Genomic DNA, 72,089 nt, shown 5'->3' on the forward strand with positions numbered 1-72,089 from the left:
CTGTCTCTGTCATATGAAGATATACTCCTTCTGAGTTTCTTTGCTGATAGGAATTAAAAAGAAAACATTTGCTAAATGAACAATTTCATTTGAGGTCCCACGGGTTGTGTTGACTTGTTCCGGCAACAACACCCAAAACTGACATCCCTATCTGATTAAATTTCAATAATCTACAGTCATTTTCCAAGACTAATATTTTGCCTAAGCCAAACAGGTAAGCTCGATGGGGATGTGGGCAAATACCACTGGATGAAGAGGTGACTGCATTAAGAGATGGTGGGTGGCATAGACTGATGATGTGAGGAAGGAAGGAGAATTGTCTGACGGTGTACCTAAAGAACAAGAACAGCACCCATACCAACCCCAGGCCAGGGAAAATTAGGAAGGTGGGAGTGAAAACAGTCACATCACCCCTCTACGTCTTTCAAGTCTCCGATTATGGCACTGATCTCTGCAGTTCCTTTAGGGATGCAGTGTTACTTGGTTTACTGCCTTAGCCGGAGGCAGGGATGAGCGGTTCTAGGGGCTTCCACTTGGTCCTTGGCACCACAACTTTCACCTCACAGGGAAAGGAACCAATGTGTGACACCTGCAAATTAGTAAGTACAGTTGGCCGTCTGTATCTGTAGGAGTCGCAACTGTGGATTCAGCCAACAACTGTTCACATGTACCCTAGAACTTAAAGTAAAAAAAAAAAAAAAAAAAAAAAACACACACACACACAATACAAGAATAAAAATAATATAAATTAGGAAAACAATAGAGTACAACAATAATTATGTATTATAAGTGATCTAGAGAGGATTTCAAGTAGGTGAGAGGATCTGCTTAGGATGTGCAAATACTATGCCTTTTTTTTTTTTTTTTTTTTTTTTGAGATGGAGTCTTGCTCTGCCGCCCAGGCTGGAGTGCAGTGGCCGGCTCTCAGCTCACTGCAAGCTCTGCCTCCTGGGTTCACGCCATTCTCCTGTCTCAGCCTCCCGAGTAGCTGGGACTACAGGCCCGCCTCGTCGCCCGGCTAGTTTTTTGTATTTTTTAGTAGAGACGGGGTTTCACCGTATTAGCCAGGATGGTCTCGATCTCCTGACCTCATGATCCGCCCGTCTCGGCCTCCCAAAGTGCTGGGATTACAGGCTTGAGCCACCGCGCTCGGCCACTATGCCATTTTATATAAGGGTCTTAAGCATTCATGGATTTTGGTATCTGAGGGGGGTCCTGGAACCAACCCCCACAGATACTGAGAGACAACTGTGTATTTATTCCACTATTCAACTGGAACTGGGGAAATAACCACATTATGAGATGGACTCAGGCCAAGACTGCATTTTCCCAAATGTCCATAGCTTCCACTTTGACAAGGCAACAAAGACTCAGTTTGTGCTCACTATTATCAATTCAGAACCAGTATCTAACAGGCCCCAGAAGTTCTTAGTATTTCTGTTTCCCCAGTGAAAAATTACCATGGTAAATGGACACAGGTGTGCCTAGAAAGGTCTGGGAAAGCATTTCTCTTGCATACTTGTGACTGCATTGCAGGATTCTTTGTCAAAGGGCTCTAGCTATCCCCTTGATTAAGAGATCCTAAGTCTATAAAATGGTTAAGTTCTTTAAAAAAAAACTAATAAAGCGTAGATCATCACCACAGTGATTTCAGTCAAGTATCTGTTCATCAGACCTAGAAATTTTCTGTTAATGTGTCAAACAGATCCTTGCAGGCTGCCCATTTAATCTACTCCTAGAGATCCTGTGATCAATGAACCATCACCAGAAACCCCTGTGGCACAAGACTCTTTTGATTACTACTCTGAAATACCATCTCATGATTTCAACCGTTCTGGAATCATATTATTCCCATTGAAAATAAGTAACCTAAATTCACTGCAGCATCTTTGATCTACAGAGATGAAACCATAAGGCTTTTCAAGGTACTCATTTACTAATGGATTTAAAAAAACATCCTTGGCAAAGTGACTGTCTTCTAAGCCCAGTCCCTCAGAGGATGAATGTGCAGATTAGCAAAGAACAGATCCCCATTCCTATCTTCCTGAGGCTCTGGACTCTTTCTGTCAGGAAAGTTCTAACATTTCAACATAGTTGACTGCAGGTTACCACTGAGTTTAGGTTTCAGTGAAACAATGTGACAGACTTATCACCATTCCCAGATTCTCAGGCCAACACATCAACTCACATTTTCTGTGTGAGTGTATCCCCATCAGTATGCCTGCCTTATCTGATGTAACCCTTTTTGGTCAAATGCCCTTAGAATCTATTCCCATTCTGTCCTCCAAACCCCTACAATGCAAAGTGGCAATATTCTGCAACTCTTCTGAATAGGCCCTTCCTCCTGGACCTGATCTTATACTTCTCTGTTTAAGGTATTTGTTATTTTCCAAAAAGTAAAGATGGATAGTGGATGTAAATCCTGAGGATAACTGACACCTGCTTATGAGAGAACCATCTCAGGTGAATTCATTGATACACTGTCTTTCCTTTGCAGGGCAAGTGGAGATGCATACTGGGCTATTCTTGTGTTGCCACAAAGAAACACTTGAGCCTGAGTAATTTATAAAGAAAAAAGTTTAATTGGCTCATGGTTCTGCAGGCTTCACAGGGAGCATGATGCTGGCATCTGCTCAGCTTCTAGGGAGGCCTCAGGAAGCTTACACAGGGAGTAGGCAGAAAGCAGAAGCAAGTGAGAGACTGAGGGGGAGGTGCCACCTGCTTTACAACAACCAGGTTTCACGAGAACTCACTATCACAAGGACAGCACCAAGACGATGGTGATAAACCATTCATTAGAAACCTGTCCCCATGATCCAATCACCTCCCACCAGGCCCCACTTCCAACACAGGGGGTTAGAATTCAACCCGACATCTCAAACTATATCAGGAGGTAAGACTTTCCCTTCAGACAAATGGGGCTGCCTCTGCCAGTAGGGAAGGTTCAGGGAAATGTAACATGTTCAAGGTTCTCAGCCTTGTCTGTGGCAACGCAAATGTCCCCATCTCATTTCTGAAGGTCCCACTTCTTCCATACCAATGCCCTTAGCATGAGAGACTCAGTATTGGCCAGTAATTGGTATTACAACTCAGCAGCCCTTACAATAGAGCTTGATTCTTAGCTATATCTACAAAATACAAGATATTCCCCTAGAGTTGCCATAGATTTTGTGATACTTTTGTGTTTTTTTCCCCAATTTTTCCCTTTGCTTTCAATTTATCCTTTTCCCTGTGTATATGCTCTAGACATTCAAAAGAGCCAGCCCTCCTAACAATCTCTGTAATCCCTACTATGACCATAGTGACTATGTGCCACAGCCACTTGATCTTCCAACACTACTCCACTTGTATTCCCTGACTCCATGCCACTACTAGTGACGATGTGAGCAACTGTGACATCACCACTTGCCACCAATGATAAGCATCCATTTCCCCTGACAAGGAAGTTATTTGTATATAAATCAAGTATGTGAGCAATCCAATTCCAGAATTCCACTTTCCCTGGACTACTCATGGTACAAATTACTGTATTATTCAGGGTTGTAGCAGGAAACAGATGGCACAACCACAAGTAATCATCAAAGAGGGTGTAGGCAAGAATAATACAAATCGGCGAGAGATGGTGCAGCAGCTTAGGCTAAGTAAGAGCAAGATCTTTCTACTCCTAAAATGAAAAGGCAGGGAAAAGTGGTTCCTGAACCCGTGAGATCTATATATGGAGAAGGCTATGTCAGAAGCTGTGATGCTGAGGAACACAGCTATATCCAAGCCACTGCAGGGCAGGAAGGCAAGTGGATAATCATCCTATTTCCCTTTCTACCTAGTCTTCTGCTAATACCCTCTCCCACCTCTATTTGTAAAACCCGATCAAGGAAAAGACAGCCTGGCCAATAAGGTACATAGAAGTCAGCTACCTGGGGTACTGAAGGGTGAAAGTGGATTTAGAGGGGAAAAGAACAACTAGTTTAGCAGGTTTCTTGCTCACACAACACTGGAAAAAGTATAAAAAGAGTTTTCAAGGATGCTAAGTAACAACAGAAAACACTCATGGAACTATCAGGACCACCAAATTTATGGGATTTCACTTGCCTATTGCTGAAGGCTTCTAGGATAGTAAAAAAGTGGTCTTACACCTGCAACATGGTCAGTCCCCTAAAGGTGACCTGCAAAGGTGTATACCACACCAAGATTTCGGCTCTACTGCTTAAGTACTCAACAAACGTTACTTTTTTCCCCTCTCTAATGTTGGCTCCTTTCCAATTTTCTTTCATTCAAAAATGACCCTAAAAGTAAAGAACAGCGACTATGTACTCATGGGCAGGAAAATTCCTCTGAAGCCCCACACCTTTTTACTTAAAATACGGGCAAATTTGCATGCTACTTACAATTTCTGTAACATTTTTATTATGAAAAGATTCTTTCCAAAACTTCAGGTAAAATGAATGCCTCTAAATGACCAACTGCTATCTTTTGATGAGTTACTACCAACGCACCAGTGCCTACTCCTAAGTATACATAATCCTTGAGAAGTGTGGCTTAAGTGAGCTCAATTATTCTGACACTGTTGTTACTTCTAAGTAGCACACGAAGAGATTCCATCCTAATGTTTCAATCCTAATAGGGAAATGTAAGATTTAATCACAAAACACTATACATACACAAATAGTAAACGCGTAAGAGCATAAAATCACAAATATTGGAGATTATCCCTGGAAAGGGAAAGATGAAGGGGTGGTAACTGGGAGGTAGGAAGTCTTCAGCTGCATGTTTTATTCCTGAAATGAGAGGAGAAAAGATCTGAAGCAAATATGGCAAAATGCCAACAGGTGTTAAACCTAGGTGTTGGTTACACGTCATATTTCATGGAATAAGCAAAAGTTACATATAAAGGCTTCTCCTTCCCTGCCCCAGGATTGCTGGTTGTTAAATATTTACCAGCAGCACACCACTAAGTATAGGGGTTGACTTAGGTTCTGGATCTAAAGATCTGAACCTAACTCTGATCAAATAACAAGCTTCACTATTCAATGAATATATACCCTTTAGTAAGTTGTTCAAGAACTTAGTAACTTACTTTCCCCATCAATAAAACTCCAAAGAGTTATGAGAATTAAATAGCCTGATACATGAGTGCTTAAGATGCAAAATAGCTTCTAATATAAATACCGTAAGACATATGCAGCAGTTACCTGACATTAACTGATAAACTGGAAATACATCCAAAGACCTTTGCCAATCCCAAATTCACACTATGAAGGTGTATTTATTTACCCCATAAAAATAAAATCCATCATCATGAGCTCTCTTCACATCCTCTTTAAAAGTATTGATACTTGGAGTTTTCAGGAATATTTTTGACCAAAGATATTGCATATGTGTATTTGTAAATCTATTTGGTCCTCAAGTTCAGATGGTAATAGTTCCACTAGTGAGGAGCTGTTGAGTTACTCAAACCTAACTGGATTTTGAGTTTCAGATACTGAATAGGTAACAATTCTAATTCTGATAGTGAAAAATTTAATTGAAAATTTATCCAAGTCTTTTCAATTTCTGAGTCTGAAATGGAAGAGACACAAATATACAGATTCATTTTAAGAATCAATTTATGAGAGTTCCTGTGCAGGAAATATATTAACAGAGACCAATAAAGTCATACATTGGTCAGTATGTTATAATCGGACTCAGCAGACATGAATATGAAGCAGCATGTGCCAGCCCAGCACAAAACTCAGCAAAATGCAGCATCAAATACTTGGAAAAAGTGGGTATGAATACAGAGCTAACAAATGGCTTCATGTGGAGGGGGACAGGATAATGGGTTTAAGAAACTAGATCCCCATACCACTCTGCATAGGAGGATTGTCCCTTCCTTTTATAAGTCTCAAAAAATGTAACTCCTATGCCCACTTTGTTCTCAAAAAGCTATTCCACATGAATGGAGTAAATCTAAGAAGTGAGAGATAGCAAATGGGAAACAGGGAATCCAACACAGGGGAGACAAACAATCCCCAGGATCATAGCAAAGGCGATCTCAGGATTACAGCTGTACACCAGCCATAGAAGGCGGAAAGTCCAACTGGACAAAGCAGATTGCTCTGGGAGTGATTTTTTAAAAGATGAATGAAACTGATGGAATAATCATTATGTCTGAACATTAGAGAAGATATTCAAACATATGGTAGAAATCTATGCAAAGTCAATTAACTAAAGGAAATGAAAATTAGTATATGGTAAGGATAATACATCAATCAGCTGTACAAAGCAGTTACATAATCTCAATAATGTACACATATTCTTAGTGTAATCACAGTCAACAATGTAAACACTGAATTATGATATAATTATATTGGGAGGAGAAAAGGGGATAAAAAGGGAATATGCAATGCTGGGAAGCAGAAGAGGGACGCTTTATTTTGAGAATCAAAGAAACAATGCCTAAAATTTAAAATTCAAGTAAAAGCAATATAAGCCTGTCATTTGGAGATATGGTAATAAATAACAACAACAAAAAATAAATAGCTAAAAGAGTTGAAAGGGCTTGCCCTGGAGACAGAAAATGGAAGAAGTCAAAGTAGTGGCCTTTTTCCTTAGGAAAAAAAAATCTTACAGATCTATTTGGTTTTTTAAAGCTGTGTACACATGAAACTTTGATTAAAAGTAACAGAAAAACTAAAATTAAAAAATACAAATCCAACACAGTGTCAGGCTCATAGAAATTCCATAATAAATGTTCATTTTTTTTATTATTTTAATGACAAGACAAAGTTTTTCGTATCACCATTACACTCATGCTAGGGGTAACAGTACTTCTATTATAAATGCTACTTGACCTTTATTTTTACTATGCTTGGCATAACTGGGCATGCTTAATAAAATAAAAAAAATATATAAAACATTCAATTTCTTTTTTTTTTTTTTACTAATCAAAGTACCTAATTTTATACAATTTGCACACTTTTAATGTTAGTAACAGAAACAATGAAATTATTTTACTTCTTGATACTTAAGAGTTTAACTCCAAGACATGCACTACAACCACATAATATATTTTTGTCATCAATATGATGGTCTTGGCATCTTATATATTATGTTCACACTTTAAATTAAGTACTACTTGCTAAAAACAAAAACAGGTAAAGACAACGAACAGACGGTTCACGTCAAGAGGAATATGAAAAGCCAATAACAACACTGACATACCAACCTTATTTGTAATGAAAGAAATACAAATTTTAAAAGTGACATACCACTTTTTATATTGGCAAAAATTAAATAAAAAAGAATACCTACAATTGACCAAGGAGTATTCTGGCGGGGGAGGGAGGTCACACACATATAGTACTAATCAGAGGGATAAATCATACAATTAAAGCCCTGTGAACCAGTCAAATCAATCATTCCACTTTTAGAAACTTTCTCAAGGACATAATTAAGCATGTATCTCAAAATGTACAAGGACATTCACTCTGCCACTGCTTGTAGTAATAAACTGCAGATAATCAAAATGTCTAACAGAAAAAAATGAGTAAATTATGGCAAACTTTTCTTATGGGAAGGCAGTGGGCTTCCAATTCCATTCTCCACACCTGGCTTAGCTTCTTTCTTTTCAACACAGTCCACTTCTAACAGACTAAAAATGTCAGACATTGCCTTTCTCTGTAATTGGATCTAAGTCAATGGAAACTGAGGGGAAATCTTCTGGAGGCTTTTGTTAAAAGTCTTCTTCATGGATAAAACAAATGAGAAGAAATGGCCTTTTCTGTCTTTGAGATACAATTTTACAAAGATGTAAAACTGAAGTAATAGCAGCAGCTCTTGTGATTGAGAGATGGATTAGCCCAAGGCAAAACAAACCAACTGAGGTCAAGGCAAAAAAAAGCATGTCTTTAATGACACCCCTGAACCCTGTGTTATGTTAAACAGTGTCCTAGGTTACTTAGGCCAATTACATTTGGACACTGTTACCTCTGGCCAAAAGCATCCTAACTTGTATTAGCTATACAACAAAGTATGTTAGAACCACAAAAAGTTATGTTAGATGTATATTTATGAACAGTAGATGCGCAGTTAAAAAAAAATTTACAAAACAGTATGTTCCCATGTTTTTAAAAATCAAATATGTTAGTATGGATTCATTTGCCAAGAAAAGGTCGAAAAGATACTCAAGGTTTTAAGAGTAGTTATCTTTGAATGATAGCATTTAAATGTTTCCTTTTGCTTATGTGCATTTTCTATCTTTTTCTACAGTTAGCATGTATCACTTTAAGATTCCACCATCCTTCCTATCAATTCAATGCAATTTAGGAGAGAAAGAGGTAAACATGTATTCCAGTGAGCTATCTTGAACTGGAAGTCTGCTTTTTTTCTTTTTAATTGGAAAAGTTTCTGTTCTTTAAAAAAAACTTTTGTGAAATAAAATTTGATACTAAACAAGCATTCATTTTCCAGCGAATACGGAAGATTACAGTTTTCATTTCCCTTTGTTACTCAGGGAATCATCATGACTTTGTACCATTTCGTATTGGAATTTCTTCTGTGAAGCAAAAACAGTCCCAAAATGAAGGATCTTCAGGTGTCATGGGAACAGCAGATGATATTAAATCATTAAAGTTGAGAATAGTAAATTGCCTCTGGGTTGGTTTGGAATCATCCTGAGATGGAACCTAAAAGGGAAAAGCAGATTACCTTATTGTTATATTGCATGTTAATCTTATGATGAATTTCATAATAATGAAAATAAGTAAGACAAACTTACATTTTAGTAGTATTAAATGACAACATAGTAGGATTCCTAGAACACTGTTTTTATTCCTTATATTAGTGTTGCCAATACAACAAATCAAAAAAATATGAAATAGAAAACCTGATTCTTGAACTTTTTTATATAACAAAAACCTGTGGCATTTAACATGTAGATTTACTGGGCCCTACATTCAAAAGTGTGATTCAGTACATATAAGTTAGAAGGGATCCCAAAATCTGTAATTTTAACAAGCAGTCAGGTTGTTTTCATAGAGGTGAGTGAGAAAGTGAACTTTCGTGAAATACTACTCTAAAAGGTGGGTTGGACAAAACTGCCATAACTATACAGAGATGTATATTTCTTTAGGAAATTATTTATTCAATACTAAACTTAAACTGTATCTTACTCTCTGAGATAGAGTCCTTGTTCACATTTGAACCCAGTGTAGACCCTCTTTAATATTCCACACATTCCAGTATAAATAGTACTTGGGTTTTGTACAGCGCTTTTAACAAGGTCCAGTACTCATTTTATATGACTGGTCTCCTAGCTATGTTGTGATATGGATATCTCAATTTTATGGATGGGGAATCTGAGGTTCAGGAAGAGCAAACAATTCAAACAATTTGTCCAAGCTCAAAACACAGGTTAAATGGTAGATGTGGGCCTGGAACCCAAGTTTGTGAACTGTACTCTAGTCTTCCCAATATGCCACTGTTGCCTAAATAGGCTCTATCCAGGGAAATAAAAAGTAAGTACTGAATGTGCACGTTTCAACAATTATAAAGCTCTATGAAAACAAAAGGTATTTTTGCAGGGAGTGTGAAGCTGAGATTTAAAAACAGAAGGACCAGTAACCTGGGTCAGAACATCTTCTGATAACAGGTGTCAATTTTAACATGCCATCCCTTTATAAGGAAGATAATCTATGGAGAATTCTTAATCCTTTGATTAATCTATCAAAGGTATGGTGTGTTGCCTGAGTTACTTTTGTGGAAGTAACGATGCATATATATTGATCATGCTACGTTCTTTCATGTTGATTTACTAAAAACAATGGCATGCATGTAGTTTTCATTAAAACATATCTGTTTTCCTTAAATAAATACTTCTGCAGAATCACAATTATATGCAAACTAAGAGTCTTTGACCCTAAGGTTTTCCCCTGCTTGCTTACCAGATAATCGGATAAGAAAGTATAAAAACATTGTGGCTGAAGAATTGAAACTGATTATTATGCCACAATACGCCACAAGGTCTCTTACATGTTTGACACTGTAACTTTGGGAGTAAGTTAGGATATTACTTTAAAAGGAGGAGTGGATTCAATTCCCAAGGTAATTCCATTATGCATCAACCTTCAACGTGGTACTCTCACATTCAACACAACCCCAATTCACCAAGAAATAAACTACCATTAAGATGACTAAGAGAATCTTGAATGTCTATTGGAAATATGAGTAGTATGACAGTATTGCCGCATTTTTTATTATTTTTGTTGTTGTAATACTTCAGCATATATGAATGTGAAGAAGTGGGTAACTTTTTTTTTTTTTTGGAGACAGAGTTTCGCTTGTTTCCCAGGCTGGAGTGCAATGGAGCAATCTCAGTGCACCGCAACCTCTGCCTCCCAGGTTCAAGCGATTCTCCTGCCTCAGCCTCCTGAGTAGCTGGGATTACAGGTACCTGCCACCATGCCTGGGTAATTTTGTATTTTTAGTAGAGATGGGGTTTCTCCATGTTGGTCAGGCTGGTCTGGAACTCCTGACCTCAGGTGATCCACCTGCCTCAGCCTCTCAAGGTGCTGGGATTACAGGTGTGAGCCACTGCACCCGACAGCTTTTTAAAAATGTTTCTACAAAATCCCTGGTGATCTTAATATTTGCTAATAAAAAGTATTACTATATCTATAATCTCAAAACTCTCTAAACTGATAAAGGCAAATGACTATTTCCATCAATAAAGAGAAAATTTAACATTGATTCATGCTATTTAGGAAAAAGAGAAATCCGAAAATCTTACATCCTGATGTCTAGATCCATCGGGTTTCCTAAGAGCTACTGCAACAAAATGGTGCTCATCTATTTTGCTTTCCTGAAAGATAAAAGGTAAATAAATATAGATTATAAAATATGCAAACCTAGATGTAGTTTTATTTACATTTTCTAAATCTCATTCTCTCTCTCTCTCTCTATATATGTACACTCTCACACACGCATATATATTTTTCCCCATCACTGCTAAACCACTTTAGAAGTTACATACATGCAGGCCCTTTACTCTTAAATACTTCAACATGTATTTCCTAGTAGGCACATTCTCTTACATAACCACATCAGTTAATAACTTCAGTAAGTTTAACACTGAAACTATACTTTCTTAGCTGTATTCCAAATTCTGTGAATTAATCCAAAAATGTCCTTTGTGGCATATCCCTCCTTCAGAACAGGAGCCCAGTAATGGGCAAGTAGGGACAAGTATCGCATTCAGTTGCCACGTCTTGTCAGCCTTTCTTTTGTTTTTTATGACATTAACGTTTTAAAGTACAAATTCCCCAATCTGCTTTTATTAATAACATTTTGCTCATTTGGGGCTTGTTTGATGTTTCTTAATGAGTGGATTTAGGTTATGCATTCTCAACCAGAATACTACATAGGTGATGTGCCCTATCTAGAGGTACTTGATAGCTATCTGTCCTTCCCTGGTGATGTTCCTATGTATAATAAAGTACAAGGTTAAAAAAAAAAAAAAATCAGGTTGCAACATTGGTATGTAAGCATTTAGTTAACTACATACTATCACGTATGAAAAATCATGGTGGAAATTTATAGATAAAACATAACCAATATGCAATTTTCTATTTTCCCCTACATATGAGACAAAGGGGAAGGAGGCTTTAAAATGTAATATATATTGAGACAGTTACCAGAAAAAATTATGAACACTTAAAAGCTGAACAAACTTTTCACTGAAAAACCACTTTACTAAAGCATTCTTCCATAAAATGTCAAATTTAAGATATGTTTAAAGAGGAAAAATATAAGACTAAGTGTCAGAAGATTTACTATGTCAAAATTATCACAAAGAAAGTCTGCTATGTAGCCCTTTTCTGTTTTCTCTTTAAACAAACAAGAAAAAAGTAACCGGAATGTACAAATTTAAAATATCCAAAATAATTTTCAGAAATCTAGCATGTAAGATATAGTTCTTATATGTATAGAATATTTCAGTAAATAAGAAGCATGCTTAATGTATAATTAGAGGTGTATGTACACTAACAATTGATAGTTGGACACTAAAGAATGTTAACTAATGGATGTACTGTTTTGAACATTTCATTTTTTAAATTTTTTGTAGAGACAGTGTCTCAGCCTCCCAAAGTGTTGGGATGACAAGCATGAGCCACCACATCTAGTCCCTAGCAGTTTTTGACCCAGCTCTCCTTTTCAAAATGCTTTCTGTCCTTGGATACCAACACTACTCTCTTATACCATTTTGGTCATTCTTTATCAGTCTCCTCCACAAATCTGCCTTTGAATATTAGTATAGATGCTCCTCGACTCACAATGATGTTATATCCCATTAAACCCACTGTAAGAAAATATGGTTACATGGAAAATGCATTTAATACACCTAGCCTACCAAACATCATAGCATAGCATAGGCTACCTTAAATGTGCTCAGAATACTTACATCAGCCTACAGTGGGCGAAATCATCTAACACAAAGCCTCATTTATAATAAAATGTTGAATATCTCATGTAATTTATTGAATACTGTACTGAAAATGAGAAAAGGAACGGTTGTGTGGGTTCTGCAATATGAATTCTACTGAATGCATTATCACTTTCATACTGTCATAAAGTCAAAAAAAGTTGAACCATCATAAATTGGGGACCATCTATATTCTCAGGGCTCTATTCTTGGCCTTACTTCTAACTTCTTGTGGCTTCAATTTGCACTTCTCTCTTCACAGATTCAATATATAGCTGCACCTTAGGTAATCTCATAGTTCCAACTTCAAATCCATGGTTTCAACTACCACTGACATAATGGTTATACTTATAACCATTATTAATTTTTTTTTCTCTAGTCCAGCCCTCCATTCCATTCACCTATTTGACATCTTCACTTAGATGTTTGGTATCTCAAACTTAACATCTCATTTATTTTCTAGTATTCTGTATCACAATAGATTATCTTCTAAGTCAGAGAACTGCTCTACAGCCCATTTGCTGGACACAAGCAGGACCAATCACAGTATAATGACCGGTCTGGAAATAAACAACTAGCCCAAGCTAGGTCAGGGAGTCCCTTCTCTAGGATTTTTGGACTTGGAACAGAAAGTGAGTTTACCAGTTTGTTTGGGGCTTTAAACTGTAAATTGTTGTAAACCATAAATTGTTACATGCAACAACAGTATGTTACATGCAAGAGCCATGTTTTCTGTCATGTAGACCAGAGAGGCTGAGAAAGCTGGTGTATAGAATGAAAAACATAGGTAGGAGAAAACCAAAGCCAAAATGTAGAGAAAGGCAAACGTAGGAGACAAAAAGAGCTCTGAATATTTCATCCCCTAATTCTAGTTAATACTGGGGACAGTTGCCGAATAATTCTAGTAACCTATAATACTGTTTTGGGGGTTTTTTTGCCTTGAATTAGTGTGTGTTGGCTTCTCTCACTAGCAACCAGGAACTGCTAGTGACAGAAACAAAATACAGTAAGAGACCAAAATACTTAACTTGATCAATACCTTGCAGGATCTACCAGCCTGATCTGGAATCTCTCTTAAATACCCTCATTACGGCCCAGCTAAAGTGGCTGCTTTTGGCTGTTCATACATGCAAAGCTCCTTTTCAGAGCCTCTTTTCTTTTTCCATTCTGAACTCACAATGACATCTTTCAACAACATCTTTCAAGTATTAGCATAAATGTTACATGCTCTCATGGTAGCCCTGATTTCACTTTCAGAGCAGCAGGACTGGATTCAGTTGCGTCCAAATTCAGTGACTAGCCTACCCAAATCAATCATACATACACGCATAAAAAATAGAAATTCTTAGTTATAACAATTCTAATAAATTTCTTACCTCAAATGCCCATTCTTTTTCTTCCTCTCCATCCAGGAACAAACGTGTTTCTTTATAAACTTGGCCTATATCCAAGTTTAATGGAGATAGATCAAATTCAAGCCGCTGCAATTCAAATCCTAGTCCAACACCAATGGCTTTTATGAAGCTTTCTTTAAGTGCCTAAGATACAGAAAGACATTTTCTCTTAGAATTCAGTCGACAAAAATTTTTCATAGAATCTACAGGCCCAACAGATAGGGAGTTTCAATGCTATGCTACATTACAGCTATATGGCTATAAGCTTTTTTTAAAAAACCCTTACAGCATGAAAACAAACCATCCACATGATCTTAGGGCAAATCATTTAAGCTCTCTGTGCCTGTATCCCCTTGTATGCAACCTGCAATCATGATAACAATACCTTCCTCATAGGGATGTCATGTATATTAAACAAACTTATAAAGAGCTTGAAGTAATGTCTTCTGGCATGTAGTAATATATATATATCAGTGTTTGTTACATAAGACCTCAGGTGTATTAGTTCCTTTATGACAGAAAACATTATTTACAAATCGTAATGCTTTGTTTCAGCTTTAAGTAAGTACTTTCTAACTGAGCATTATATATAGGTTAAATTTTCTTAAAATGAAATGTCATTATAATGTAATATATGCATAAAAACCATAACATTCTCAAGCAATCACCCATTTCCTTCAAGCACTGTTTGGACACTACTGGGTAACCAAGGACTCTGACTTTAAATGAAGATAATGGAATCATTATAGACTTTTGCTTTCAAAATTAGAAAGAATTATACCCAATTCCTATAAAACATATCCAGCTGAGTCCATTCATCCTTAAAGCTTCTGATTGTTTCCCATTCTTTGTTGGTAAACTTTCGTTTCATAATATGAAAGAATTCTGGAATTGAACCACGACCTGTCAGTTAAGGAAATAAAAATTAAATAGCAGTTCTATTAAAAAATAAAAAGTTGCTCTATTACTAAAACTGTTCAAGACAGCACCCCCCAAAGATCTAAAGGGCAACCATTCTTTTGAATACATTTAAAATAATCCTAAACCAAATCTCAGCAAGTCAAAACAACTTGAAAATTGAAACAGTAAACACACTATGACAAGCAGTGGTTAGCCCAGAAATATAAGAGTAGTTTAACAAGAATTGGTGATATTCTATAAATTATTACTTAAGCAGGAAAACCATATGGTTGCATCAATATATGCCCCAAAAAGTTTTGATACAATTTAGCAGCCAAAGCTGTTACAAATTTTAATTAACAGGAAATTTCTTATATAAAAGGGTATTTATCAGAAGCCCAATTAAAATACTCCTAAAGTAGAACCATATTATTCTAAAGTCTTATTTTGTTATGTAACAGAGAAAAAAAGGGAATAATTCTTTTACTATAATTTTTGGAAAATTAGCAGAAAGCTGAAAAGTGTTCTTTTATTCTACATTATTGCCATGGCTAAAAAATTAATACTTACCTTCTTTAAAATGTTTTCCAACTTGTTTTCTAATATGACTTCTTCAAATAAAAACATTTTCATTATTCTTTCATGGTTACAGTTGCAAAATAAGTTCATTTAAAAAAACTTGAAACATATCTTTAGTGCCACTATTTCATAGATAACAAAACATTACATAGCATTCGAAAAATAAATGACAAAAGATACAACCCAAAGGATCTCATTCCCAGAACTAAGGGGTAAAATACATGTTAAAATTCATGGTAGGCCTCTGGTATTGAATTTTCCCAAACATTAAAATTATGTGTTTGTGTGTCCTTACCACCAAGCACGAACTTTCTACCAGCATTCATTTTATATAAATATGCATAATATGTATAAATATTTACACAAATATGTATTCAACTAATATTAAAAACAAATTGATCACTGTTCTTGCCTTTTATACTTACAGCCTAATGGGCCTATCAGAGGTAGGTGAACCACAAACATTTACTGAGTGTATACATGAATGTTAACTATTATATGGTAAATTACTTCCTAAATATTCAACTGCCCTGTATCCTTAGTTCCTTATTACATTATTTTCCAGAAAACCTTTTGAAGGTAATCCCTTTGAGGATTCTGTTAATATGGGCTTACTCAAATTCTCACTTCTAAAATAACCAACTCCAAAATTTGACATTCTCAAATGATTAACACAATTCTTAAAGAGATAGCTGATACAACACTCTCTATGGGCATTTCTTATGTAAATAAATATGTGGAGAAAAAAAGATGTTGAAGATGTTGAACGTCCCCTTCTTAATACTTCACTGGCCTTTAATCACTAATTCTCTCTATGATAATTCAACAGTTAGAATTCCACTAAAAGCATACAAGTGCTAGGTACCACAAACCACATGATGAGCAAAACAGACATGGTCCTTATCTTCATAGAGAGTTTACAGTTTCTCCTGCAGTAAACAAATACCTTTCCCACATTCATCTCAAGGGCAGAATATATTAAAAATTGGTTCTCTCACGAAATATTTATGACTTTCCCAGTACCCCCGCTTCAAGAGTCAAAATAGTCTCCTCTTAGTTCATCAGGAAGTATTTCTGCTCATCTTGTTGCTGATATGTGGTACTATGGATCAAAATAAAGATCCTCATTCATTTTCAGGCACTGAGATATTAAATTGTGATCTTAAGAGTTCAATGGCAAGAAATTCTTACCCCTTTTGGGGCCACGGATCCCTTTGATTGTTTGGTGTTTACTCCTCAACACCTTCCTGAGACTAACATTAATAGAAGCCCCTCAATAAAAACTGTTTTGTTCAATGCATCAATAGTACATACTGGCTTGATAAATAACACCTTAAAGAACACCTTAAAGAAAGTAAAGACAGAAAGCTTCTGAAGTAACTAAAGTAAATCTGGAAATTTTAAACATTGGGGACACTATATCTCCAAAAATCATAAACTGTTTCCTGTTGAATGGATTTTGGCACAAACAGCATATGTAACAATAATGGGAGGAACAAACTATCTTTGGTTTGGAAGACTGCATTATATATTTTGAGTGAAACTGTAGTTCTAACAGATTAATGTCCAAAAAATCTGCATTTAAAAAGATACGCATTTTGTCATCTATAGTGTTCATTTTGCTTGCTGCTTTCTTCAAATTTTATTTTTATAACCTCCAAGAAGCCTTCTGATTTTTAACTAAATAAGATGGGGCAATCAAGCAAAAAAATTTAAATAAGTATGCTATTAAAAAACTGATTAACATAAAAGGCAATCAATCTGGCACAATCACTAGAAAGCAATCACATAACTCATTATGTTCAGTCAAGAAATACCGATATGAGTGCATTTTCATATACTTTAGAGCATCTTATTTAGTTCACAAAATAAAAATTTGACAGCAATAGGAAAAGGTGATTTTGTAAATATTCAGCCAAAGCACAGCAGCGCCACACTGTGGCATTATGGTGGATATACAGTGGGCAAATAACTGTTAAGTGTTAAATACAGTTTACCTCGGAAACTGGAATAAAGAAAAATTGGTAGGAAGAACAGTGAATTTGTCCCTTAAGCTATTTGAAGACAGCACAATTACTGGACATACATGTTGGCAAGTTCTAATACTACCATTACATACACAGAGAATCATCAGTCAAGCTGAGAAAAACCTGATCCTCCTCCATCTTATAGCTTGATCATTAAGGAGAGCAGTGTTAGATATTGTATTGTGCAACGATTAGCTAATTAAGACCACACAGAAACTAATGTTTTATTTTAAACACAGTAGTAACATACAACAAAATCATGTAGCTCTAATGCCTTGAGCAACTATTGCTGGCCTATAAAAAAAAAATTCTAGTAGTACCAGAACCTCAGGGCCTACCTATATTAATCCCTCTCCAAAACAAGGTCACCAATATGTATACATAAATATGTATATATAACAGTACCTCAGCCTTTAGGAAAATGGGCTGGTCATTTTTGAGGCACGTGGAAGGGAGTTAAGCAATGCCCAACTACGTGCTTGCTTCAAAGTACCAAAATCTAGCCTTAGATAACAAATCATATTAGAAATTCCAATAGCTTCACTTTCTAAGTACTGAACTGTATATAATAGAATTATATATAATTTTGTTTCTAGGAGAAGTGCCAGTCTTCTAAGATATGAGTTAGTATGTATACGCCGTAATGCTTCACTTATCAGCTCATTTGTCCAGGAACTTATCCAGACACAAACCTAGAATAACACAAAAATATCTGAGCTGCCAATATAGGTTTCACAAACTACATGTTACTATCAAAGGATGTATTTATAGTTAAGCCCTCAATTCGTGAAGTACAGCAGAAAAAGCACTAGAGTGAAATACATCCACCTAGGTTTGAGACTCACCATTTAGGCAGTCCTAAACTTCAGTTGCTCTTACACTGTTTATCAACACATATAGTTATTAACACACAGAGGCAAGAAACAGGCTGACAGAGCTAGAACTACTGGGCTGCGAATGTTATCCTTTTAGGAAGAACTCCAGAGAATGAAGACGACGACCAAGAGGACAGAGCAAGAAGCCTTTTTATTTTTGGGCTTTGAAACCTAATGAATTTACTCTGCTGGGTTTGGAATATGTTTGAGAACCATGATCCCTTTTTACTTCAAACTTCTTTTTGGAATGGGAATGTCTATCCTATGCCTCTCCTACCATTGTATTTTAGAAGACTTGTTTTCTGCTTTCACAAGTCCACCCATGGAGAGGAATTTTGCCCCAAGAAGGATCATACTCCAGTTTCACATATAGCTGATTTAGATGATTGAGATGATGAGATTTTGCCACTTTTTGGGTTGATGACATTAACACTTACATGAGATTTAGAGTTAATGCTGGAATGGGCTGAGAATTGCTGATGCTGGGATGGGGTGAATTTACGTTGTATGTTAGATGGATATAAATTTTGCAGGGGGCCAGAGAATGGACTCTACTGGGTTGAAGGGTGTCTCCTGAAATTCATGTCCACCCAGAACCTTAGAATGTGACCTTATTTGGAAATAGAGTCTTTATAGACGTAATCAAGTTAAGATCAGGTCATACCTAATTAAAGTGAGCCCTGAATCCAATGCCTGGTGTCCTTACAAGAAGAGACAGACACAGAGAGGAGACAGAAAAAGCCATTTGAAGGTGAAGGCAAAAATTGGAGTGATGCAACTGCAAGCCAGGGACTGCTAGGAATGAGCAGAAACTAGGAAGAAGCAAGGAAGGATTCTTTCTTGGAACCTTTAGAGAGACCATGGCCCTGCTGACACCTTAACTTCCAGCCTTCCCAAACTTAAAGAGCCTTCTGTCACTTGAAGACACCATGTTTGAGGTACTTTGTTAGGCAGCCTGAAGAAACTAATATACACGTAGATACAATTTAAATTATACATAAGCACACACATTCACGTACCCTTAAGAGCTTTAATTTTATGTCCCTGGAGTCAAATTTTCAGATGCTGGTTCATCACTTCTGAGCTACAGATTGAGTATCCCTAATCTGAAAATCTGAAATCCAAAATGCTATAAAACTCCAAGCTTTTTGAGCATCAAAATTATACTCAAAGGAAAAACTCAGGAGCACCGTGGATTTCCCACTAGGGATATACTCAACCTGTAGGTTATTTATTTAACATTTACTTAACATCTCTATGGCTGTTTCTCAAATTGTAAAATAGGGACAAAGAATTGGGCAGATTAAGAATAAACATGTAAAACGCCTGGAACTATCAAGTATCTAATAAATATTAGCTCTGAGGCTGCTGTGAAAGTCATTGTTAAATGTGTATCTTCTTTTGTCAACTGTTTTTATGAAGTCCTTCCTATATTCATCAAGTAGGGCTTAAGTGGTTTTCCCATTGATATTTAGAGGGGCATTTCACATCTTAACAACATTAACCTTTGTCTGTCAAATTTGCCACAAATATATTCTCTGGTTTGTGAAAGATGATTTAATATGAAATCATATCTGTTGACTTTGTGGTTTCCTTTTATCATTTTAAGCTTCAAAAGCCATCTTTCAGAAGTTTGCTCAAATATACAATTACACTGTGTTCTAGTAAGTGTTAATAAAACTTTAATTTTGTTAGAGTTGAGGCAATGACTTTCTGATATCACTCATAAAAAATGGTAAATGGGCTATAAATTTTCTTTTTGTTAGTTCTGTAAATTACATCCAATACAGAGTTTCCCAAACATTAATATGCCAAACAATCAACTGGGAATATTGTTTAAATACAGAAACCCGGCCGGCCACGATGGCTCACGCCTGTAATCCCAGCACTTTGAGAGGCTGAAGTGGGCAGATCACCTGAGGTCAGGAGTTCGAGACTAGCCTGGACAACGTGCTGAAACCTCATCTCTACTAAAAATACAAAAATTAGCCAGGCATGGTGCAGGTGCCTATAATCCCAGCTACTCGGGAGACTGAGGCAAGAGAATCACTCGAACCCAGGAGGCGGAGGTTGCAGTGAGCCGAGATTGCACCACTGCACTCCAGCCTGGACAACAAAGAGTGAAACTCCGTCTCAAAAAAAAAAAAAAAAAAAAAAAACCCTGTTGTACCCTCAGAAATTGTGGCTCCCACAGGTCTGCAGTGGTTTCAAGGAATCTGTATTTTTAATGACCACCCTAGCTGATTTTGATACCCTGATCAAAATTTTAAAATAACATGCTATGGTCCTATTACTATGATAGAAAAGAAATCTAGGACTAAACGTACTCTAGTTTCAAGATAAATTATTTTATTATTTGGATACTAGCAGGACTGTTGCATTTTCCAGAAAATTTAATTCTGATATTCTATGTATGATTTCTTCTCTATTGTAGTACAATATATATAATTTCACCCATTTTTAAGTATACAGTTCAGTGGTATACAGTACACTCATACTGTTGTACAATCATCACTACTACCTGTCTCCAGAATTTTTTATTCTTTTTTAAACTGGAATTAAATCTGTCTAATCCCAATCTTGTTTGTTTCTTATCCATTTAATCTGTCATCTCCTTCAATAATATATATTTTCATAAACCAAATCTCTATGTTCAGTCCTATCTCCTTATTCATTCCCCTTCATTCTGGAAGTGTTTCTCAGATGTATCCTATATACCATCAATTCAATTTCCTGTAAAAGCTAGTCTATTTACAGGTTCCTATACAGATTCTTTCAGTACTGACGTTTGCGAGAAAGGAGGATTAAAGGTTTTGCGGGGGACAGAGTTGTATGTTTTAACTTGAATTTAGTAATAAGGACAATTTTCTCTTAAAATTAAAATTAAAAGGTTCATGGAGAATTTTATCTCAGAGAAAACATTTCTTCTACGTCCTTTAGCTTTTGAAATTTTCTCATAACTTTGTAAGTTTTAAAAAATTATTTTACATAGTTGGTTTGTTTTAAAGGGACTGAGAGGCATTTGTTTTAAAAAAAAATAAGATTCTGGCAGAGCGCAGGGCTCACGCCTGTAATCCCAGCACTCTGGGAGGCCGAGGCGGGCGGACCACGAGGTCGGGAGATCGAGACCATCCTGGCTAACACGGTGAAACCCCGTCTCTACTAAAAATACAAAAAATTAGCTGGTCGTGGTGGTGGGCACCGGTACTCCCAGCTGCTTGGGAGGCTGAGGCAGAAGAGTGGCGTGAACCCGGAAGGCAGAGCTTGTAGTGAGCCGAGGGCCGCTGAACTCCAGCCTGGGCAACAGAGCCAGACTCCATCTCAAAAAAAAAAAAAAAAAAAGATTCTGCTACATATATTTTTCTGTGATGTGATATTGGCCGGGCACACTGGCTCACGCCTGTAATTCTAACACTTAGGAGGCTGAGGCAGGCAGATCACTTGAGCCCAGGAGTTCAAGACCAGCCTAGGCAACATGGAGAAACCCTGTCTCTATTATGATATTAAATATATATATACATATACATTCTAAGTCCCTTCAGGTTCATATAGACCTAACTAATTCTTTTATTACAGCTAATAATTATCTGTAGAATGCATCCACCATTAATTTATTTAACCAATTTCTATTAGTAGCTTCAGGTTTTGTTGTTATTCATAAATATTTTGGATAGAGTACCATAAACAAGATTGCTAAATCAAAGACTATGTATATTTTCAATTTTAACATTATTTTCCAAAAAGCCTGTAGCAATTTCTAGTGCTTCTATCTACATGATTGTTCTTTTTCGACATTTTCAAAAGCTCCACGTGTTTTTTTCCTATTTTCTACAAATCTGATGGGCATCTCATTGTTACTTTAATTTGTATTACTCATCATTAAGGTAATAGCTTACTGACTACTTGAATTTGTTCTTTTGTAAGGTGCCTATTAATATTTTTTAATCACTTCATAGAAGCTCTTTATATATTATGGATATTGACACTTTACCAAATTTGTTATAAGAATTTTCCTTATTCTATTATTTATCTTTTGTATTTGGTTATATTTTGGAATATAATTTTTTAAAATTTAAATATCGATTCTTTCTTTGATAAATTCTGAACTCTGTCTTGTTTGAAAATAATTCAGAAAAAGATTTACTGCAACTCAACCTATTTTGTCCTAAAATTATAATTTTTTTTTTTTACTTTTAAACTCCTAATTCCTCCAAATTGGTGTATATAGTATGTCTTACATCCACATGACTAACGCATTCTGCCAGCACCATTTAATAAATAATCTTTCATTCACTGAATTGAAATATGTATATATCCTGGGCTCTAAGATTTAACTCTTCTAGTTATCTATTCTTTCACTAGTACCATGCTCTTTTTAGTTTACAATGCCTAACACAAGTTTTTGAAACTGGTAAGGCAGGACCCTTACTATATTTTTCATATTCCTAGCCATCAGTTCTTCCATAACAACTTTAAATGTATGTAACCCAGTTTCACAGAATTTTTCATATTTTGGTATCTGCAAATCCTTTTAATAGGAATCAACAAAATCTCATACTGAGGTCATATACTGTAGAGAGCAGTGGTTAAATATATGAACTTTTACTTTTTAGTTAAGTCAACTTGGACAGATGTCTTAACCTTTTATATAAAGTAACAGTACTACTTACGCACTAGTCTTATGAAGATGAAATAATACCTACTAGGCATCTAACATAGTGTCACACACTTGTAGGAATTGCTCAGTAAATACTAGTTACACAATCAAATCGTACTGACAATGGAAAAAGACCCACCTGTAACTGGGAAGGGGGAAAACTCCTTGAGGGTGGAGACTTGGTTTTCCAGTAAGGAATTCAGAGTACAAAGTGACGTGTGACTTTCTAAAACTACTTAAAGGTTTTAAATTCCAAGTGCATTTAAAAAAAAAAAAATTCAGCAAAGTTTATTTTGAAAATGTAAAGATGAACATGTAAAACCATAGGGGAAAATTCTAGCCCTTTCCCAAATTTCAATCATAATTTTATGTATTTGGTCTACCTATTTTGTCTTACTTTGTAAACATGGTCATAAAACTAAACAAATCAAAAGTTACCCTTTATGCTCAGCACTTCAAACACCTTTAATGGTAGAAAAAATTAGAAAACGAAGGGAAAACCTTCATTTAAATTAAGATGAAGACCAGGAAAACACTATTCTTCCTAAGAGTAAGAATGCACCACCCTGGCATATAGTAGGCTATATACTAGATACATTCTCTCCTGCCTGGCTACAGCCAACAGTGGGAGAACAGGTAGAGGGAGGGAAATGAGCTGCACTCAGTAAAAACGGTTAATGCACCATGAAAGAAAAAGATTCTCTAAGTTCCTACAGGATTCTTACCTATAGAACAAGACGGAGTAATGGAATTGACTCTTTCAATGCACTAATGATAACCTCCAAAGCCAACTCTGTCTTTAGAGCTGACAATCTAGTAATGATGCTTAGTACGAAACACATACTTTCCTTGCTGCTATCCTAAGTTTTGACTACCATCATTTAGCAAGACTCTTAGGAAAAATCCCTTGCTCAATCTCCTCACTTACTACAATAAGTATAGCAATTCAAAGAATCTCCAATGAAGCAAATGAGTGTCTACTTCCCATCCTCATTAAGAAATCATGCTGTGTCCATTCATTTTTCAGAAATGAGTGGCATGGTAACAATACTAGTGACAACTGGAAAATCTCTCTTCTTTTCTGTGTTACTGGACATAGCAATAGCTTTTCGCAACAAAATAAAGGAAAAGCCTAGATATTGTGATTAGTCAAATAAGATCAACTGAAAAAAAAAGATGGTGGAAGCAGGTCTAATAAAACATAATTAACAGGAAAACTAAATCTGAAATTTTTGCTCAACTGTCTTTCTATCATTTATTAAAAGCTTCAGTTATTAATTACTTGTTTATCCAGCACTGACCATAGCCAACACCGCCCATCAAGTTAACTGGTAATAAAATCTGTTTCTCAGAGGTATCATTTCCAAGCAGATAACAACCCACTGGGCCAATTTATTACCGTGTAGTTGTGCTGACTGCACTGTAAAAAACAATGGCCTTTCCATTTCTGATTTTAGAAAAAGTTCCTATAATGACAGCAGAAAGCTGTAAGAATATATGGGCTAATTCCCATGCTAAGAATCTTCTATGGCAGCAATTTTTTTAGAGTAAGCCACCTATATCCCTGTTGAATACCAGATCCTTTCCTAAGAAAAATGCACGTGTACACATCATACAAAATGTAGCAAACAATTTCAGGAGGTTAAACAAAATTCCTTGAAGGGAATCAGATCAACAATCTGTTACAAGGTTTCCAAAATCACTAGTAGGGCCTTGTTCTGAGCAAACCTGAGAATAGAGTTATATTGGAAAGGTTTATGAGTAGGTAAGAGAAAGAGTAGCTAGTAGGAAAATGCAAGGTAAGGACAATAAAAGCAAAAGGGAGAAGAGATTCACAGCTACACTGAAGCCTACAACAGCACAGTGTTTATTCATTCATTTAACAAATATTTTACTATTATATACTAGGCAAGGTACTAAGAGATGTGATAGTGATTAAACTCTGATGTAGCTAACATGGTGCTTGCTCTCACACAGCTTTTAAGTACCAGGAAAAGATAATCAACCATCCTGATGAATAATCAACTGAGACACATTACTGAAATAAGGAAAATGTATTTTATGAGAGCCTACAACAAAAGAACCTAGCTTAGATTGAAGGCTCACAAAGCTTCCCTAAAGTAAAGTTAAGGTGAAATCTAACAAGTAAATAGGAGTTATCTATGCAGAAATGGGAGTGAGAGAAAATTAATACAAGACTTACAGACTGAGAGAGCCACATATTCAAACCACATATGGTGCAGGCAGTATGGAGATTAGACAGTTTTACTATGAAATTAGGAAGATGTGGCTTCTTTTATTAAAAGGTTTCTTCTTAGCCTGTTACGTATCTTCTGTAAAAATAGCAGTATATACATCATAGGGCAGTTGAGAGAATTAAATCACAGAATATATCTAAAGCTCTATATAAAATGCCATGGCACATGGTTAAGTGTTCATTAAATGTTAGTGACAACGACAAGTATACAGTCATTAAGAGAACCTGTATTTAGTATGTATTAAATTGCCTGGGTGTACATTCAACCCCACCACAAATGTTAGTGGTCCTTAAAGCCACCAGTAACAAATTTCTAAGGCAATATATAAGCAACTTAACTACTTTAATAATGTTTGCTCCTCATTTTACTTGCATAAATGGGCTAAAAAGAGCTGTATTTAGATACAGAACAAAGAGTCGCCCGTTGGTATCCACTGGGGACTAGTTCCAGGACCCTCCTCAGATACCAAAATCTGCGCATGCAGCCCTGTGGAACCCGCATATATGAAGTCAGCCCTCCATATCCTCAGGTTTCATATCCCGCAAATACTGAATCTTGATATGCGTTTGATTGTGGATGCAGAATCTGCGGGTACAGAAAATTATTCCCAGGAGTAGACCCATGCAGTTCAAACTTATATTGTTCACGGGTCAACTGCATATGTTATCTCTACATAAGGACTACAATGCACTTTACTATTGAGATTTTTTTTAAAAACAAACTAACAATTTAACTGAAAAATTGTGGTTAATGTTTAAGTGAAATAAGTCAAAGTACAATTCAAAAAGAATTTCATTTTACCTCTAGGCAAAGTATTATATGGATCACCAGTAACGGATAATCTATTATTTATTTGTAAGTCTGTAAATATTCATGGAAATATACCCTTTTCAGATTTATGCTCTCCATTACCTTTCTGTACTGAGCACATTTTCTCTAAACTTAAATATCTCTAATACACCTCCTGGCCTGAGATTACTCAATAGGTAAGAACTGAGGCATCAAGACACTTAACTGCTGTAGTACAAAAATGCAATGTTACCTGGAAAACTAGTCTTCATTATATCAATCCCAACTTGCAGCTCAGGTTCAGCAGCAAGCACCGCATAGTCCCCTTGATGAGAGATGTTAAAGTTGAAATTCGGGTAAGGATTCGATGAGTCCTTTGCAAGAACTGGCTTTCCTTTTGCAGTTCTTTGCAAACGAATATGATTCCAAGGGATATTCAATTTCTCTGCAACCAATTTCCTTATCATCAGACGACCAGCCTGTTAAGTACATAAAACATTTGGTATGTATTGATGTCTGCCAAAGATACAACCACACTACGTGTAAAAGTATTTTTTTTTTGCTTCTAAAATTTTCATTTTTAAAACTTTTCAAAATATTTAAGGATTAAACACACGTTAACTTAAACTTAACCAACGCTTAAGTAGATAAAAAGTTAAAGCCCACCTTAACAATTCCCTCTCCTTTGCTAGCGACCAAAGTTAACAGCTGGCATCCTGTCAGTCTCTTCTGTATTTAAATATATGTGCATTTACATATTTTTGCTAACTCTACATATAAACACATACATGAGATTATACTTATGTAGTATTCTACCACATATAAGCTTCTAAATTTATAAGTATTGGGAATTATTTTATGTCTGTACACATCCATCTGGTCCGTGCAATTTTAACTGTAGCATATTTCATAATATTATTTCCCCTTTATTGGACATTTTAGGCTGGCTCTAGACCTGCTGTCACAAACAACTTTGCAGTGACAGCCCTCCTGTATCTACATTTGTGCATATGTATTTCTAGATCCCATATATTGATCACCCAGCTTCAACGATTAGCAAGGCATCACCTATCTTGTTCTGCTCTCTCCCACCTCCAAATATTATTTTTTAAATAATTACTAAACACACACACACACACACAAAAACAAGAATATAAGATGACAAAGTATGTATTTTAAAATATCTTTCAGATTTTTTTCTTCTTCAATTCTAACACTGACTTTTAAAACTGCAGGCTTTTAAAAGTAGTTCATTTCACAATTCCTTACAAATTATAAGTGTAAAAAATTTTCACCAATATGCCTTATCATTATCAACTAGTCAACATCTCAAACAGAAAGGTGTTTCAATATGGGACATTTTTAAGAAAAGACTGTCTTTTAAATGATGGTAATTCACGGTTGCTTCAAATTGCACCATATTTTAGAGATTATTTGTTTGGAAATCCCGTTTTCCATTTGTTGCTTCAAAATAATAGTTAAAATAAATCTACGTAAAATACTGTTTCCCATGGCATCTAGTGAGGAAGGTATCCTCTCCGGCTTCAGGTTCATTGGCTTCAGTCCTGGGGAGCGCAGGGCTACGAACTATATCATACTGCCAATAATTTCTAGGGCCTACCGCGTGCAGGGAGTCCTCGGAGAATGGTGGGATATTTAACAGGCAGAATATGCATGGGTTATGAACCCACGCAAAGAAAAAAAATAACATTTAAAGATAAAGACATAAAACATTCATTACAGAAAACACAATTTTGTCGGCCTTCCCTACATTTATTTCATAGTTTAGGAGGGTGTCCATTTGAAATAACAGGGGGAAAGAGATAATTTTTACAGCCATTGCGGCCTCCGAGGCGGTTACAAAGGCCGTGGAAACCAGGCCGTGCGTCGCCCGCAACTCCGCAGCGCCGGCTGCTGTCGCCCGGACCGGCCACAGGCTCCACAGCGAGAAGGTCGCCGCCAGCGCGGGAGTGTGGGGTCTCCACAGCCCGGCCCGCCTCCCCCAACATCTGCTTCCTAGGCTGTAAATACCAAAAAAGACCTGTAGTACCATGGCTGCCTTAGCGTCCCGGGCAAAGACGAACTGGCCAATGCGCTCCTTCTCCTCGGGCTGAATCGATCGCACTGCCAGCAGCCATTCGGCTCGGCTAGGCAGCCAAGTGCCGCAGGAAAAGGCCCAGCGCACGCCCTCCATGGATGGCACCAAGCAGAACCGTTTGGCAGGGAAAACCATACACTGCAAGCGGACCTCGCCGTTACCTCGGGCCTGATGGCGCGGTCGCAAGCGTGGCCCCACCCCCTTCTTCCCGGCGTCCGTGCGCAGGGGGCGGGACGTCGCTACGCAGATGGGCGCGTGGTCCACCGACAGCCCTCCCAGCCCGCCCCCAACTCCGCCACCTCCTCTCGGAGAAAGCAGCTGGGGGCGGAGACGGAGATCAGCTCTGCGCTTTGCGGCATTGTATGACGTCACGTGGGCGTGGCTTCCGAGGGGAGCGAAGGGCGGGACCAAGGCCAAGAGCCCGGCAGTTACTCCACTCACACTTGCGGAAGAGTTGACGGGACAGCGGTGCAGGCCAATCGCAACCAGTCCTCTGGAGGCAGGGAGACTGGGGTGGAGACTTCGGAGACTGCAGTTGCAGGTGGGTGAGCTCCGGGGTCTGAGGGAGGAATGGGATGGTAGCCCTTATTCTCGGGGTCTGGGTTGGCCCCTGTGGCCCACAGAGAAGAGAATGTCCTTGGCTTCAGCTGCTTCATGTACGGGGCACGAGAGAATTTCACCTCTAGGAGGGGGTCTGCAGTGGTGCCCCCTGGAGTTGTGCAACGCGGCAGCCCTGAGTTGCTTCTTTCCCTACCCCCATCCCCATCGGCCTAAGACCCACCCTCGCACAGTACGTTCCCAACCCTTTAGCAGCAGCCAACCTGAAACCCTCCCTCCGAAGGCCGAGCAGAGGCACTAACCCCAGTGCGGGACACCGACCCCGCCTGAATCAGAGGCTGCCAGCGAGCAGCTGGGCTAATGCTGGCTGTTTATTTGGGGCGATGAAGCGACCCAGGTGCTGTTTTGCTATTGCCAAGCCTGGGCTAGAGCCCTAGCGAGAAAACAGGATTCCATTGTTGAGGCATCAGTGTTTCCATCATGACAAGAAGTCCTTGCTCTAGGCGCAGAAACAAGTAAATAACTTTACTCAGTTATTTTCTCAGACTTTGCGAAGGGTCATATTGATGTATGTCTGTTTCCTTAGTTGTTCCGTGTAGGCTATTGTTGACTCTCGTATGAAAGCCCACGCGATCCAAGTGCCCTGCAGGTTTTGGTCCAGGGAAAAGTTGGTCTCTGCAGATGACTGTAAATGACTACCTGGAGGTCGATTAAAGTGCAGTACTGCGGGATTCAGCCGATTTCCTTCTTCCTCTGACTGCCCGGAAATATCAGCCAAAGGCCAGCGGTACTAATTAACACAATTACCTACCTATGATTTCTGTCCTATTTAAGATGGGTTCTATTATGTTTTTATCTATACTTGTCTTCATTAACTTTTCGTGATATCATAAGCCCCCTGAATCCCTCGAAAGTAGATGGGATTCTGAGCACACACACACACAAATTAAGATCCCCAAAGGACAGTAAAATGAATTATTGGCTTAATATATCATCTTAGCTAACCAAAAGCCTGTGTCAGCTGCCATATTGAAAATCTGGTTACCAGCTGCAGGGAGCTTACAATCTGGTAAGGCAAATAAATCATATGCATAAAAAGTACAATAAGAGACGGTGTAAAGATATGTAAGTAATATTAATACCCATATCAGCAATGATCATAACTCACTTCTCCATTTTTAACTAAGAATCATATAACTTTTCCTTCCTGTCGTTTTAAACTGATTTTTGTAACTTTGGTACATTAAGTTTCTGTTTCCAAACACTTCTGTGTACGTTATTGCGCATGTTCTGTGTACTAGTTATTACTGATGGAGACAATGAGCTCAGAAAGAGAATTTGTTTAAATTTAGGAATTCATATCCCATTATTTTACCATCGAACAAGAGCTCTGTGTATTAGATCTATGGAGCCTAATACACAGACAGTAATTTAGGGATTATTTGTACTTGGTCTAGAATGTAGAATATTCTCCCCTTCTCCCATTATCACATTCCTTGTTTCCTCTGTATCATTCAGGCCCAAATGTCATACCAAACAGAATGTCTTCGTTCACCCAGTGTAAAATAGTTCAGTCTTCCCACTTCCAAACCTCAGCCCCAAACCTATTACCCTCGTGAACATATTTTATAGGTTTGTTGAATCCCCTTCCCTGTGTGCTTTTAAAAATTCTCCAGAACTTAGCTTAAACCTTTTCTTAGGGCCTACTTCAGAGTACCTTTTTCCAAAACAGTATTGTTTATATAATTCATTTGGCAGTTATTCTAGTATTGCCTTATGACATCTCTCCTATTGTCCTGAATTATTTGCATGTAATCTTGCAAAATAGAATGTATAGTACTTGAGAGGGAATGTCATGTATACCTTTTACAAATAGTGTACATGAGTAAATATTATTAATGACTCCACAATAGATTTATTACTGTCCAGGGTAACACTGCTTTTTATATTCTATCTGCCTTTACTTCCCTCACTTTTATTAAGGAAATGTAAATATACAGTTTATAATTTGCTTAGTTGTATTAAATGAACCCAACAATTTTATTAAAATATTTTTTATTGCATTGGTCAGGGGAAGAAGAGGACTAAAATAATAGGGGCTCACTCAGTCTGTAATGATCATCTTGCTTGGTGCCGATCTGTGGCTTCTTAGCAGGATTCTGAAGGATTCGTATTCTATTTCCAGCTCTACCACCAATTGTCTGTGTAACTTTGGTCACACAGGATCCTATGCATGACATAACCTCTTCCAGGTATTAATTTCAATGGAAAGGCATTGTATGAGTCATCTCTAGGTCTAGGTGTTTTTTAGATGTATTCACTAACTTTTTATTGGGTCACAAACTTTATTCTACCTCAAACCCTTTTTTTTCCCCCAAGACTTATTTGAATAGCTCCATAATTCTACCAGTTTCTCAAGGAAGAAACCATGATGCTGCTTTTCTTTGATTCCCTATATCCAATCCATCTCCAAGTGTTTTTGGTTTTATTTCTAAAATACAGCTAAATCCATTTGTTTCTCTTTATTAGTATAACCCACCATCATTTTTCATCTGAAATATTAATCAGTTTTCTAGCCTGCCTGAGAAAGGGGAGCACTCTCTTCCAATGTCTTCCATGCCATAAGCACAACCTGCTTTCAGAGCTAAATCTAGAAATCCATGCCCTTAATTCTCATGTTATATTGCCCTCTAATTAGACTGAGAAGGAGAGGCCAGTAAGGTAGGAAACCTGAAGAATGTTGTGGCATAGAAATTAAAAAGACAAATGTTTCAAGGACTAGTTAACGGTGTGAATATTCCTAAGAGGTGAAAGAAGATGAGGAAAGAGAAGTGAGAATTTAGCTTCAAGATGGTAGTGTGGTGACATTGACAAGGGCAGTTTTAATGGAGTAAAAGGAATTTTATTGTAGTGAGTTGAGATAACTGGAGGTGACGCTACCACAGAGTGTCCTTTAAAGTTTTTCTGGATTTAGGAAGTAGAAAAATGGAATGGTAGCTGGAGGGAATAAAAGGTCAAAGGATAGATTTTTGTTTGATGTTTGTTTAAAGATGGAAGATACTAGAATTTGCATGCTAATGGAAAATGTCCAGTAGGGTGGGAGAAACTCTTAATGTATAAGAAGGAAGGGGTGTGTGTGTGTGTGCGGTGGGGGGCAGGTGTTCACCATTCTAAAGTAGACTCCAGCGTAGGGGACCTTGTCAGTGTTGTTTTTAACTGTATTTCTAGTATCTAGAATAGTGCCTGGCACAATATTTGTTACTCCATAAGCTATCCAATATTTGTTGAATAAATGAATGACTTGGACCCTACTTCTCTTCCTTTCAATTCGTTCTTGACATATTAGCTAGAAAAATATTTTTTTAAAAAAATGATGTCATGTCACTGTCCAATTTAAAGTGATCAGCCATTCCTATTTCACTTAGAATAAAATCCCAGCTCCTGTGACCCATAGGATCCTGACTGAGGTAGCAACTGCCTTCTGCAGCCCTATCTCCCGACACTCTTGCTTTCATTAGCTACTCCAGCCACACTGGCCACATTTAATTTCCTAAAACTGAAGGACTCCTTTCCCTCTGTAGGGCTTTATATGTGATTTCCGCCACCAATCCCTTACCTTCTTATCATTCAGTTCTCAAATGACACTTCAGAAAGGCTTTCCCTAGTATTGTAGTGGCTGAAAGCAAGGGCTCTCGAGCCAAACTGAGTTCACATACCAACTCCCTGCTTACTTGCTATATGATCTTAGCCAAATTACTTAAATTATCAAAGCCCATTTTCTCTGTGTGTAAAGTGAAGATAAGTATCTACTTTATCCAGTTTTTTCGAAGATTAAAAGAATATATGTAAAACATATAGCATGGGGCCAGGCATGGTGGCTCATGCCAGTAGTCAACAGCATTTTGGGAAGCTGAGGCATGAGGATCACTTAAGGCCAGGAGTTTGAAACCAACCTGGGTAACATAGTGAGATCCCATCTCAAAACAAAACAAAACAAAACAAAACAAAACAAAACAAAACAAAACAAAACTGGGTGTGCTAATGCACACCTGTAATCCCAGCTACTCAGGAGGATGAAGTGGGAGGACTGCTTGAGCCCAGGAGGCTGAAGCTTCAGTGAGCTGTGATCCTGCCACTGCCCTCCATCCTGGGTGACACAGCAAGGCCCTGTCTGAAAACAAACAAACAAACAAAAAACACAGGACAAAGCATGGCACAGAATAAGCACTATATAAGTGTTCCCTGTTACCCCTTTTGTTATTGTCTGAAATTGAATGCCCCCATTGTTCATTTTCATTTCCACTTCCTACTTGTGGCTTCACAATACTTATAAAAATTTATAATTATTTATTTGCGTACCTTATTTATTATGTCATCTTCACCAGATACTGGACAACAAAAAAGCAGGGACCATGTCTGTCTTTTATTCTCTCTTTAACTATAGTGCCTAATTCGGTGCTTGTCATATAGTTAGCATCTATAATAAATATTTACTAGAATAGGCCAGAAATCATGCTGTATATTGAAACATCAGTGACCAAACTAAGATCACTGCAGGACCCAGTCAAAGCCCAGATGAGGCAGAGCACAGCTTTAGTTTAATGTTCTGCTTTTATTAAGTGGCACATGATTTTGTCATTACTTTTATCAAAGGCTTCATTCTTAGGCTTGACTCTTGTACCTTTATTCAATTATTTAAATCAAATTTTAATGGAAGCCTTTTAAAAAAAGGATAACAGAATCACTTTAAAAATTGAGTCAGCGTTTTGGGCAGGAAGGTGTTTCATTGAAGCTGGGGTGCAATCTTATAAAGTACACTTATTTTATATACTACTAAGAAAAATGCCAACTGTGACACAACTCTTTATCACTAAGAATTTTTTCTACTTATGCAAAGAGCCCTCTTTTAAAAAAAATCCTGTAATACCCTTGCACCTACATACAGAGAACAATATAAGCAAAATTAATTGGCTGAGGCACTCCTAAAACTTCTTAACATTCAAAGTGTCTTTTCATTGATTTTCAACTCAGAGTCTCTGTGTCCATGTTTTATTTTTATAATATCATTCTCTGTTTAGAGCATTAGTGATATATCATTTCTTAAACCAATGTCCATTATTATCTCCCAGGTTTTCTTCCAACATACTGATATCCATTCTTCAAATTTAATACACATGTAATGACAAATATGTCATGACTACTACCCACCCAGAGTGATTATAAGATGCCTGTCAGTTTCAGATAAGTGTGAAAAAATTTGTGTCTTAAAATCAACGAAATAACGTAATTGATTTTGAAGAATATTTGAAGAAAAATAATTGCCTTATAAATCTTTTGCCAAGAATTGAGAATTGTTTAACAGTTAATAATGTTATTGATTTTAATTATTATTTACATATAATTTGACAGGATTAACTTAATATTCATTGTATCATTTAAGTCTCACAACAGTCCAGTATCATAGATGTGTCCACTTTGCAGATTAGGAAGCCAAAGCCTCAGAGAGCCTGAGTAGGAATCACTACTAAGTAGGAATCACTAGTAAGTGATGAACCATTTAGAACTATTTCTCTAGTTCCAAATGCCATATTCTTTGTTATTTGCAAAATACACTTATACAAGTAGGATTTACTCAAATGAAATTTAAGAAATGGAAATATTCAGCTCCTTGGATTTGTCATTCTGTATAGAATGTACATGGCAGACTATTTTTTTTTTTTTTTTTTTTTTTTGAGATAGTCTCGGCTCTGTCGCCCAGGCTTGGGAGTGCAGTGGGCGTGATCTGGCTCACTGCAAGCTCCACCTCCCCAGGTTCACACCATTCTCCTGCCTCAGCCTCCCGAGTAGCTGGGGACTACCAGGCACCCGCACCACGCCTGGCTAGATTTTTGTATTTTTAGTAGAGACGGGTTTCCACCACGTTAGCACAGGATGGTCTCGATCTCCTGACCTTGTGATCCGCCCGCCTCGGGCCTACCCAAAGTGGCTGGGATTACAGATGTGAGCCACCACGCACCGGCGCAGATTTTTTAAACAGTGTTACGAAAGTGAATAGGTTTTGTGTTATTCTTATATATTATTTTAGATACTTGAAAATTTTCTAGTAAAACTTGTTTTTGTTACTATTTGTAGGAATAAAATAACTTTGTGTTTACATCATGTGCTCCACTTATTCATGAACATGAGGCTCAATAGACTTAGATCCAATATAGGATCCTAAATTACATACATGATTTTCATGACAATAAAGTTAAAAAGGTGTTTGTTGTTTAGAGTTTTAAAATTGATATTCTCAGGACCTAGCCACTATGCAGGAAATACAGTTTTTATTCTTTTTGGAAATAATTCTCCTTTAGTCACCTTTTTCCTATTTATTTGCCTACTTATTTTAAAATACAGAGAGAATGATTTTATACCAATTAAAAAATTATGTTTTATTTGCATTTTCTATGTTTTGAGCAAGAAGAAAGCTGGAACATCAAAATAGTTTCTGAATTGATTGATCTTTTATCTTTTAATATCTTAAAATAATTACACAACAAGTTGTAAAGATAAAATTTCCATGTACCCTTCACCCAGTTTCCCCAAATGGGTACATATATAATAATAGTAAAAGATCAAAACCAGGAATTTGACATTGGTACAATGTTTGTGTGTAGTTTCTTGTAATGTTCTCACATGTGCAGATTGCTGTAACCTATCTACATTATGTGTATCAAACTTTGTCCCTTTTTAATGGTGAGTAGTATTCCATGGTATGGATGTACCATGATTTGTTTACTCTTTCACCTATTGTGCAACATTTTGGTTGCCCTCAGCTTTTGGCTATACAAGTGAAGCATTATGAAACATGTAGAGGCTATTGTGTACACATAAGCTTTTCTTTCTAATGGTCAGCAGCATGATTGTTGGGTAATATGGTATGTGTATGTTTAGTTTTTTTAAGAAACTGCCAAACTATTTCTGCCAGCAGTGTATGGGTGATTCCGTGTCTCTGCAAGCCCTCAGATATTTGGTGTTGTCATTATATTTTATTTTAGCTATTTTGATAGATGGGTAGGGATATTTCATTGCAGTCTTAATTTCCATTTCCATAATGACTAATGATGTTGAACATCTTTTCGTGTGCTTATTTGCCCTCTGTATATTCTCTTTGGTGAAATATCTCTTTGTGCCTTTTGCACATTTTTTAAATTGAATTATTTGGTGGTGTTACTGGTAAGTTTTCAGATTTCTTTATATATTATTTCTTTATTGGATTCAGTTTGCAATTTTTTTTTCCTGGCTCATAGCTTGTCTTCTCATCCTCTTAAATAAAGGAACTTTCACAGAGGAAAAATATAATTTTGATATAAAGTCCAATCTAGTAATTTTTTTCATTTATGTGTTGTGCTTTTGATGTCTAAGAGCTCATTAAATGAGACCCTGGTTACAAAGATTTTCTTTTGTATTTGCCTCTAAAAATTTTATATTTTACGTTTAAATCTATGACCCATTTTGAGTTAATTTTTACATAAAGTATGAGGTATAGGTCAAGGTTCATTTTTTGTTGCCTGTGGATGTCCATTTTCTTCAGCATTTTTTGTTAAAAAAGATTCTTTTTCTTCCATTGAATTGCATTCGCACCTTTGTCAAAAGTCACTTGGCTATACTGTGTGGGGCTATTTCTCAATTGTGTGTTGCGTTCCACTGATCTATGTGTCTCTCCTTTCACTAATATTACACAGTATTGATTACCATAACTATAGTAAGTCTTGAAATCAGGTAGACTGATACTTCCCTCATTATTATTCTTTTTGGTTGTGTTAGATATTCTATTTTCTTTATCATTCCATGTAAATTTTACAGTAATCTCATCTGTATATACAAAAAATTGTGCCAGGATTTTGATTAAAAAATGTGTTAAACCTTTATATCAGTTTAGGGGGAATTAAGGGGACATCTTTATTAAGTTGACTTTTCCAATTTGCAGACATGGCATGTCTTTGCATTTTAGTCTTCTTTGATTTTTTTAGCATTTTATGTTTTTCAGCATACAAGTCCTGTGCATGTTTTGTTAGATTTATACGTAAGTATTTCTTTCACTTCTTTTTTTTGAACTGTTATACTTTTAATTTTGTTTTGTTTTAATTTTGTTTCTATGTGTTTATTGCTGGTATATAGAAATATGATTGATTTTTTTTGTGATGCTCTTGTGTCCTGTGGCATTGCTGAACTTGCTGATTAGTTCTATGAGGTTTTCTTCTCATAGATTCCTTTGGATTTTCTACATAGGCTATCTTGGAATTTGCAAATAGAGGCAGTTTTGTTTCTTCCTTTCCAATGTATACGCCTTTTATTGAATTTTCTTGTTTTAGTGTGCTTGCTAGAGCTGACATTCCCTTGGAAACTGAATAATACACTTCCAAATAAGTGTGAACTTTGATGAATAGCAGTGGTAAGGGTGGACATCCTTGCTCTTTTCCTCATATTAGGGGGAAGGCATTCCATAATTTAGCATAGTGTTATCTATAGGTTTTTTGTAGATTTTCTCTAGTAAGTTGAGAAGGGGGAACTTTTCCCCTCTCTTTCTCTTTTGCTAAGAGTTTTCCCATAACTGGGTGTTGTATTTTTTCAAATGGTTTTTATGCATCAATTGATATGGTCTTGTGGTTTTTCTTCTTTAGCTGCCTAATAGGATAAATTACACTAATTGGTATTCAAATACTGAAACAGCCTTACATCCTTGGATAAACTTACTTAGCCATAGTGTATAATTCCTTTTATATATTGCTGAATTTTTTTTGCTAATATTTTTAAACGATTTTGCCTCTATATTTGTGAAGTATATTGGTCCATAGTATAGGGTTTTGGTTTTTGTTTGTTTGTTTTGGGTACTGTCTTTGTCTGGAGTACCACAATAATACTCACTTCATAAAATTAGTTGGGAATCTTCCCTCTGATCCTGTTTTCTTGAAGAAGTTGTGTAGAACTGGTATTAATTCTTCTTTAAACTTTTGGTAAATTTAATTTCCTTAATGGTTACAGGGCTGTTCAAATTATATATTTCATATTGGGTGAGTTGTAGCAAGGTAAGCACTTAATGCTAAAAATTTTCCTCTCAGCACTATTTTAGCCGCATCATACACATTTTGATATATTGTATTTTCGTTTTTATTCAGTTCAATGTATTTTTTAAATTACACTTGAAACTTTCTCTTTGATGCATGGATTATTTAGAAGTGTGTTATTATGTTTCCAAGTGCATGGAGATGTTTATGTTATCTTTTTGTTACTGATTTCTGGTTTGATTTCATTGTGGTGAAAGAATATAATCTGTGTGATTCCAATTCTTTTAAATAATTTGAAGTTTGTTTTATGGGACAGGATATGGTCAATCTAGATATATGTTCCATGAGCACTGGGAAAGAATATGTATTCTGCTGTTGTTAGGTGGAGTTTTCTATAAATGTTGATTAGATTCTGTTGATTGATGGTGTTGTTGAGCTCTATATGCTTACTGACTTCTTGTCTAGTTCTATGAATTTTAGAGGGAAGGGTGTTGAAGTCTCCAGCTATAATAGTGGATTTGTCTTTTTTTTTTTTTCAGTTTTATCAGTTTTTACTTCACATATTTTACAGCTGTATCATTTGGTGCATATAGATTTTTGATTGCTAGTCTTCTTGGTGCTGGGTGGACATTACATAACATTTCTTTCCCTTGCTCAAGTCTGCTTTATCTTGTAATTGTATTGCCATGCCTGCTTTATTTTAATTAATGCTTGCATAGTATATCTTTTCCTATCCTTTTACTTTTAACCTGCTTATTACATTTGAAGTCAGTTTACTTGTAGGAGGCATAAAGTTGGGTCACTTTTTAATCTACTCTGGTAATCTGTCTTTTAATTGGTGTATGTAGACCTCTTACATTTTGTGCAATTATTACTATGTCAATATTGAAGTCTGTAATTTATTTTCTGTTTTCTGTTTATTCTGTTTTTACTTCTGTTTTTTTTCTTTCTGTCTCCTGTGGCTTACTTGAACTTTTTTTAGAATTTAATTTTGATTTAGCTATAATAATTTATAAATGTTATCTCTTTGAATAGTTTTTTTTGTTTGTTTGTTTTTTTGTTTGTTTGTTTGTTTGTTTGTTTTAGATGGAGTTTTGCTCTTGGCACCCAGGCTGTAGTAAAGTAGTGTGATCTCAGCTCACTGCAACCTCTGCCTCCTAGGTTCAAGTGATTCTCCTGCCTCAGCCTCCCAAGTAGCTGGGAGCCCACCACCCCAGGTGCCCACCACCACACCCAGCTAATTTTTGTATTTTTAGTAGAGAGGGGTTTTACCATGTTGACCAGGCTGGTCTTGAACTCCTGACCTCAGGCAATCTGTCCGCCTTGGCCTCCCAAAGTGCTGGGATTACAGGCGTGAGCCACCATGCCTGGCCTGCATAAATGTTTTAGTGATTATTTAGCCTTCTCCAATATCATTCTAGTTGGTGGGATAGGAGGAGAATGATAGGAGTACCTCATTATAGCCTATCATTAGTGAAATTCTAGGCTCTCCATTGCACCCTTGCAGGCTTGAGTGGGTATAGAGCCAGAATTTTTTTGTGTGGTCTTCTGCTGTGGTTGAGTGTTTATTTCCTTAAAACTTTTCTGTCTTGTTAGGTTGCTCCTTTTCTGGTTCTGTGACTAAAGAGGGTGGTTTGGGGGCTGTTTATGTGTGTGCCCACTGGTGTATCAGCGTTGCAGCTTTTGTAGCATCTGGAACGTACTAGGCAAAAGGAATACCCAGGGAACTCACCAGTATGTTGTTCCTCAGGTCACTAGTCAGTCTGATTTCATCTTTCCACTTTTCATCATCTTCATTTATTTGTCTTCATATATATGTGTATATATATGTTTATTTATATTTATATGTACCTCGAGGGTTTTGTTGTTGTTGTTTTTGGTTTTTTTTTTTGTACGTAGCAGGAGAAATAGGGAAAGGTACATCTAAACCTTGCAGGAGAAATAGGGAAAGGTACATCTAAACCTTACTGGAAGCACAGTCTTTTTTAAATTAATTAATTAATTTTTTAAATAGGGATTGTATTTATAAGAATCAAATCAAGTATTGTGAATTCTGTAGGCCAGTGCCTCGCACAGCTTACTGGCTTAGCAAATATTAGCTATTATTATCATGTATGTCATCCTTATTAAGAACGATCTTAAATTGCTGTGGTAACTTTTGACAAGTACATTTATAGTTGATCTAAGGAGCACTAAAATTGCTTTCTGAGCTTTCATTTGATATTAAAATCCAGGGTCAGAATGATTCATTTTGGAAATAACATGGACATTTAGTGAAATAAGCATGTTTCTACTAGTTTTATGTTTTTAGGCGTATGTTATTTAATCTCTGAGCCTCAATTTGCTGTTTGAAAAAGTAATTATTAATACCAATCTTAAAGGATTATTGTGAGTGTTGGATGAAATAACTGTATACATTATTTATGATAAATCCCGGTACCTTCATTCTTATTATATCACTAAACAACCAAACAACAGATAAATGGTTAGAAACGGAACCATTTATTTGCCTATCAATGTTTACCTGTCAACAGAAATAGAAGTTTTGCTGCATAGTATTGTTCTCCAATTTATTGGTTTAAAGGTCCAAAACATTTTGCTGTGTGATATGGATGTAGGTATTGAATTTAGATTGCTGTGATCATTGTCAAAATTTCCCTCCATACGTGCCCTTTGTTTTCAGTGTATTAACATGCACAGGTTTCTCCTATCTATACCAAAACAGAACAAAATTTCCTGGTATCTACATGCTCCTCTAGCCCCCATCTTGATGAATTTTTTTTTTGTTTTGTTTTTTGTTTTTTTAGACAGTCTTGCTCTGTCACTCAGGCTGGAGTGCAGTGGTGCGATCTTGGCTTACTGCAACCTCTGCCTCCTGGGTTCAAGCGATTCTCCTGCCTCAGCCTTCCGAGTAGCTGGGATTACAGGTGCCTGCCACTACGCCTGGCTAATTTTTGTATTTTTAGTAGAGATGGGGTTTTGCCACGTTGGCCAGGTTGGTCTCGAACTCCTGAACTCAGGTGATCCACCTGCCTCGGCCCCCCAAAGTACTGGGATTACAGGTGTGAGCCACCACACCCAGCCTTGATGAACTTTTTAAAAGAATGATGTATATAAATTGTGCCCATTATTTCCACTTAACTCCACTGTAATCTGTTCTCTCCCCACTTTACCCCAAATCATCAGTGACTCTTTTCCCGTCACCTTTTGATGATACAGGTGACAACTTCATACTTGAAACTCTCTTCCCTTAGTTTCTACTGCCTCTCCTGGTTTTCCTCCATTTCTCTCACTGTTCTTTGTGAATTCTTCCTCAGCCATATACCTTACTCACTTTGTGTCATTCACAAATTCTATTTTCCACTATATTTTCAATCCATCTAGACCAGCACTGGATATGTAGCAAGTGCTCCACAAATAACATGTATACATTTCGATCGCATATAGAACAAAAACAGGCTGGGTGCAGTGGCTCACACCTGTAATCCCAGCATTTTGGGAGGCCGAGGCGGGCGGATCACGAGGGCAGGAGTTCGAGACCATCCTAGCCAACATGATGAAACCCTGACTCTACTAAAAATACAAAAATTATTGTGTATTTTGAACAAAAACATTGTGAAAAAAATATTCAGTATCTACCCACATGCATTTCCCCACGTCTCCCCTACTGGATAGCCTGGAGGCAGGGATAGTAATTACTGCTTTAGAATGTTCCATGTTGATCAAATATCCTTGCCAACATCTATTATTCTAATCTTTGAGAGAATTTTTAGAAATCCAGCGGAATCTAAGGTTATAGGAGATAATGTGTCTTTTGATTCTCAGTGTCTAACTTCCTCTAACACATAGAGGGATTTAAATACATATCTTTTCATCTAGGCAATCTGGACTGAGTCAACCGCTTCTGTAGTTATTTTAGACAGGCCATAAAGATGCCCTATATTACTTTTATAGGTTATTGATGCCCCAGCTCATCACTAGACTGGAGAATGAGACCAGGAGTAACATCTTGGCTACATTGTGACACTGAGAAGATACCTTGATCCTTTGCACAGCTTTAACACATATCTGTCAAAGTAGTATAGACTGTTTTCAGTCATATTGTCTGTTTATCTACTTTGCATGCCCTTTTGCATAGTGTAAATACTTCCTGGCTATTCCTTATTTATTTATTTATTTATTTATTTATTTATTTAGAAACAGAGCCTCACTCTGTCACCCAGGCTGTAGTGCAATGGCGTGATCTTGGCCCACTGCAACCTCTGCCTCCTGGGCTCAAGCGATTCTCTCGGTGAGCCTCTCGAATAGGTGGGGTTACAGGAACCTGCCATCATGCCCGGCTAATTTTTGTATTTTCAGAGAGATGGGGTTTCACCATTTTGGCCAGGCTAGTCTTGAATTCCTGACCTCAGGTGATCTGCCCGCCTCAGCCTCCTAAAGTGCTGGGATTACAGGGTGAGCCACCACTCCCGGCCCCTGGCAATTTCTTTTAAACTTATTTTCATCATCTTGGAGTTAGGGAGGCTGGTTCAAGTCTCCCACCAATTCTCTATTATTTCCTTTGACACTGTAGATGAAACGACTTTGCAATGATAGCTCTTATGTTCAACTTTGTTCTTATGCCGTAGAAATTATTAGAGAGCTGCTTTTCTTGTCCCTTCCTCCACCATTTTATAAGTGTAAACTTATTGTCAATTAAATGATTTTCTTTTCTTTTCTGTTAAATTTCTTAGAAAATAAGCCTTAACTTCCACTTATTTTACACATATTATATGCTAAATTACTTTTGTTGTTGTTTTGTTTTGTTTTGTTTTGTTTTGTTTTGAGACGGAGTCTCTCTCTGTCGCCAGGCTGGAGTGCAGTGGTGCAATCTCGGCCTACTGCAACCTTTACCTTTATCTTCCGGGTTCAAGTGATTCTCCTGCCTTAGCCTCTCGGGTAGCTGGGACTACAGGCGTGCGCCACCACGCCCAGCTAACTTTTGCATTTTTATTAGAGATGGGGTTTCACCGTGTTGGCCAGGATGGTCTCAATCTCTTGACCACGTGATCCACCCACCTTGGCCTCCCAAAGTGCTGGAATTACAGGCATGAGCCACGGCGCCCAGCCAATTATGTGTTATTTAAAATATTCTCAACAACACAACTAGATAGATACAGTTTATCTGCATTTTACAGATGATGAAAATAATAATAAAAAATTAGAAGTTATTTGCCTCAAACGTATCACAAGTAAATGCTGAACCAGCATTAGAACTCAGGCCTGATTCTAATGCTCTCCTTTTTCTTTCATTTCACTTTGTTAAAAGAAAAGCTTTAGACAAATACAATTTAACAGAGTTTGAGCAAAGAGCAATTCATGAATCAGGTAGCATTCAAAACTGAAAGAGGTTCAGAGAGCTCTACTCCAGCAGTGTGAGCAGCAAGCTTTTATAGGTTGAACATGGAAACAAAGTAGAGAAATTACCTGATTGACTACAGCTAGGCATTTGCCTTATTTGGATATTGTCTGATGGAAGTTTCCTATTTGTAACCAGTAGGTTGGTTGACAGTTTGTGATTGGCTAAGGCTTGTTTTGGTTTTGGTTTTAAGTCAGTTACAATAAATGTTTCCAAGTTAAGTTTCAGTTCTCTTACATAAGAGGCCTTGTTATGGAGGTAATCTCAGGCTAATAGCCGTCTTATTTAACATTATATCATACTCTTGGGAAGATAATATGATTTTTATACAAGCTAATATGTCACATCTGTGTATTTTATAAATATTAGAAAAGGAGATAAAACATGCATAGTTTTAAAAACAGTCTTACAAGTGACTTATGAAGATGCCTTGTGAGGTAAAGAATTAGTCCTGGGACATTAGCCATGTATAATTGTCTTTATGCCTCACTCTAATTTGAAATACTCTTTTTCCATCCTAGGTCATATGTTATCAACATTGTTAAGTTAAGATTTGAACTGTCGTGATAGTTGATTTCATTTATAAGCTTGACTGGGCCATCTGGTGACCAGACATTTGGTCAGACATTCTGAACGTGTCTGTAAGGATATTTCTGGATGAGATTAACATGTGAATCAGGAGACCAAGTAAATCAGATTTTCCTATGTGGTGGGCCTTATGCAATCAAATGAAGAATTGAATAGAATAAAAGACTGAGTAATAGGAAATTTATCCTGCCTATTTGAGTTGGGACATACATCAGTCTTTTCCTGCCATTGGACTCAAATTGAAAAATTGACTCCTCTTGGGTCTTAAGCTTGCCAGCTTTTGAACTGAAACTTAAACCATTGGCTGTTGTGGTTCTCATGCCTTTGGACTTGTACTGAAACTGTACTGTCAGCTCTCCTGGGTATCCAGCTAACTAGTTATAGATCTTGGGGCTTCTTAGCCTCTATTACCATGTGAGCTTATAATAAATCAATCTTGCACTGTCTGTCTCTCTTGCTCTCTCTCTCTGCTCTCATCTTCACCCATCGTATTGGTTTTGTTTTCTCTAGTTCCTTTTCCTCAGAATTAACCTCCAAACCTTTCATTATCTCTCTTCCTCCATGATACCCACTCTCATTTTTAATATGTCTCCCTATTCACATTTACTCAGAATGCTATGCACAAAATGATTTCTACAAGTCACTTAGATTTCCAGCAGTACTGCCAATTACAACCTATTAGTTTCTCCTGCACACACAGGCACATACACACCTCCACAGTCACACACACATTCACACAGGCACACTATTTTTCCACACAGTATAATGGCTATCCAGTGGAACTTTCTGTGATGATGAGAATGTTTTATATTTGCTTTGTTTAATACAGTAGTCACTAGGCAGATGTATTAATCTGACTTATTCAGAAAAACAGAACCAAAGGGATATATATAGATACACACATATATATGTATATGTATTTGTACTATACATATGTATAGGTATTTTTACTATATGTATGTATGTGTGTGTGTGTGTATATATATATATATATATATATAGAGAGAGAGAGAGAGAGAGAGAGAGAGAGAGAGACAGAAAAACTATAAGGAATTGGCTCATGTGATTATGGAAGCTGAGAAGACCCAAGATTTGCAGTCAGCAAGTGGGAGACTTAGGAGAGCTGGTGGTATAGTTCCTGTTTGAGTTCCAGCTTGAAGTCAGGCAGAAAGAAAGAGTTCTTTCTTATTCAGCCTTTTGTTCTATTCAGACCTTCACCAGACAGGATGAGGCACAGCTACAGTGGGGAGGACAATCTGCGTTAGTCAGTCTACCAATTCAAGTGTTTAATCTCGTCTGGAACACCCTCACAGACATACCCAGAAGTAATGTTTAACCAAAAATGTGGGCACTCTGTGTCCCAAACAAGTTGTCACTCATCACACCACATATGACTGACCACTTAAATGTAGCTAGAGCAATGATGGACCTGAATTTTTTAGTTGTATTTACTTACAAGTAATTTAAATAGCTACACATGGCTCATGGTTACTGTATTGCATAGCGCAACAGTAGATTGTCTTGGTCCTGGAATGGAGCTTTAATTGATGCTGTAGGACAATTTAGACTACTACTCCAGTATCTAGCTTCCACCTAGGTCTCTTGGAACACCTGCTCTGGGAGAAGCAAGCTTCATGCAAAAAGCCCAGTCACTCTGACACTGTCATGCTGTGAAGAAGTGCCAGCTAGCCACTTGGAGAGGGTGCGTTAAGAAAGAGAAAACCCTAATGATCAGCGAGGATGAGTTTTTTTCCATATGTTTGTTGACCACATAACTGTCGTCTTTTGAGAGTTGTCGTCTGGGTCTTTTGAGAGTTGTCTGTTCGTATCCTTTGCCCACTCTTTGATGGGTTTTTTTGTTTTTTTCTTGCAAATCTGTTTAAGTTCCTTGTAGATTCTAGATATTAGACCTTTTTCAGATGGGTAGATTACAAAAATTTTCTCCTATTCTGTAGGTTCCTTGTTCACTCTGATGCTAGTTTCTTTTGCTATGCAGAAGCTCTTTAGTTTAATTAGATCCCATTTGTCAATTTTGGCTTTCGTTGCAATTGCTTTTGGTGTTTTAGTCATGAAATCTTTGCCCATGCCTATGTCCTGAATGGTATTGCCTAGGTTTTCTTCTAGGGTTTTTATGATTTTGGGTTTTATATTTAAGTTTCTAATCCATCTTCAGTTAATTTTTGTAGAAGGTGTAAGGAAGGGGTCCAGTTTCAGTTTTCTGCATGTGGCTAGCCAGTTTTCCCAACACCGTTTATTAAATAGGGAATCCTTTCCCCATTGCTTGTTTTTGTCAGGTTTGTCGAAGATAAGATGGTTGTAGATGTGTGCCCACATGGTATATGATTTCACAAAAGATTGAATAAAGAAGCAGGTATGAGAATCTAGTTGTCTTCCATTAAGCCAGATGTTAAAAGATTTGCAATTTGGCAAAAATATGAAAAGGAATGAACTCCTCTGCTTTCTCAAGAAACTTTTTGTTTTGTTTGGAAAATAGTTATTGATTAGTTTATCTCATTTACTATATTTTGTAGTTATATATAGTTATATACATAGGCATGTATATAAAATTGATATATATGAATATGTATATTAAATAGATATATTGAATATAGTTATATAAATTTTTTTCTTATTTTTAAATGAATCAATAAATATTGAAGTGTTCTCAGAAAAAAACAAAAAAAGAAGAAAGATCCCCATCTCTTCTAGCCATCCCAGCTGAATCATCAGAAATATGAATGAGGAAACCATACTGGACATGTAACCTAGTCAGACCTTCAGATGGCTTCAGTCACAGCTGCCATTTGCCTGTAGTTATATGAAAGCTCACAAGCAAGAAGCATTACCTCAACTCACAGGAACATGAGAGATTATAAATTGTTGTCTTAAGCCACTACGTTTTCGGGTGATAACTGGAACAGAAATGTAGAATGAAGGTTTTCTATTTGTCTGGCTCCAAAAGTTCCCAATCCTGTTTTCCTTTCTGTTTCCCACTTCCTTGCTTTGGATAATGCAACTTTTATGTTTAGAGCTGAATTTGCAGTTCCAAGATACTCACAATTATCTGATCTTTACCTGTCTTGGATTTCTGACCTCATGTTTAAAAAATCTTTCTTAATTAAGATTTATGCGGTTTTCTTTTCTACTTTTAAATAGCCCAACTTAGAAAAGTGCTTGTCTTTTTCTTCTTTAGTAAAGCCATAAATAATTAATGCAATCTAACACTCTGATCTTTTTCAACCAATTATCTTGTAAAAGTCTAACCTCAGGAGATATATAGTTTATGCTCCAAGATCAGCATTTTAACAGCTACTTTGCTACCAGAAGAGAATGGATTGGAAAAGAGGGGGATTGTGTTGGGCATATACTCAATAATTATGTTAGAAATAACACTTCTTATGTATAATAATAATATTAATTATGTAGTGAAATCCTATATAAGCTATTTATACAACTTGTACATTTGGCTATTTAACACAGTTACATAGGCTTGAATGTTAGCCCTTATGAAAAATATACTTTTATTCCAATGAGCTCAACGTTTATGAAAATTCAAAAGGAATTTAATATTAAATGTCAGGAAAACAAATGTTTAAAACAAGTTTTACTGTCTTATTATGTTTCTTAGTGGCTATTTTTGTGTATTTCACATCAAGAGGGCAAATTTTGGAGTCTGAAACTTACATTAGGTCTCTACTACATCAGTGATTTTTTTGTTGTTGTTGTTCTAGTTCTAAGGACATATGGAATTGGCTATGGATAATTCATATGCTTTCAATCAACGAAGCACCTGTAATGGAATTCCATCTGAGAAGAAAAACAACTTCCTTGTATCAGAAGATCATGGACAAAAAATCTTAAGTGTACTACAGAATTTTAGAGAACAAAATGTCTTTTATGATTTCAAAATAATTATGAAAGATGAAATAATCCCATGTCATCGTTGTGTGTTAGCAGCATGCAGTGACTTTTTCAGGTACTTTACCTTGTCTATGCCTCACATTTTGTGATTTGAATAATTAGGTTCTATTTTATACTGGACTCAAGTTTCCCCCCACAGGAACATGCAACAGTAATTTTTAATTCTTAAAAAAAAAAAAACGAATTAGGCTGGGCACGGTGGCTCACGCCTGTAATCCCAGCACTCTTGAGAGGCCAAGGCAGGCAGATCACCTGAAGTCAGGACTTCAAGAGCAGCCTGGCCAACATGGTGAAACTCTGTCTCTATTAAAAATGCAAAAATCAGCGGGGCGCAATGGCGTGTGCCTGTAATCCCAGCTACACAGGAGCCTGAGGCACAAGAATTGCTTGAACCCAGGAGGCTGCGGTTGGGGTAAGCTGAGATTGCACCACTGCACTCCAGCCTGGGCGACAGAGCGAGAATCCATCTCAAAGAAACAAAATGAAAAGCAAAAAACCTAATTAGAACCAAGATTACCTAATGATTTTTTTTTTTTTTTAAGATAGAGTCTCACTCTGTCGCCCAGGCTGGAGTGCAGTGGCACGATCTCAACTCACTGCAAGCTCCACTTCCCAGGTTCACGCCATTCTCCTGCCTCAACTTCCCGAGTAGCTGGGACTACAGGCGCCCACCACCACACCCGGCTAATTTTTTGTATTTTTAGTAGAGACGGAGTTTCACTGTGTTTACCAGGATGGTCTTGATCTCCTGACCTCGTGATCCACCCGCCTCAGCTTCCTGAAGTGCTGGGATTACAGGCGTGAGCCACCTCGCCCAGCCATGATTTTTTAGTAGGAGAGAATTTAAGACTACCTGTTTTTAAAGTACAGGTCTTCCCAGGTCAGCATTTACCAAAGTTCTCCGGAACATTGATCCCTTGAAATACTCTGGGACAAAAAAAAAAAAATTTGTTATGGTGTCATCTTTGTTTGGGGGATCCCTGTATTGTATTATTTTAGAAAAAGGAGACGACAGGTTGAACAAAAATGGAAGCAAAATTTGAAGAAAATATCTCTGAGAGAAAAGCAAATTTCAGTCCTATGTTGTATTCTTGTATTATGGGGAGAGGAGGCTCTAACCGATTTAAAATTTATCCTCTCCTTAGCAAAGATATCTTTTATTAGGGAAAAGTACTTCTTAGCTATAAGGCATTTCTTAAAAGCACTCAGCTTGTTCTAATTCTAAGCAACCTTCTGAATATAATTTGGTTTCCCATGTAGATCACCCTAAAGAGAATGTCCTATTCCTAACACTGCAGTAATCACTATGATGACAGCAGGTTTCCGATTCTGCAAGGTTAAGGGCCAGACACATGACCTTGCAATTACTGTGTTAATTGTATCAAGGTAGTACTATCCTGTGAGGCTTCTTGGTCAATAGACAAGCCCCTTTTGGTGAAACCCTGATCTTCAGCCTTCCTGGTTATATTACAATAAACTTAAATCCTAATAGCAATATTTTGCATTATGTTCATTCGTGAAAGCAATTTTAATTTGAATTAAGCAGGGTTTAAATCTCCAATAAACTCGATTAAAAAATAAAGTTTAAGATATAGAAATACTAAGATGCATATTTTATATGCAAGTTAATTTATACTATTTTGAATCCTAATTTTAACCCTTATTTTTTTACCACCATCTTATTAGATCTCACCCTTATTGCCTTTAGAGTAAATCTTACAAGCTAGATTTCATTCAACAAACATTTACTGATATATACTTTTTTAAACATAAATTTACTGATATTTACTGATATATACTTCCTGCTAAACACCTGTTCCTGTAGGGGCTCTTGCTTTGAAATTGGGAGCAATGGCTTAGTACTGCAGCATAGATTACTGGGGCCATGGAGCCTACAACAGTCTTGAACTAGCTGTTTGCCTAATTTGACTATATGCCTTCATCTATTCTTTTTATTTCTTCTCTCGGGTAATCAAAGTTGTTCTTTGAACTTCACTGGGGCCCTTATTGTCTTATACTCTGTCACTCTTATTTCCACCAGTGTCTTCCCTCCTCTCTTTTCTTCCATGTAACTCTTTTCTTTCCCCTTATCCTTCAGATCCCCTCTTCATCACAGGAAGCTGTGTAGTACAATGGTTAAGTAGTTGGCCTCTTAATACGTATGCCCTAAATCTAAATCCAAGCTCTGCCATTTACTAGACATGTTTTATTAGTCAAGTTACTTAACCCCTTCAGGCCTCAGTTTCCTCATTTGTAAAAAAGTAGGATTATAAAAATAGGACTTAATTCATAGAATTATTGTATTGCTTAAATGAAATAATGTATAAGTAATAATTAGCACCATACCTACTACATTCAGTTAATATTAGCTGCTATGATTATTATTTCTAAACCTAGCAAAAATATAAATAATCTGGTGTGAACACACAGCTTGATTTCCCTGTAATGTTTTCATGCTAATAAAATATTCTGTGTAGGCATTTGAATGTCTAGACCTGCACTCTTCTTGATGTTGTTTTTTATTCAATTTATACATAATTTTTGCACATAGTTCTTTGTTCAGCTTACTGCTAGTTTTTTATAGGTCTGCTTTTAGTTTTTAAAATTACTATTAGAACAATGTGTTTTTAAAGTTTTCTACCTGGTATAGATAACAAAAGTATCGGATCCTTTATTACCTATAGTACTTTATTAAATGAGTACATAGTTCACATTAAAATATGTACATATGTAATAGACATTTGACAGTTTACACTCTCCTATAATGCTGCTAATTCATAATATGATTAAACTCACTTAATGGAGTACTGAAAGTGTAAAATAAAAATGTCAGAAAAGTACACAATGCATGAAAATATCCCTCTTACAGTGTTTTTGGAAAACGAAAATTATTATTGAGACGGAAGGTCTCATTGGAGACAAGAAATTGAAAAGGAATCGCACACATTTTATACATACTTTATGATAAGATGGTAAATTGGAGATAGATGTTAACGGGATACTTTGAGATGAATAGGATGAAGTATAGAAATATAATCTTACATGTGTCTTTTCAAAGAAAATGTGGAAGCTGATAGTAAATTATAAATACATCAAATCTGATAGAAAACATTTAAAATAATGATAGCAATAAAAGCTAATACTTCACATCAATTAACCCATTTATTCCTCTCAGCACCCAATGACATAGATACTACCAGCACCTCCATTTTCAGATGAAGAATTCGAAGCACAATAAAGTTAAGTCACCTCCCCAAGGCCACTCAGCTAATAAGTGGCAGAGGCTACATACACTGGCAGGTGGGCCCAATGGACCATGTAGCCAGCTGGGCTATATGGACTCTTAATATTATCCTAAACTGCTGTAGATGTCTTAATAATCTATATAATTATTATCACAGATTAATATTTCTATTGATATTCATTATTAAAAAACCCTGCATAATGTGTAACATTTTGCAAGTTCCCTTGTATTTTTCAGTTGGATGTTGTACTTTTTAAATAGATTTCATTGCCTTCTGGAGTAGACTCTGAAAAGTAAATTGGTTTTCCCCTAGAATACTTTGGGCAACTAGGAACACTGCTCAGAAAGACATTCTGGACAATACTGGCACAAATAAAAATCATTATTAAACCAGAACCAGTAGTAAAATACGTTTTGCTCCATAACAATGCATTTCCAAATAATTTATGTTTTTACCTAAACTGAGCCAAAGAAATTCCCAGTTCCTTAGATTCTGTCAACTTTACCATGTAGCAATAAAACCAAACTTATTATGAAAAACTTTCAAGCTAGTCTAATTATTCAAATTTGGGGACCTATCTTCATCTCTCAGTGCCTATTAAATTCTTTTTTTTTTCTCACCTTTTTGCTTGATGTGGTTCACTGTTGCTGTTTAGTTTTAGGAGATCACATTCCCCTTCTCCTAAAGAACTTTATAAAATATCTTTTTAGACATGTATCTTATTTGGTGAATTTCGCCCGCACAGTAGAGTCATTGGAGACATCAGGTATCTCACTGTACTCTTTTCTATTTCATTAATGTGAAATCAAAGATGAATTTGAAAGAGACTTTTAAATTCTAAGTTCTAAATAATTATATTTTAAGTAATTTTACTTATCACCAGCACAGTTGTTACTAATTAATCCATAAATAAAGAAATTTGACCATCAGCAAGATTTTGCCCCAATAGTGTTAATAATAAATAAGAATCAAATCAGTGTACAAAATTTGAATATTTTTATAGTCTTTTTTTTATTAGTTGTTATGGCTCAGCTGTAATGTACATATTTTGTAATATAGGCATTTTGTAATATGTTTATTGGCAGATAAATATGGTATATAATTCTAGATATTAGGATGCAATTAAAACATGATTTTATAAATATATTTTAAGTCAGGCCGGGCGCGGTGGCTCAAGCCTGTAATCCCAGCACTAGCACTATTGGGAGCCGAAGGCGGCGGATCACGAGGTCAGGAGTCGAGCCATCCTGACCTAACACGGTGAAACCGTCTCTTACTAAAAATACAAAAAAACTGGCCGGGCGAGGTGGCGGGCGGCCTGGTCCCAGCTATCGGGAGGCTGAGCAGGAGAATGGCGTAAACCCGGGAGACGGAGCTTGCAGTGAGCTGAGATCTGGCCACTGCACCTCCAGCCTGGGCGGAAAGAGCCCAGACTCCGTCCAAAAAAAAAAAAAAAAAAAAAAAAAAAAAAATATATATTCTATATAATTTTAGTCAAGAGTAAGACAACGAAGGTAATATTGAAATAATTATGGAATAAAATATTCCTGTTGTTTTCTGTGTTCTTTATTTTGCAGGGCTATGTTTGAAGTAAACATGAAAGAAAGAGATGATGGAAGTGTTACCATTACTAATTTGTCCTCCAAAGCAGTAAAAGCATTTCTTGATTATGCCTATACTGGAAAAACAAAAATAACAGATGATAATGTGGAAATGTTCTTCCAGTTGTCATCATTTCTTCAAGTTTCCTTCCTATCCAAAGCTTGCAGTGACTTTTTAATAAAAAGTATTAATCTTGTCAATTGTTTACAGTTATTATCTATATCAGATAGCTATGGCTCCACCAGTTTGTTTGATCATGCATTACACTTTGTACAACATCACTTTTCTTTATTATTTAAATCCAGTGATTTCTTAGAGATGAATTTTGGAGTACTACAAAAATGTCTGGAATCAGATGAATTAAATGTTCCTGAAGAAGAAATGGTACTGAAAGTTGTCCTTAGTTGGACTAAACATAACTTAGAATCAAGGCAAAAGTATCTGCCTCATTTGATTGAAAAAGTAAGATTGCATCAGTTATCTGAGGAGACACTTCAGGACTGTCTGTTCAACGAAGAGAGTTTACTCAAAAGCACAGACTGTTTTGACATAATCATGGATGCAATTAAGTGTGTGCAAGGTTCTGGTGGACTCTTCCCTGATGCTCGACCATCCACAACTGAGAAATATATATTCATTCACAAAACTGAGGAAAATGGAGAAAATCAATATACATTTTGCTATAATATTAAAACTGATTCATGGAAAATACTGCCGCAATCACACCTGATTGATTTGCCAGGATCTAGTCTTTCAAGTTACGGAGAGAAAATATTCTTGACAGGTGGTTGCAAAGGGAAATGTTGTAGAACGGTTCGACTGCATATTGCTGAGTCATATCATGATGCCACTGATCAAACCTGGTGCTACTGTCCAGTCAAAAACGATTTCTTCTTGGTATCAACTATGAAAACACCAAGAACCATGCATACATCAGTTATGGCTCTCGATAGATTATTTGTCATAGGTGGAAAAACTAGAGGATCCCGGGACATTAAAAGTCTTTTAGATGTTGAATCTTACAATCCGCTTTCCAAAGAATGGATATCTGTTAGCCCACTACCCAGAGGCATATACTATCCAGAAGCAAGTGCATGCCAAAATGTAATTTATGTTCTTGGATCAGAGGTAGAGATTACAGATGCTTTTAACCCATCACTTGATTGCTTTTTTAAATATAATGCTACAACTGATCAGTGGTCTGAACTAGTAGCAGAGTTTGGACAATTTTTTCATGCAACATTAATTAAAGCTGTACCAGTAAACTGTACACTGTATATATGTGACCTTTCCACCTATAAGGTTTATAGTTTTTGTCCAGACACTTGTGTTTGGAAAGGCGAAGGATCTTTTGAGTGTGCAGGCTTTAATGCAGGTGCAATTGGAATTGAAGATAAAATTTATATATTAGGTGGTGATTATGCACCAGATGAAATCACAGATGAAGTGCAGGTCTACCACAGCAACAGGTCTGAGTGGGAAGAAGTTTCACCAATGCCTAGAGCCTTAACAGAATTTTACTGCCAGGTGATTCAGTTTAATAAATACAGAGACCCATGGTTTTCTAATCTATGTGCTTGAACATTCTAAAACGAGTCCAGTTCTAGTAACGTAAACTTGTTAACCAAAATGATAGGTAAAAAGGTCTATACATCTTAATGGAATAAAACGTTCCTGCTTTTAGTTATTACGTAAGTACACCATATATAAATAAACAGTTTCCCAAAACTTAAAATACAAAATATATTTTACCAAAAATTATATTGAATGTAATTTAACCTTGGGGAATCCAGAATACTTAGTATTTTCACATGAAACTACAAATCATAGACTCTGACACTTTAATTTTTGAAGTACTCTGTCCATAAAAGATTTGTAGTATTTAGATGGGAGAAATCTCTTGAGAGAGTAAGAATGAATTACACTGCATCTTATATGAAGTAAAAAATAAATTAAAGGTGAGAATCTTGTTACTGCGGGTATGAGTTGTTGAATTCCTATCATTTGTGATAATTGGTTAACTTCTTTTAGGTACCCTTTTATCCTTTTTTAGTTCAGAAATAATTTCCCCAGCTTTTTGAACAGTACACTAAACATAGTTTAACTTTTTTTAATGACTCTTTTTTTCATTAAGAGCATAAGGTACCATGTTATAATGCCATTAGCAGTTACTTAAATGCTTTAAAAATTGCTGATTCTATTAGTTTTCAGTGTCAGTTGGTTTCAATTTCTAGCGCTCTCTCTCTCTCTCTCTCTCTTTTTCTCTCTCGTTTTCTGGTTCAATCTTAGTAAATTAACATTCTGGATTTAATTAGTAGTTCTAGGTTACACCTGGCCTGAGTTTATGTTAGCATGTAACCCTCAATGGGAAATTTTTGGATTCTGGGATGTTAGTACTAAAATACTTTTTATGTATCACTGCTAGATTCCAGCCTAATTGAGGACATAGAAAATTGACCTCTAATTAAGTGGATCATTATTATTGCATTTCTTAAGCTTTGTCTAAATTTGAGCTACATAAAACATTTCAGGATTTAAATTAGTACCTTATCAATTTTCTGTGATGATGTTTACCAACTATAAAGCACCTTGTTGGTTTACTACTTCAGTAAATTATTCTCAGTGAATTACTTTCTAAATTAAAAAAAAAAAAAAGACTTGGCTATTGGTATTGATAATAGTATTCACAACCTGCATCTGTTAAGATGTTTGATCTTTAACACAAACAATGTAAGAGTACTGTTGTCATTGTTCTCAGGGAGGTGATTCTGCCTTCCAAGAATATATGTTTCTTTAATCAGTTTAAAAGATAAAAGGCATTTTGGGTTTTAAGACCCCTGCTTTACATCTCAGGTAATGTGTAGATTGTATTTCTCTGGAACCAAATGTAGTTTTCTACACTCAGTTGTAAATGTTAATCTTTCTCAAATGTGCACATTCTTTAAAAGTGTGTTCCTAAGTAGAAATATACTTAAATGAAGATTCTCTTATTTTATCATATAAATTTATGCAACCATAAGTTTCAAATGTATTTTTCAAAATGGAATGGAATATTAGAGTACATTTTCATGAAGTTTAAAATCAAGGAATGTTCCTGATTAGATGATATATTTGTAAGGAGTATTCTGTAAAATTGGTGGCCTTCCTATCTAAGCACATGAGTAGTTGGCTCTGCACTTTGTGTTTTTAAAAAAATGGAAAATTCATTGGAGGCTTTTGTTTGTGTGTGTGTGGCTTTGAAAACAAATTATTTGACAAAGACCATAACACAGTGAATAACCTATGTGTGGATTTACTGAACTGTTAATTTAAGCATATATATTAATAGAGTATGTTTAAAATAAATATTGTTTTCATCACTGACTTTAGGAATTGTTCATCTATTTCAGAAAGGAGAAACCCAAAATCAAATCCCTTTTTGATATTGCTTCATTGTTCTATCATCTTCTTGATTTCCACTACTGTTCTGATTGGCCTTTGCTTTATGCCAATGTTTCCAGAAACATTCTTGTTATCAAAGCCTAGGTGGCTCCCTCTGCATTTGATTTAATACATTTTCTAATGCAGAAGGTTTTCTGCCCTAGTTTTTTTTTTTTTTTTTTTAATAATTACTGTGGGTTACTTTTTAATCATTTTCACTGATTGCCATCCCTTTACATCTGTACCTTTGTTCTCTCCACCAATTATCACTGCAAGGAAAATACTCTGTCTAATCAAAAAACCTCCAACTCTTTGCGTACTGTTTTTTTTCCTGGTCACCATAGCAATCTGTGCTAGATTCCACTCCACTAACTCCTCTCCTTTCATATTTTGCCTCTCCTTATAGAGATAGCACTTTCATTTGATCTGTCTGCCTTATTGGAGAATGGTTTTGTGTCTTCAAAGTCCTCAAGGAACTCAACCACACAGGAGCAATGACTATACTCTGGTTATATCCTCTGGTCTTGTTAATGACTGTGGCTTCACTGTCTAAGAACCATATATATTATTCTGACTTCACCTTCCTTTCTGGATTTCTGACCTGCAAATCTCAGTGATCCATCCAGTCTATTCTCAGTACCTCCAGAAGGAGCTGTTTTTTCTGTCTGTGAGGTTAGGTAAGAGAAAATAACATCTTTTTATGGGCTCTTCCCTTAGTCTTTTTTAAAGTCTGTTTTCCTTTCATTATATCCTTCAGCCAGTGCTACAGTGCAAGAGACAAAATAATTATGCTCATTATCCGGATTGCTATCATTCCTGTGGAAAAATTCTATTTAACATTTCTAAATCCATTACCATTTGTCTTGCTCCACTACATTTGCATTATGCATGCCAAAAATATTTTAATATTGTAATGTCTTCTAAAATTGAAAGTAGGTATATGGCATTATTAAATACAAAAAAGTATATTTAACACATGAGATCCATTCAAAGTTAATGGACATTCCTAAAATGTGGAGCACCTTTTGTTCATCTACACCCTTTGAAACTAAGTAGTATGAGGAATATTTGCATAATCAAAGCTAACTATTTTCCCATAATCAGCTCTGGTCTGGGGAGTGAAGGAGGTCGTTATCACAGCAATATTCATTACGTGCTACCCTTGAAAGCTAGATTAGTATTCAAGAGCGACCACATGGTGCAATATGATTCCATATTTCTCAGCTACCAAGAAGAGCAATTGAATATATGTTCAGTGTGCTTATTAGCTCAAGGTATACCATTTGAAAATCGGAATTAAGCGCAGAGGGATACATCTGTTTACATTTTGAGATTTGAATGCATAAATATTATAATGTAATGATTAGTTGAATATATAATGTAACTTTAAGATCATCATGCTCAGTTTAATTGGATCTAGTGTTGTGGAAACTCTTATTTAGAATTGAAAGTATAAATCTCAAAAATGTTCTCTGAGGGGGCAGCTCTGAATGGCAACCTAAACACAAAGGCTGAAAATTATAGGGAGCGTATTTCTGTCCAGTATAAGAAACAACTTTATAAAGTCATACTTTAGAATGAAACCAGTTACCCAAAACTGTGGCATATGGAAGATCATTAGCTCAATAATTTCCTATATGAAAGAGCGTGACCAAAGATTTCTACATTCTATTTACACATCTCAATCTCCATCATTTCTGATATATATTTTCTCCTCCAACTTATTTAGCATTTTAGGCATTGTGAATAACTTGATTCAGTGGTTCTTGATACTCATGATTTTCAATAGAAACTGAGTCTTAAAACTACACCATTTTGGAACTATATATTTATTCAAGATAAATTTTTTAATTAGGAAAATTTGTAAACGGTGCTGACATTTAAAGTGAGCTGCTAGTTGGGATTTTCCTTTGATTTGCCATAGAGGTATGTTCATTTTATAATGAGTAGAAACTGAAAGATCAGTACCTACAATTTTCTCCCAAATTATTATTTTTCTGCATAGTATTTATACTGGCAAAGGTAGTAATTTTACTTAAATATTATATAATGTGAAAGAATATGTCTTAAACATCTAGATGTGCTTATAAAATATATTCAAGGACTGATGCTTGATCAAATTTAATGTCAAAATGGGGAATTCAATCACAGGGAAATACTATTATACATTTACCAAAAGATAACTCCTCTATATCACAGACTCATTCAAATTTGAAAATAACCTTGGAAGCTAATGCAGCTTCCAAGCCTGCTATAGAAATTTCCTTTAAATTGTGAAACACCCTGACATGCAATTTTTTTTTTCAATTTCTAAATTGGTGTTTTCAGTGGTTAAGAATCACTATCTCCACGTTTGAACAGTTCTAATAGAAAATTCTTCCTAACACTGAAAACAAGTCTGCCTCCCTGTAATAACTTCCAGGCCTTGGTCCTAGGTCACTATCTTCACATGCCAGTCATTTAAGTGTTTGAACCAGTACCATGTCTTCCATTCCTCCAAAATCAAGACCTCATTTTTATTCTTGTTCAAATGCCTGGCACTTTAACATCTCCCACAGTAGCTGATGTTACGTATCTTCTTGTACAATTACCTCAGACAATCTATCCTACCTAGCTCTATTGATTTTATGGTGGATTAAGCCTGACCAGTGTTGCAGAATCTGTTTCTTGTATGGACCTTGCCTCCCTGTCTGTTCTCAGTGTGCTTGGTAATTCAGACATGTCATTTCCTCATTTAGCTCTTTAAATCTTATATATCCCATTTGGACTGGAGTCCTGCTGTGTCTCCCTTCTCCTACTCATGCCCATCAACATAATCACAACCATATTTTCTGGGAGAGGAATTATGAAGTCAAATTTTATTAAGCCAAACAATTTGTCATTAGATATGGTTTGAAGACTTTTAAAAACACTAAAGAAAACTCCAGAAACTATACAAAAAATAGAAACCAAAGCAGTCACACCCTTGGTGGTGAATGAGAGGACAATAGCCTCACAAATCAATACGGACCAGCCTTATGACAATAACAATCTAAATTTGCAGATTCATTTGTGCAGCTAGTCCATTTGGATAGAGCGTGATATTTTCATAAAACAAGACCATAATTAAATAAGTCTATGAGTCAGATAGTTTTGTTCATCTCACTAACTTTGACATTCCCAACCATAAAAGTCTAACTCGCTCAACAAATTGTGCTGATGGTCTCAAGGGTAATAAGATTGCTGAAATAACTCAGAGTACAGTCCTCCATTAATGAGTATCATGTTGTAGTATAAATATTTCTTTATATGTCTGTCTTCCTCATTTAACTAGAAACTGTTGGGGATAAGGACATATCTTCAGCATTTCTGGGCCCAGCAGTTGGCAGAGTGCCTGTCACATAATAAAGCATCCATAAACTGATAGTATATTGAGCTAATATGTGAAGCAAGATATGTTTTAGTTGTTTCTGAATCAGTTTGTTATATCTGTATTTTTTTTACTTATTTTCATATGAAAAGGAAATTATTTTGATTTATGTTAGAATTTCACAGTTTAGAACGCTACCACATTGTACTTTATTAATGTACATGTTAATTTTTTTGTAATATTAATCTTGCTTATGTTCAAAGTCTCTGAGAAAATTGGTTTAGGTAGTTTATGCAACTTTAGTTGTTATAGTGCAATAACTGGAAAAGTTAATCAAAAGCAATTTTTTAGAGTGAAATTGCATTATACAAGTGCATTGCCAATCTTTGGAGAGCATGTATATATTATAATTGACTGTATAGTTATGTATGTATTGTTGGGTCTTGAAAGTGAAATTATAGATTCAAAGTCATTTATCCACTTAATTTTTTAATGCTTGGGGAGTATTCGTTTTCAGTGAATTTTCATTATAATATTTAATTCTCTGTTTCTTTTCAAAGGCAATAATGGATAAAACAATGATTGCAAATTTCCCATTTCTCCTACAAGAGCATAATAGTGTCAACGACCTTTTTCCCACTCAGGCAGGGGAGTAGTGCCCAAAGCTATTTACATTGCACACACAACTTACTTCATTTCTCTGTTAGTGGAATGTGGGCTTTTGCATATGCTATGAGAACTAATATTAGCATTTTTGAGGTCCATGTTAACCATATTAACATGTAGTAAAACATTTCAATTCTATAAAATAATTTATTAAAATGTATCTCAGAAAATATATATATATATATTGTCTGTATTTATTGTTATTACAAATAAAATAAGTGGAGAAAGGTGAATGCCAGGATTCTCATTTTCTTGCTGCTCCTTTCCCAGGTGTTCTGGGTTTCTGAGTGGCTTTAATGGTCTCAGGAGTACTAAAAGTGTGGTGGTGAAGGTGGAGGATTATCAAAAGGGGCTTCTGTAGCTGGGGTATGTCCAGCAACATAGATTTCAAGGTGGAAAACTAGGTCTGAAATGAATATAGTGACAACCAGTCTTCAGGTGAGTCATAGATGGAGAGAGATCTCCAGGTCCTGACTGAGCTAAGAAGAATGAGCCAAATGTCCATGGGCTGCAGATGACAGTAGCAGAAGTTAGTCAAATCTGCAGGGCCAGGAACTTCCCAACCCTGCCTCACTGGACACTAGGCATACCATGAACCTATCTACTTCATATACCCAGATACTCACAGGAGGAGCTAGTGAAGGAGCCAAAGTTTGAGAGACTAAGTAGTACCTCAAAAGGGCTTTTAATGTGTTTGCATTGGACAGATGCTCTCTTCATTCCAGTTCCTGTAATTTTTTCTCATTTCTGGACAGGGCCATTTTCTATCATGTGTCTGGTTTTCCTCTGCAATGAGCTGTGATTTCTAAGTGATATTGACTCCCAAGTCCTTCCTACAGACTACGGCACAGGTTGCAACAGATTTCCCCCTTGGGAACCCAACCCTTGAAAAGTGAACTCTGTCCCCATCTCACATGACTGCATAAGGCCACTTGCCTTCTCCAAATTTCCGAAGAGCTCTGATGCTTACTTGTTAGTCCTTGTTCCAATCGTATCACTCCAGACTTCTTAATACCTCCAATCTTCAATGTGCCTCCAACTTTCTGCAGGTGACTTTGCTTTCAAACATAGACCCATTCCTTCTTTTCAATCCCCCAGACAGAAGCTATTAACAGAGTTCATTTTAAAACTTAAGAATATCATAGGGAATTGGCCTGCCAGGTTGTTGGAGATGTTCTCCTCAAATCAAGGTTTCCTCTCCGAGTTAACATGTTAATACTCACAGGCCCTGATTGAAGCTTTCCTTTTAAGTCATTAAACAGAATGGTTAATCATTGCAGTCTGATGCATTGGCATTTGAAGTGCTTTCCCGAAATTCTGAACCCATCTGAATTAGTCCTTTTCCTCCCACTCAGTAGAGATAAGGACAGAAGCCCCTCAATGACAAATCTCAGTCTCCATTCTTACAAAAAATTGTGAAAAGCATTTAAAATAGCAGTTTGTCCCCTTTCCAATCAATAAGAGTTAGGTAATATTGGGCTACAGGCTCTTATCTATTTAGAATGTAAGTAACAAAATAAGTTTTGTTGAAAACTATTTGTAATTATTTAGCTAATATACAGATTTTAATTGATTTCTACATATATTTTCCAGTGAAAATAACTCTAAAATGTAATATTCTTTCCATTATGGATGTAAAAAGCTTCAAAATGTTTATAAAGTGTTTCGAGGTTTTTGAAACTAATTCAGCATATTGAATTTTGAGGCAATGTGGCACTAGACCAGTCTACATAATGAACATTAATTATTTAAAACTGAAGATTTTATTACTGCTTTTTATAAAACCCATGCTATAGTGACTTTGTGCTTATTAAATTTTACAATTTTAAAGACTTTTATAAAGCTTAATGAGCCTAAACCTAAGATAGCCAACTTAATAATATTCATGAAAAACGGAATAATAATATTCATGAAACACAAGAAATTTGTGGGAGCTATCTTAAAACATAATTTAGGCATAAATATTAAATACATTATCCTAGTATTTACAGTGTTAGATTTTGCTGCACCTGATAATAAATATTTTTGCATTTCTTCTAAGTTTAGGGCTTGCTTAACTTGATTTTGCTCTGATGGTAATTAGTGAATCTTCCATGGGAAGTTAATTACCCTTTCCTAACCCTGACCAAAATGTGTCCTGTAAAATGAGTTTAAATTTTTTAATCAAGAAAAGCCTTTCCCTGTGGGCTTTTCAGATTTAAAAATCCAATTAGCCTTAATGTTTTTCCTTTTAGAGAGTAACCACCCTTTTATGTTATGAAACATTAATTGGAATTCAAACTATTTATAGCTCCTTTTAAAACAACCTTTTAACAAATCAGTAAATTTTGTGTTTCTTTTACAAACAATATTCACCTTTGAATTCAGTATTCCTGAAGGAGTAAAATGTTACCACAGTATTCTTCCATTTAATTTATTTTACAAGAACAAATTAATATGCACCCTTGTTTCTAAGAATTTTTATAAAGAAAACTATTCAATAGTTTAAAATAAAGCATCTACATTTCTTTCATTGATAAATGAAATATTGAAGCCCCAACCAATGCTTCTGTGAATGTCTACCATGCATGCACTGTGTGAGGCAGTGCTCCTCAGCCTTGCTTCAAAAATAAGTCATCTAGGACAGGCATGGTGGCTCACGCCTGTAATCCCAATCCTTTGGGAGGCCAGCGTGGGATGATTGCTTGAGGCCAGGCATTTGAGGCTAGCCTGGGCAACATAACAAGACCCCATTTCTATAGAAACAAAATGTTAAAAAAAAATTAGCTGGGCATTGTGGTTCACACCTGTAGTACTACCTACTCAGGAGGCTGAGGCAGGAGGATCACTTGAGCCCAGGAGTTCAAGGTTATAGAGAGCTATGATTGTGCCACTGCACTCCAGCCAGGGTGACACAGTGAGACCAAGTCTCAAAATTAAAATTAAAATAATGGCCCAGTGCAGTGGGTGGCTCACACCTGTAATCTCAGCACTTTGGGTGGCTGAGGTGGGAGGATAGTTTGAGCCCAAGAATTTGAGATCAGCCTGGGCATCACAGTGAGACCCCCTTCTCTACAAACATTTTAAGTCAATCAATCAATCAGTCAATCATTTGGGGTGTGCCTGCTAAAAGTACCAAATGCAGGACCTCAGTCTTGGAGATTTTGATTTAGTAAGTTCTAGACTTGGATCCTGGAAATACAAATTTTTAATAAGCACTGCAAATAATTCTTTTTGTGGGCAAGTTGAACAACACACTGGGCTAAAAGTTGAGAAGCTAGTTCTGAATCAGACAAGCCTGGATTTGTATCTCAGTTCCACCACAGAGGTTGTTACACAAGCTGTGTAAGTTTGAGTTAGTTACTTAAACATCCTGTGCCCTAGTTTCTTTATCAATAAAACTGGGTAAGAGAAATGAAGCACCCACAGAAGGATGTTGTGAGAATTAAATAAAATAATGCATGTGACATGCTTAGCAAATGGAAATTGTTCAACAAATGTTTTGTCTTCCTTGTCTCTTTTTCCCTAATTTCAACAGAAGCCATCTTCCCCTAACTGTCCCAAATGCTACCACAGTCTTTCACTCTTCAATTAGGGATGAAATTTTAAATCTGAAAATCACTGATGTCTGCCTTGGTAAAGAAATAGGTGTGACAAAGTAAAACATTGCCTAATGCACAGTTTAGTTTTGACTTGATTCTAAACATTCCCTCTTAGACTCAACCATGAGTTTCTCACTTATATTAATAATTATATTAATTAATTCATTCAACAACCATTTCCTGTGCTTTTACTGTGTTTGTCACTATACTAGGCTTGGGATTTTTGTGGCAAGAAAATCAGTGTGTTTCCTATTTTTGACTCACTGAGCATCCTGCTGTTTCTGTGAATTTCTTGATTTTGACTGGCTTCTATTGCTAACACTTTCAGTTTGGCCCCATTTTTGTTTTCCATGCTCTCCCAGAACCATAAGCCTTCAAAAGTTCCTTAGCCTCCACATCCGTTCTGCCCAGATGAACACTCCGCTTTGGTCCTTGACTCACAGCTTTCAAGATCAACAGGGGCTCCTGTGACTGACGACAGCCAAAGCATGAAGCTAGCTCTCCAGCTCACCCATGAGTAGAGGAGTCAGAAAATCAGTTTACAGAGCCTAGAGTGGTCATTAAATGGGTGAGAGATCTCAGCAGCCTACAAGGAATTTTTAATATATTAAATAACTTATTTTCACAAAGTGCAATGCAGAAGATGTGTACATTTTTGAATGAGCAAAATCCAAAAGTTTTTTTCTCAATAATCTCCTACCCTGGTACATGCATCCAGCTATATATAAAGTTTTATGCTGGCAAGCAGTCATATATCATACAGGGTATTACTTTAATATTTTTTCACCTAATAAGCTAAATGAGAATACCGTTTCTCATTTGTTTCACCATCATATATTCTCACCAAAATAATATCAGACTTGAAAGCGTGCAGAAGTCAGCTCATTAATGTTTATAAAACAAGGATAGTCAATCATTAAAAAGTCTAGTTGTATACAAAGATCCCTCTCATTAATAATTTAATATTTCTCCTTGATCCTGAAAATGTAATTGATGTAGCATCAGGAGAGTAAAAGAAAGGAGTCAAGTAGTAAAAATGCCATGTGACCAGGAATATTGAGGATGTTTATACAGTGCAGAATCAGGAATTCAGTAAAAAAGGTGACGGCTGAAGGAGAGAAATTAGTGATTCTACAAGAGGAGTCATATCAATAGTTGCTGTAAACTGTCACTCCTCAGCCCTGGTCTGCTCAGCTAACATCTTTGGCCTTACATATGCTACACTTACATATGCCCAGAGTTATGACAATCTGTGTCTTTGAGAAGAAAAAGGTGGAAGGCTATCTTATGGAGAGGAGGAGGGATCCAGACTTACAGGTTCTGTTGAGAACAAAGAAGAAGCACTCAAATCCAGTGGCTGGAGCCCAGACTTTGTTGTTATAAATTTCCATTCCCATGACAATGACCTCTCTTTGAAATCTGCATATGAAGGTCCTGATGCTTAATAAGAGAAAATGGGTTTGATTTCTTGCACCTTTTATTTCAAGCACCTTAATTTCTTAAGCTGGGGCCTATGTGCAGTCAACATTTCTGTGGAATAACAGCATCAGATCTCACCTGGAAAAGGGCAGTTGGCTCCACCAGACAGGTCCTCATTAGGATGGCAAGACCTTGTTGCACTCACCATGTCTATATCAGTCACCTATTGCTGATTTACAAAATACATCAAATTCAACGGCTAAAAACAATCTTATTGCTCATGATTCTGTAGGTCAGGGATTTGGGCAGGGCTCAGCAGGGACAGCTTGTCTTTGTTCCATTTGGTGTCAGCTAGGAGATTTAACTAGGGTTGGAGGCCTCTCACATCTGGTGCCTTGTTGCTGGTAGTCATTTTGGACACATTAGTTCTTCTTGTGGCCTCTTTCCTCATGTGACCTCTTTCCTTTGGGGTGCACTTACCAATTTGGTAAGTACTAGCCACATATGTCTTTTACATAGAAAATTACATTAATCAAAATTAAATAAAGTTTAAAATTCAGTTTCTCAGTTACAAGTTATGTTTGGAGTGCTCAATAGCTACATGTGGCTATCAGCTACCACACTGGACAATGTAGAGTACTTCCATTATAACAGGAATCTACTGGAAAGCACTGTTCTAGGGCCCCTCTTCTCAGCAGGATGGCCTGGACTTCTTTCCACGGTGGTTGGCTTCCCTCTAACTGAAAACAGAGCTACAGGGACTCCATAGCAAACAGTAAAGACATATTGTAAAAGGCGAAGAAACAAGAGAGACATAATTCGCTGGCTGCCATTTTTAAACTTCATTGGTTTTATACATTTCTTATGGAATTGTTAGACTCACATAACATTGTTTTTTCTCTTCACATATATATTTTTTTAAACTTTTAAGTTCAGGGGTACATGTGCAAGATATGCTGATTTGTTACATAGGTAAATGTGTGTCATGGGGGTTTGTTGTACAGATTATTTTTGCACCCAGGTATTAAGCCAAGTACCCATTCGTTATTTTTCCTGATCCTTTCCCTCCTCCTACACCCTCCAATAGGCCCCACTGTGTGTTGTTCCCTCTATGTGTCCATGTGTTCTCATCATTTAGCTCCCACTTATAAGTGAGAACATGCTGTATTTCATTTTCTGGTCCTGATTCAGTTTGCTAAGGATAATAGGGCTCTATCCATGTCCCTGCAAAGGACATGATCTCGTTCTTTTTTATGGTTTTATAGTATTCCATGGTGTATATGTATGACATTTTCTTTATCCAGTCTATCATTGATGAGCATTTAGGTTGATTCCAGATCTTTACTATTGTGAATAGCACTGTGATAAACATACACATGCATGTGCCTTTATAATAGAACAACTTATACTCCTTTGGGTATGCACCCAAGTAATGGAATTGCTGGGTTGAACGGTATTTCTGTTGTTAGGCCTTTGAGGAATAACCACACTGTCTTCCACAATGGCTGAACTAATTTACACTCCCACCAACAGTGTATTAGTGTTCCTTTTTCTCCACAACTTGGCCAGCATCTGTTCTTTTCGACTTTTAATAATAGCCATCCTGACTGGTGTGAGATGGTGTCTCACTGTGGTTTTGATTTGCATTTCTCTAATGATCAGTGATGTTGAGCTTTTTTCATATGATTGGTGGCTGCATGTATATCTTCTTCTTTTTTTTTTTTTTTTTTTTCAGATGGAGTCTTGCTTTGTTGCCCAGGTTGTAGTGCAGTGGCAGGATCTCGGCTCACTGCAAGCTCCGCCTCCTGGGTTCACGCCATTCTCCTGTCTCAGCCTCCCCAGTAGCTGGGACTACAGGCGCCCGCCACCACACCTGGCTAATTTTTTGTATTTTTAGTAGAGATGGGGTTTCACCATGTTAGCCAGGATGGTCTCGATCTCCTGACTTCGTGATCCACCCGTCTCAGCCTCCCAAAGTGGTGGGATTACAGCTTGAGCCACTGCTCCCAGCCTGCATGTATATCTTCTTTTGAGAACCATCTGTTCATGTCCTTTGACCACTTTTTAATACTTTTTCTTCTTGTAAATTCAAGTTCCTAATAGATGCTGAATATTAGACCTTTGTCAGATGCATAGTTTGCAAAAACTTTCTCCCATTCTGTAGGTTGTCTGTTCACTCTGATGATAGTTTATTTATCTGTGCAGAAGCTCTTTAATTAGATCCCGCTTGTCAATTTTTGCTTTTGTTGAAATTGCTTTTGGTGTCTTTGTCATGAAATCTTTTTATTATTATTATTATTATTTTGAGATGGAGTCTCACTCTGTTACCCTGGCAGTGCAGTGATACAATCTTGGCTTACGGCAACCTCTGCCCCCCAGGTTCAAGCAATTCTCCTGCCTCACCTCCCAAGTAGCTGGGACTACAGGTGTGCACCACCATGCCCAGCTGGCCACCTCTCCTTATCTTATTTTTCTGATATAAACTAATTCCTGCTAATATATTAATCTCTAATGGCTTAAAGTAGGTACTTAATCAGGAAAATGCCTATAACAAAAATTTCATTTTCAAAATTCAGTTCAAAACTCTTCTCTAAACTACTGTTTTTTTTTCCTGTCCTACACTTCTGTTTGTCCTGTATTTGTGAATATTTGAAAGTTTTAAAAATCAGTTTTGTAATGTGAAATTATTTTGATTTGAACAAGTCATTCCTCTTTTACCTGAATTTGGTACAAGGAGCCAGTGGGTTGTTTATCATCTTAGTGATCAGTTTCTTCCTCTGAGAAATAGGAATAGTAGTGATGTTTTCATTATAGTATCATCATGAGAATTCAGTGTGTTAATATGTATAGAACCCTTTAGAGAGCATCAGGCCCACAATTGCATCATATAAGGATTAGTTTTGAAGACTGCTTCTCTTTCTAATTTTGATACTTTATATTTCTTTTCAAATAAAATTATATGGCTTTTTAACTTAGGATGCATAATTAAAGGTATAGAGAACAGTATACAGTAAGAATTTTTAAATAGTAGTCAATTTATGATCTAACAAATTTTATACTTAATGGTAACTAAATCAACATATTTTTACTGTATCTAATGTTTACCCACCTCTTTCCTTATTTCATTCTAAGCCTTCTGAGGACAAGAACTGCTCTAACTAAAATTACAGTGGTTCAAAAGTACCTAATAGAGTACAGTCCATCCTCTGGATGTCCAGTGAATGTTTAGTATTTCAGCATTTTCAAAAACAGTATTTAATGTTTTGCTCTTCTTTTGGTAAAGTAAATTGCATTTTGACAATAATTTCTTTTAGTGGTAGAGGCTGAATATACAAATAGTATTTGCAAGGTTAAATCTATCTAAAACCAAGGACACATTTAGTTTTTCCTCTGAACATTTTATCCCTTAACAATTAAATGCATTCATTAAAAAGAATGTAGATTTATAGCTCTGCTGTTTCATAGCTTAATGGATTTTTGTTTGATTACTGTATTGATTTAATTTTTTAAAGATGCAAATATATGTGGCCTACTTGCTGAAATGTTTTTTCTTAAATGAAATAAAATTCAAGGCACTCTTCTTTCTTTTCTCATTTTGTCCTGGTTTCTTTTACCATGTTAGAAATGTAAATCAAAGAAGAAGCATTATATACCTAGGGTGAGTTTGCATTAGCCATATGATATTCTCAAGGCAAGCCTAGCCACAGATCTGACCTCTGACTTGATGCAGTAGGTGACTTCAGCAAGACCAGCAGGTACAAAAAGAATGATTTCACATACAAAATCTTCTACAGGCAATCCAAACCTTTAGGTGCAATATCCCAAAAGGCTTTAGTAAAGAGACTGCACCTACTGGAAAGTCTAGCATGAGGAGGGGTAGGTCACTAGAAGTCCTGGTCACATGCGTCTACTGATTTCGGGGCTGTTAAACAAGAGACATTAGTATTATGAGTCTCGAATAAGTGTTGTGTGTGTCTATTGGGTAGTGCGTTAGGCTGTTCTTGCACTGATACAAATAAATACCGGAGACTGGGCAATTTATTTAAAAAAAAGTTAATTGGCTCATGGTTCTTCAGGCTTCATAGGAAGCACAGCAGCATCTGCTTCTGGGGAGGCCTTATGAGGCTTCCAATCATTGTGGAAAGCAAAGGGAGAGCAGGCATATCATATAGGAAGAACAGGGGCAAGTGTGTGGGGGGGGTGGGGGGTGCCACACACTTTTAGACTACCATATGTCATATGACCTCAGAGCAAGAGCTCACTTATCATCAAGGGGATGACCCAAGCCATTCATGAGGGATCCAATCCCATAATCCAAACGCCTTCCACCAGGGCCCCCTCCAACACTGGGGATTATAATTCAACAAGAGATTTGGGTGGGGACAAATATCCAAACCATATCAGGTGGCGTAGAGGAAGCAGCAGTAGCTGGCCCAGGACTAGGACATCTCATGGTTCTTTGACAGTGGGCAGGTGGAGAAATGGACTGGGGGCAGGATTCAAGTTTCCACTAACCAAGAACAAGGAAAGCTTATCTAGAAAAAGGGATTATAAGAAAATCTAAAATATCTTTTGAGGATCCTCTGGTGCAGAGAGGTTCTGCCTCTGACTCGGCAGGTGCAGTAACAAGTAATAGGAGTAGGGCTGATAACAGTGGTTATAGAGGTGTCAAGGCTATTAGCAACACATCCAGCAATGGGGCCAGTCCTGCCCACAGGATACATATCACAGCAACAAATTCCAATTAAAGCTCTGTGACATAAAGCATAATGATAGGTACTTTACATTTATTTCTTACTTAACCATCATAACCCTAATCATATAGATAATCTCCATTTTATGTGGCAGCAGATAACGTAAACTGAGGCTTAGGGGGTTGTATGTCTTGCCCACACAACTAGTACGAAGATAGGTTTAGAATAGAACCTAAACTATTTTCTCGAAACTCCATTGTCTCTCTATTAAAATTTTTATTAACTAGATTATTAAACTGACTAGAACACTCAATTCCAAGATATGATGCCTGGAAGTAGCACAGTTTTGAAACTTTATTTGGTCAATATTTTCTATTTTATTACTAGAAGAAATACACATTTAGCCTTTGTTCAACATTATAAGGTTATTATCGCCAGGAATTATAATTGAAAAGTGAGCCCTTCCTTCATTAACCAGAATGCCTCCAAGTTTGAGTGACTGAACTATATTATCAACCAATTTTGCAGATTAAGAGTCTCTCTGCTGACTATAAATTAAAATATGCTGGCTCTATAGAAATAAAAACAAACAGCCAATATTATTTTACTGCTTTTAAAAAATTTCTCCTTAGCTTTTCTATTATTTAGAGAAGCAGAATCGATTTTATTTCCTGTTTCAAATTACTTTAGTCAAGAAACAATGAGCCATAGAATTCCTGCAAGGCTTTGTGATTTGTTCAAATGATTGGAAAATCATTTTGATCATTTAAAAAATGTAGGGATGCTTTCTAATCATATTCAACTGTAATGTAAAATATATTTGAAGGGAAAATGCTAGCAATTGCTTAAAATATTATCAGAACAACATAACAGGGTAAATTCTATATATAATAAAAAGACATTCCACCTCAATTGAAACCTATCTCAAAGTCTGCAAATTAAATACAGTGACCTAATCTCAAACATCCATGCTTATAATTGGAAAGAACCATCATGAGATAATGAAAACATATATAATGGACACATACAAATCAGTGTTATAGACATAGAGATTTTTCAAGCCGCAATAATAATATGTTGCCTTCACTATACTTTCATCTATTTATCTTCTTTGAAAATCACAGCAAGTACATGAGGTAGATAGACCAGGATCAATGTCTACATTTTATAGATGTGGATGAAAAACTTCAGTTACTAGATTACTAAATGACAGAAATGAAACAAGAATCCAATTTGGTTATCCATTGCTGTTTAACAAAACACCCCAAAATTTAGTGGTTTAGAACCACCATTGTATCTCCCTCCCTCCCCATTTTGTGGATCAAGAATTCCAAAAAGATTTGGCTTCGTAGTTTATATTCTATGAAGCATCAGGCGCAGATGGTGAGGATTCAACTTCCAAGGTGGTTTCTTCACTTACCTGTCTGCCTCCTCGGTGCTTCTTGGCATCTTTTCTTCACCATGTGACATCTTTTCCTCTAGGACCTATCCACAATGCCTGGGATTCTCACAGCTTGGTAGTATCAGTGTGGCCAAACTTCTGATATGGTGGCTGCTTTGTAAGAGGGCAAAGTGGAAACTGCCAAGCCAGCTAAGGGCTATGTCTGAACTGGCGTAGCATTACTTCTGCTGGTTTTTTCCTGTGGGGTTTGTTTGTTTTCCTTTTTGTTTTGGTCAAGATAGTCACAGGACCCGTGCAGATTCAAGAAAGAGAAGTAGACTCCTTCTCTTGATCGGGGAGTGGCAAAGCCACTTTGCAGGAGAACATTGAGAGGGATGGGAGAGATATTGCAGCCATTTTTGCAATATATCATCTTCCACGAACTCAAACCTCTTTGAATCGACATCCAGTGATGTCTCCACTACACAAAACTGCTTGATAGGAAGAACAACAACGACTAATCAATCAATGCATGCAATTTAAAACATGTGTATTAATGGCTAAAATATTTCTATCTGATTAAACTTCTAATTCAGCCATGAGTAGGCAATATCTTATACTGCTCTTACTAACAAACTCACTTAATTATGCATAGAGAAATGGTCAAAACTCACCTTTTATATAGCCTCTACTATAAATCCTTGTGTTGCTGTGAACCTGACACCTGTTTGTATAACTAGGCCCAGCTTGCTACCCAACCAGATCTTCAACTGTCTGCCTCTTCCTTCACCGGTGCCCACATAAACCCTTCCTCCTGTGCTGTCTTTGAAGTTTTGTTTGTTTGTTTGTTTATTTGTCAGGCGGTCTCCACTGTCCTGTCTATTCTTTTTGCCAACTTTCAATGCTTATCCAAGATACAATAACCCACTTTCCTGCCAAAGACACAGAAACTCACCCACTTATAGGCATATATTGCAGCCTAGCATATAAACCCCACCATTCTGCTCCCCAACTTCCCTCTAAGCACACAATAAAACCAGACAAAAATCTCTATGTGAACAAAATCCCAAATAAAAGGTACAGGTAGAGAATAGAGAATCCCTGCGTATTGGTGGCAAGAAATAAAAATAGAAATTACCTTGTAAAGACTCAGAAGTTGAGGTGTTGGTATGGAAAAGAACAT

The 72,089-nt window shown here is 36.5% G+C and overlaps 2 protein-coding genes across 5 annotated transcripts; one reads left to right on the forward strand and one right to left on the reverse strand.

The window, feature by feature from the left end:
- Positions 1–6,719: 6,719 nt before the first annotated feature.
- Positions 6,720–28,322, reverse strand: AASDHPPT (aminoadipate-semialdehyde dehydrogenase-phosphopantetheinyl transferase). Its single transcript, XM_017848862.1, has 6 exons — positions 27,987–28,322; positions 26,190–26,415; positions 14,633–14,754; positions 13,834–13,995; positions 10,766–10,837; positions 6,720–8,663 (listed from the first exon to the last, which is right to left on the reverse strand). Exons 1-6 carry the CDS (start codon positions 28,167–28,169, stop codon positions 8,499–8,501), a joined length of 930 nt encoding a protein of 309 aa, XP_017704351.1. The 5' UTR covers positions 28,170–28,322; the 3' UTR covers positions 6,720–8,498.
- Positions 28,142–59,992, forward strand: KBTBD3 (kelch repeat and BTB domain containing 3). 4 transcript variants are annotated; one of them, XM_017848859.1, is made up of 5 exons: positions 28,482–28,575; positions 29,179–29,379; positions 45,923–45,999; positions 47,360–47,604; positions 52,372–59,992. In XM_017848859.1, exons 4-5 carry the CDS (start codon positions 47,372–47,374, stop codon positions 53,975–53,977), a joined length of 1,839 nt encoding a protein of 612 aa, XP_017704348.1. In that variant the 5' UTR covers positions 28,482–28,575; positions 29,179–29,379; positions 45,923–45,999; positions 47,360–47,371; the 3' UTR covers positions 53,978–59,992. The 4 variants fall into 4 exon arrangements, with proteins under 4 accessions (XP_017704347.1, XP_017704349.1, XP_017704348.1 ...); XM_017848858.1 differs by lacking the exon at positions 45,923–45,999 and having other exon boundaries at positions 28,142–28,575; XM_017848860.1 differs by lacking the exons at positions 29,179–29,379; positions 45,923–45,999 and having other exon boundaries at positions 28,142–28,575; positions 52,372–55,759.
- The last annotated feature ends 12,097 nt before the right edge of the window (positions 59,993–72,089 follow it).

Source organism: Rhinopithecus bieti, unplaced genomic scaffold, assembly GCF_001698545.2.
Source record: "Rhinopithecus bieti isolate Rb0 unplaced genomic scaffold, ASM169854v2 scaffold_30927, whole genome shotgun sequence".
In the NCBI taxonomy this organism is placed as follows: Eukaryota; Metazoa; Chordata; class Mammalia; order Primates; family Cercopithecidae; genus Rhinopithecus; species Rhinopithecus bieti.

Excerpts from the sequence above, each read along its gene's own strand:
- AASDHPPT (XM_017848862.1), bottom strand. The coding sequence starts at position 28,169 with ATGGTTTTCCCTGCCAAACGGTTCTGCTTGGTGCCATCCATGGAGGGC. Across the intron at positions 10,838-13,833 it reads AAAAAGAATGGGCATTTGAG|GAAAGCAAAATAGATGAGCA; the intron begins GTAAGAAATTTA and ends TTTATCTTTCAG. Across the intron at positions 8,664-10,765 it reads ATGGATCTAGACATCAGGAT|GTTCCATCTCAGGATGATTC; the intron begins GTAAGATTTTCG and ends TTTCCCTTTTAG.
- KBTBD3 (XM_017848858.1), top strand. The coding sequence starts at position 47,372 with ATGGAATTGGCTATGGATAATTCATATGCTTTCAATCAACGAAGCACC. Across the intron at positions 47,605-52,371 it reads GCATGCAGTGACTTTTTCAG|GGCTATGTTTGAAGTAAACA; the intron begins GTACTTTACCTT and ends TTTATTTTGCAG.